Source organism: Pseudorasbora parva, chromosome 14 (genome assembly GCF_024679245.1).
Source record: "Pseudorasbora parva isolate DD20220531a chromosome 14, ASM2467924v1, whole genome shotgun sequence".
Taxonomy (NCBI): Eukaryota; Metazoa; Chordata; class Actinopteri; order Cypriniformes; family Gobionidae; genus Pseudorasbora; species Pseudorasbora parva.
Window position 1 is genome coordinate 44,855,573 of NC_090185.1, and position 72,089 is coordinate 44,927,661.

The 72,089-nt window shown below is 40.4% G+C and overlaps 2 protein-coding genes across 2 annotated transcripts; both read right to left on the reverse strand.

Annotated features, from left to right (window-relative positions):
* Nucleotides 1-41,617: 41,617 nt before the first annotated feature.
* LOC137039801 (DDRGK domain-containing protein 1-like) lies at nt 41,618-44,576 on the reverse strand. The gene is made up of 5 exons (XM_067415074.1): nt 44,471-44,576; nt 43,793-43,886; nt 43,591-43,647; nt 43,055-43,400; nt 41,618-41,851 (listed from the first exon to the last, which is right to left on the reverse strand). The coding sequence occupies exons 1-5, from the start codon at nt 44,502-44,504 to the stop codon at nt 41,618-41,620; spliced, it is 765 nt and encodes a 254-aa protein (XP_067271175.1). The 5' UTR covers nt 44,505-44,576.
* A 6,355-nt stretch (nt 44,577-50,931) lies between these two features.
* LOC137040664 (putative nuclease HARBI1) lies at nt 50,932-52,567 on the reverse strand. Its single transcript, XM_067416455.1, has 5 exons — nt 52,527-52,567; nt 51,871-52,428; nt 51,686-51,801; nt 51,478-51,589; nt 50,932-51,383 (listed from the first exon to the last, which is right to left on the reverse strand). The coding sequence occupies exons 2-5, from the start codon at nt 52,340-52,342 to the stop codon at nt 51,013-51,015; spliced, it is 1,071 nt and encodes a 356-aa protein (XP_067272556.1). The 5' UTR covers nt 52,343-52,428; nt 52,527-52,567; the 3' UTR covers nt 50,932-51,012.
* Between the last annotated feature and the right edge of the window lie 19,522 nt (nt 52,568-72,089).

Sequence of the window (72,089 nt, forward strand, 5' to 3'; positions counted from 1 at the left end):
ATCACAACTTCAGTCTGTGCAAGCTAAACTGTGGATCATTGGCACTTGATTTGAGATATGAATTAAGTGTTTTGTTAGTTTTTGTGGATTTTGAATGTGAAATAACTGATGTGAAGCAGAAAGTTGGTTTGGAGAACTGTGTGAAGGATTTTGAAAATGACCAAAGTATTGAGAAATGTGGCCTAGCGATTGTAAAAACTGTAATTTAGTTTAATTTGGCAGGGCAAATCCCAGCATCTTCTCTAGTTTATTTGAGAAGGGTTCTGCCACATTGGTAGTTTGAGCTCTATTGGCCTGTGGTTCACAAACTGGTTTTTCAAGTCTCCCTTATTGAAATGTAAATTGTGAGTGGGGGGTTGTGGGGGTTGAGGAGAGAAACACACAGGCGTCGTGATTTACTATCTAACAGGGGACCTGAGTCAGTGTGTGTGTGTAACGTAATCACTATTCAATAATGACCTGCATTTAATACATTAGAGAGCTATTTCTGCTTGATTTAACCCTTTAAACTCAGGTATTGCTGTAAAAACTCTAAATCTTTACAGTGTGTTTGTGATGATAAGAAATGTCACAGCAAACACACAGGCGTCGTGATTTACTATCTAACAGGGGACCTGAGTCAGTGTGTGTGTAACATAATCACTATTCAATAATGAGCTGCAATTAATACATAAGAGAGCTATTTCTGCTTGATTTAACTCTTTAAACTCAGGTATTGCTGTAAAAACTCTAAATCTTTACAGTGTGTTTGTGATGATAAGAAATGTCACAGCAAACACACAGGCGTCGTGATTTACTATCTAACAGGGGACCTGAGTCAGTGTGTGTGTGTAACGTAATCACTATTCAATAATGAGCTGCAATTAATACATTAGAGAGCTATTTCTGCTTGATTTAACCCTTTAAACTCAGTTATTGCTGTAAAAACTCTAAATCTTTGCAGTGTGTTTGTGATGATAAGAAATGTCACAGCAAACACACAGGCGTCGTGATTTACTATCTAACAGGGGACCTGAGTCAGTGTGTGTGTGTGTAACGTAATCACTATTCAATAATGACCTGCAATTAATACATTAGAGAGCTATCTCTGCTTGATTTAACCCTTTAAACTCAGGTATTGCTGTAAAAACTCTAAATCTTTGCAGTGTGTTTGTGATGATAAGAAATGTCACAGCAAACACACAGGCGTCGTGATTTACTATCTAACAGGGGACCTGAGTCAGTGTGTGTGTAACGTAATCACTATTCAATAATGACCTGCCATGAATACATTAGAGAGCTATTTCTGCTTGATTTAACCCTTTAAACTCAGGTATTGCTGTAAAAACTCTAAATCTTTAAAGTGTGTTTGTGATGATAAGAAATGTCACAGCAAACACACAGGCGTCGTGATTTACTATCTAACAGGGGACTCGACTCAGTGTGTGTGTAACGTAGTCACTATTCAATAATGACCTGCAATTAATACATTAGAGAGCTATTTCTGCTTTATTTAACCCTTTAAACTCAGTTATTGCTGTAAAAACTCTAAATCTTTACAGAGTGTTTGTGATGATAAGAAATGTCACAGCAAACACACAGGCGTCGTGATTTACTATCTAACAGGGGACCTGAGTCAGTGTGTGTGTAACATAATCACTATTCAATAATGACCTGCAATTAATACATTAGAGAGCTATTTCTGCTTGATTTAACCCTTTAAACTCAGGTATTGCTGTAAAAACTCTAAATCTTTGCAGTGTGTTTGTGATGATAAGAAATGTCACAGCAAACACACAGGCGTCGTGATTTACTATCTAACAGGGGACCTGAGTCAGTGTGTGTGTGTAACGTAGTCACTATTCAATAATGACCTGCAATTAATACATTAGAGAGCTATTTCTGCTTGATTTAATCCTTTAAACTCAGGTATTGCTGTAAAAACTCTAAATCTTTACAGTGTGTTTGTGATGATAAGAAATGACACAGCAAACACACAGGCGTCGTGATTTACTATCTAACAGGGGACCTGAGTCAGTGTGTGTGTGTAACGTAATCACTATTCAATAATGACCTGCAATTAATACATTAGAGAGCTATTTCTGCTTGATTTAACCCTTTAAACTCAGTTATTGCTGTAAAAACGCTAAATCTTTACAGTGTGTTTGTGATGACAAGAAATGTCACAGCAAACACACAGGCGTCGTGATTTACTATCTAACAGGGGACCTGAGTCAGTGTGTGTGTGTGTAACATAATCACTATTCAATAATGACCTGCAATCAATACATTAGAGAGCTATTTCTGCTTGATTTAACCCTTTAAACTCAGTTATTGCTGTAAAAACTCTAAATCTTTGCAGTGTGTTTGTGATGATAAGAAATGTCACAGCAAACACACAGGCGTCGTGATTTACTATCTAACAGGGGACCTGAGTCAGTGTGTGTGTAACGTAGTCACTATTCAATAATGACCTGCAATTAATACATTAGAGAGCTATTTCTGCTTGATTTAACCCTTTAAACTCAGGTATTGCTGTAAAAACTCTAAATCTTTACAGTGTGTTTATGATGATAAGAAATGTCACAGCAAACACACAGGCGTCGTGATTTACTATCTAACAGGGGACCTGAGTCAGTGTGTGTGTAACGTAATCACTATTCAATAATGACCTGCAATTAATACATTAGAGAGCTATTTCTGCTTGATTTAACCCTTTAAACTCAGTTATTGCTGTAAAAACTCTAAATCTTTACAGTGTGTTTGTGATGATAAGAAATGTCACAGCAAACACACAGGCGTCGTGATTTACTATCTAACAGGGGACCTGAGTCAGTGTGTGTGTAACGTAATCACTATTCAATAATGACCTGTAATATTCAATAATGTAAATACATTGGTGTACCTGACAATAATCTTAAATGAGAGATGTGGACTGATCATATACTGTAATTATGAAGACACAACAGAGAATGAATTTCTTAAAGAAATGACTTTTCTGTAATGTATTAGGTATTATGTCTAAGGTATATTGTGTTTGTGTGTGTGTGTGTGTGTGTGTGTGTGTGTGTGCCTATTGTGATACCAGATGCCTGTGTAAACAAGTTAACTTATTTTAATGTGTTGACTAACATACGAAAGCACAAGAAGACTTGTGGACTAACTAAGTGTAGTGTGTTACTTGATGTTACATCTTGTAACTTTATTGCGACTGTGTAATAAATATATTTAAAAATAAGCTTCAAAATAAATTAAAGTATTAAAGTATATTTTAGGTTACAAATAAATACTTCTCAGTACATTCAAAAGAACACAGTTATTATAAAAAGACATATTATTACTTGACACATTATATAGTCTGTACGAAGCTTAACTGCATTTATGTTATTTATTTGTAAAGACATGTAATGGTGGAGATGGCATATATATATATATATGCAAGTGCCCCGCAGGCCGGGAGTTTGAGACCCCTGATTTAAAGTAATATTAAATACGTTCAAAATCAGTAGTTTGTAAATGTTGGGGCAGCCTTAAAAATCGTAGCAACCATCATGTAGCCTTTTATAGACTGGCTACTATACCATGGACTTTTTTGACGTTTGATGTCTTTTTTATTTTATTTAAAAAACTCAGAATCAGTACCAATTGTACTTCTAATTGCGTGTGTTTCTAATTAGACTAGTGTTGTCAAAAGTACCAACCGCGATACCAATTCGGTACTGAAATGTTAAAAATATGCCACTTTGAGCGCTGTTGAGCGGAATCGTAAACACCTCTGACTGGCCATTGTGCTCACGCGCTCATCAAATAGGTCTGTGATTGGCTACTTTGATCAGCGCTTCACAAACATGTTGTAAAAATACATCAATGACGCTTTTCACGGAGCGCTTACACAGATACACACAGAGCGTTAGAATACAGGAGTCTATCAGCCTACCGGTCCGCTAGTCGACGCCTGCTTGTGCTTTCAAACGCTCCTGCTTCCCGCTTTCAAAACACTTTTCAAACAGTTCCGTGTTGTTTTAAACCGCTGCCGTGAGTTGATCATTGTAGCCAATCACAAGCACATCCGATGAGCGCGTGAGCACAATGACCAGTCAGAGGTGTTTACGATTACAGCTCAACAGCGCTCGAAGCGTCACATTTTAACATTTCAGTACCGATTTGGTATCGCGGTTGGTACTTTTGGCAACACTAAATTAGACCCCATTGCCATGCATTATACGAGCAATGGTTGGAGTTAAAAATCTTAATTTGTGTTCTACTGAAGAAACAAACACACCTACATCTTGTGCACTGGGAGTAAGCAGATAAACATCACATTTTCGTTTTTTTGGGTGAACTGTCCCTTTAATGTCTATCTCATATATTGTATAAGCATACTTGGCTTTGGATGCTACTACATACCATAAACAAATCTGTCTGTTTGATTACAGGTGCTGTGAGGAAAAACACAGTGACACAGTCAGCCACGGACGCGGAGGTCACCAAGCACGCAATCAAGTGGTTCAACCTGGCGGCGGATCGGGCAACAAGGAGACGTGTCCCACCTCCATCCACACAAACGGAGTAATAGGAGAAATAAATAACCTTTTTATTGAACTTCTTGTCGTTCACCAGTTATTCATTGTCTCTGATATTTTAGCTGTGCATAGCGCAGCATTTCATTGAAGTTGTAGCCTAATAGATCAAATATTTTATGTTTGCACCAATAGCCTATAAAGCACTAAATTAGGTTTTGACCACAAAATTAATTTAGAGTAGCCTCACCAATGTAGGCTATTAAAAAAGACAAAAACAGAATAGGCTATAACCTATAACTTTCCATACATTTAAATATCAATTTTATGTTTCCATATGGATTACTTTTGTACATTAAATTGATGACTTTTTCGTAAGGCCTATTCACAAACTAGGTTAAAAAATTGCTGTAGTAGCCTAGGCCTAGTGATAGTTTTATCCTACAGCTAGAACAGAAGAGATTTTGAAAATGAGATAAACGGGTAAAAAACGGACCCGGCCCAGATGAGCCAGGAATTTTATGAGTCCGTTGCGGGTCCGTGGCGGATGGATGTATCAATTTGTCAACCCGCCGCGGAGGTAAGGTTTTAAACGCGGATGCGGAGCGGATGATGCGCGGAGCCTCGGCGGGTCCGCGATCCGCCTTCGTTGTGGATCCGCCACGGCGCGCAAGTGGACGCCGATACGGGTCCGTTTCGCGGGTACGTTCCGGAAACCGCGATGCCTCCGCGGCGGATCCAGCGCGGAGTCATTTTGCTGTGTGGGACAGCTCTACATTCGAGTTTTTCGTTCATCCACCATGTTGCGTGTATTACACCAAATCTACGTGATAATGTAAAGTTAATGTTCATGACTGGATTCCGGGATTCCCTCTGCGTCACAGAAATCAATCGGCCTAAGTTATAAACACACCTTTATTTGCACAGAGGGATGTGTGCCCGGACATGTTCTATGTGTTTCTTCATTTGCATCCACATTTTGTGCACATTTGATATCCTCCTGGACAACACCACATTATTTTTTTCTATATCCGAAGTATTTCCACACTAGCCAGGGATTCACGACGGCGTTTTGCTTTCACCTGAGTCTGCGTCACTGACGTCTAGTCTTGTTCGTCTCCATCTGATATTTGCGCGCATGTTCTCGCCCGCGCCCTCTATATTCAATATTAGTCATTTCCGGATCGCGTTTTTTTTCCTCCCCTCTTTGCATTAATGATTTATTTTTACTCAGTAACGGATGTGGTTTAAAATGTAGCGAAGTACAATACTTTAATCAAAATGTACTTAAGTAAAAGTAAAATTACAGATTTTTAAAACAACTTAAAAAAGTAGAAGTACACAGAAAAACGACTCAATTAAAGTAACGCGAGTAAATGTAATTCGTTCCTTTCCACCTCTGGTACCAGTCGTGCTAATTTAGTTTTTAATTGAACAGTCAGGTTTCCATACCCAGCAGTGATTCCATACCTAATAAATCTCTCAAATACAGATTGATCAAACTAAACCAAGATCTTCTGGTTTACTGAAGGAACAGAGACCGAACGTTAGACGCTTTACTACCTTGCACGTTCCTGTAATGTTTCTATATTTTTTTGTGCATTCTGAATAATAAATAAATATATCTAGCCAATTAATTATCTTAAGGATGAAATGACGGGCAGGCGCTTGGAGCGCTCTTGTACCTATAGAGTAGTATTGCATCCTTCATATCTCCGAAAAGTCTTTAGTTTTATCATATTTATAAAAGAAATATAGGCTGTACCGAGTCTTTCCGGAAAAAACCGAGCGCCTGGAGGCGTATCGTGTGGGCGGAGCTAAGGAATGACAAGCGCGCAAAGCGGTGACGTCCTCAAGCGTGGAGAAACCCATGGCTATCTCAGCTAATACAGATAATGATCCACAATCAAATCTGAGGGAGAAATAAATTGAACAGTAGAAACGGCAACATCAGGACGTCCGTCTCTGTGGTAAGTTACTGTATTTAGTGGCCTCTCCACATTTGTGTGTCTTTACTCGCAGTGTATGAGGACATGATTCGGTTTATGGACTATTGTATGCGACTAGACCTTAGAAGTAGCAAGCAAAACGGTTTTGCACGTCAGAATACTGTAACGTTATACAGAACAACAATGGAGTAACCGTTAGCGCATTTGAATGACGAAGCACGCGATCGTGTCGTTTACTGATGTTTACTCACGCGACGGTAGCCGACAGCACAGACATTTGAAGTTGATTTACTCACCGGCTGCTTCCAAAGCAGGACCGAACCTTTATCGCTGGGACTGCTCTGTCAAAAATACACTTCTTTGGTATGATTTGGTGAAGTCCTGTGACAGCAGTGGTGTGTAAATCCACTTTGCGACGCGACTGAAGCGATGCCTTGAAGCTTCTCGTCATTTCTGCGTTCAAATCGGTTCAAATGCAGCGCTGCCTTCCCAGAATGCTGTGCTGAAGCGTTGAAGACGCTCGACGTCACCCATAGGAATAAAGGGAAGCGCGGCGCCACATAAGTGTTCATGGATGACTGAATCTGCATCTGAGAGACTGTTTACAGCGTGCATTTCCTCTCTCTCGCGCTAGTTACGCGCGCGCGCACCCTACCGGGAGAAGAGCCCGTACGGCCCATACAAGGACCTTCCGCTCTATTTAACGTCAAGTCGAGCCATACTCGAAAAAAACTCGCCGAAACTTGTGAGAAACCGGAAGGAGTATTTTTAACACAGAAATACTCCATCAAACGTCCAACATTAGTTTTTGAAACTTTGTCTATGTTTAGAATGGGAATCCAAGTCTTTAACAGTGTAAAAAGCTCAGTATGCATGAAACAGCATTTCACCCCCCCTTTAAGAATACTTTGCCCATCAATCATATAAAATGCTCAACACCACTGTATTCTGCGTCAAAGGGACATAAACAAGCTCAAGGTACATTTGAACATGACTGAAGGAGTGACAGAGACGCGCTGCTGAAGTGCCGCTCAGTGACAGCAGAGGGCGCTGATGAACGGCAGAATGCAGCGGTTACCCCGGAAACCAGAAAACAAAAGCAACCGCTAGTGAAGTTTTCAATTCTCCAAACGGCCATTCGTTTGTATTCTCAATGCTGTTCATCACAGGCTCAGCACCAAATACTTAAAGACTTAATAGACTATTTCTTTTCAAACTTAAACATTTTTATGTTTTAATCTGGACTACAACATGCCCTAATGATAAGACATGTTTTAATTATTTGTTATTGTTCAGTAAAACTTTGAGACATACGACTTCATTAGTTAACATGTTAATTCATTATTACCAAACTGACAATGAAAAATACTTACAAAGAATGAATTATTCTAAGTAATGTTCATTTCTTAGTTACTGTTTAATAACATTACTAAAATCAAAAGAAGTTTGGACCTAAGATAAAACTAACAATGATCAGTATTTCTTAACTAACATTACCAAAAACATTATACTTTCTGTAACAAATGTAGCTGTTGCTCAATCTTAGTGAATGCATTAAATAATGAGACCTTACTGTAGTGTGTTACCAGTTGTTCTTCATAGCCTAATTCTTTTGCACTTTAATCTGATTGAAAATGTTACTTTTATATATGTTTGGTGCATTGTATTATTGTATTTAAACATTCAGTTATTTTTGTTATTACTAAAGGGGTCCTTAAAGCTGTTATACTATGACAACACTTCTTTTGCAGCTTATTTCAGTATCGTGATAATACCGTATACCGTAATAAAAGCTTCAGCAATTAATCGCAACATGATAAATTGATACTGGCACATGCCTTGCCCCGTCAAATAGATCACAGGTAGGATGCTGTTTCAGACTCAGTTTTTTTGAGCTGATGAATTCCCGGAAACATGTCGTTGGATTTTAGGAAACATGTACCCGTCAAATAAGTTAGAGGTGAGATTTACAGTAAGTCACTGTACACTTACCTGGAAATGGAGTGAATTTAAAGAGGCACTGTAATAAAATCAACTTACTGATGTAGCCGGGTTTAGTGGTGATTCCAGCAAACATCACCACAGACCTTCCTTCATCAAACACTGAGGATTTCTGTTTTAAACACCGTATCTTTCCTTAATTGTGTATGATTGCCATTGCAATGAAGGAACAAGCTCAGAAAGGTAAGTTATTGTGTTTCAAAGTTTTTAAAAGTTAAAGGCATTGCATATGTTTAAAGGAAACCCTAGTGAAAAAAAGTATATTAAATATACTTGCGGCCAGACTAATTTTCAGTATTTTAGAAAATATACTAAAATAGAATTATTTTAAAGCTACACTGTGTGATATTTTCCCCCATCTAGTGGTGAAAAGATATATGACCATCCAGTGAATAATAGTTTCTGTTCCTCTCAATTTCGATTTCGTTTTAACTCCTACGGTGGCCGATTTAGTCATGGCTTCCAGTTCGACCTCTTCGGTGAGTGTTGCTTCATCTGATGAGGTTACTTTTGAAAACTATTATAATTTGCAGCTATTTAATTTGCCAAATGATCTATGATGAAATTAATCTATGTAAAATGAATAATAGTTTTACGTTTTCGTTATTTTTTACCATTTCATTGCTAACATCAGCTATCAGGTTCCCAGACGAATGCAAGCTAATCTAAGTAATTATAATGCAATTAAAATATTAATCTCATGTTATCCGTCATAGAACACAGATTTATGTTATAAGGTAAACAATCCTTTTTCATCATTGACGCGAGGAAAACTATCCAGACGTCGTTCTAGTGTTATGCACAGCACACCATGATATAATTAGCCAAGCAACAATAAAACTTCCAATATACACAAATAGGCTGAATTAATATTACCTGTCGAGAAGAACGCAGGCAACGTCGGCGTTCTTTTTAAAATCGTTGCTCCTCATGAGCTCTTTCCATCTTGGAAAGGCCACTCCAATATTTACTTTTGTCTTGTTGATTTGCCCGTTGCGTTGCCGTCTTAATTCTCTTTTCCGCTTCGTTGGCGACTCTGATACATATCCCGCAATATTACTAGGTCCCCGACCGGGTCGAATTCGGTAATCAATCCCGGGACGTGGTTGCTTTCACACAGAAAGCGACCCGGCACTGTTCTGGGAATATTGCGGGTCTGACGTACAGTGTGAAAGGGGCTTAAGAGTGATCCTCCATCATCATATAGCAGCCTCAAGCAATCCTCCTCTTCACATTCCACACGGTGCCATCGAGTGTAAAAACGCGAAAAGCGAAGCTTGAATTTACGGGTATGTCCCTCTTTGGCAAATGTACTTTCAAGATGGAGGAGCAACATGGCGAACGCCATCCGAACCCTCACCTATGTATTTTCAATGGTATATTATAAAATTACGAGAATACATTATTACTTGAAAGAAGTAAACATACATTAATGAGCACATATATTTTTGAAAGAACTAAGTGATTTTAGCTAAGAATAAACTAAACAATTTACACAGTGTAGCTTTAAAGTGTGTTAAAAGTTGTATTGTGAAATATGATGATAATATATTTTTTATATATTTAGAAATGGTAAAATTTTTGTAAGTATATTTCTAATTGTCACATCACAGACAAGGGAAAATGGTGCGAGGACTCATGTGCAGGAGAATGATAATTTATTTACAAAATAAAACAAACTCAAAACAACAACCCACGAGGGGGAAAAACACATAATAGAATAATAAAAATACAAACTTAAACAAACCAACAGAATCACAGGGAGGACGGAAGACGCAGACATTACACAAGGATCCAACACAGACTGACAAACACAAGGAGCTTATAAGGGGAAGAAATCAAGAGGGAACAGGTGGGAGAAATCAACACTAATCAGATAACAAGGGGGAGGGATCAGACAATGACAGGAGCACATGCTAGACATGACAAAACCCACATGTGCACACAAGACAGGACAGGCATGTGACATTACCCCCTCCTTAAGGAGCGGCTACCAGACGCTTCACTAGGGACGGGAGGGACAGACCATGGGGGCACGGGAGGGAAAGGGGAAACAGACAAGGAAGGAACAGACAAGGGAGGGGTAAACAAGGGAGGGACAAGGAAAACAAAAAGTTCAGGATGCCATGGTGGCCCACAAAGTTCGAATGACCAGGGCAGCCCGCCGAGTTCGGGAGGCCCACCGAGTTCAAGTGGCCGGGGCGGCCCGTAGAGTTTAGGCAGCCAGGGCGGCGCGGGGGCAGGGGGAGGTGCGGTGAGAGCAAGGCACCTCAGCGGCTCAGGCAGAGCAGGGCGCCTCAGCGGCTCAGGCAGAGCAGGGCGCCTCAGCGGCTCAGGCAGAGCAGGGCGCCTCAGCGGCTCAGGCAGAGCAGGGCGCCTCAGCGGCTCAGGCAGAGCAGGGCGCCTCAGCGGCGCAGGCAGAGCAGGGCGCCTCAGTGGCTCAGGCAGAGCAGGGCGCCTCAGCGGCTCAGGCAGAGCAGGGCGCCTCAGTGGCTCAGGCAGAGCAGGGCGCCTCAGTGGCTCAGGCAGGGCAGAGCGCCTCAGCGGCTCAGGCAGAGCAGGGCGCCTCAGCGGCTCAGGCAGAGCAGGGCGCCTCAGCGGCTCAGGCAGAGCAGGGCGCCTCAGCGGCGCAGGGAGCTTTTATCCAAAGCGACTTACAAAAAGAGGAGCGCAATAGAAGCAACGAAACAAACAATGCCAACAACCTGTAAAAGCTGTAAGAAATCTCAGTTAATCGAGCACAGGACACAAACTTTTTTTTTTTTTGGGCAAACAAACAGAAAATTTAATTGGATAGTTAAAGGTGCACTATGTAGTATTTTTATAGTAATATATCCAAAAACCACTAGGCCGGTTGTAACAGAATAGCAAATAGGAATTTACTTTCACTGTCACTTTAAAACGAATAGGGTGGAGTAAATTAACTAGCGGAAATAAGTATATAAAGGCGAGGTCTATTTCCCCTGAGAGCCAGGAAAAAAGGACACGTCAGTGTTGTTGTTGGTCAGCATAAGCGAGGATTCATTTGATTGAGAGAGAGAGAGAGAGAGAGAGAGAGAGAGAGAGAGAGAGAGAGAGAGAGAATTGGTTACCGTGGAAGAAAACGGCCACTTGTTCATCGCACACTGTCTGGTACGACGCGAGTCTGTGACTTCTGATGCGACGCACTTCAATGGTCGGCTGGAAACGAGAAGTTCAAAGGCTGTCCCGTTCATCCTGGAGCCTGATGAGGTCCCTCTAAACTCTCCATTCACGGTCAGTTTGGTCAGTGTGCTCACCGCTGCAGTCTCACGCCAACACTCACTCACAGATTCACCTGCTAACACACACACACACACACGTTTCCATTCACTTCCGCACTTTTTCCTATGTATGTTTTGTTATTGTTTAATAATAATAATTATCCCTAATTTGAGATTTGTAGTTGTTTAGGTTCTCTCGAACCCTAAGTACTTATTTAAAGTGTTTTTTCTTTCTTTTTCTTTTTCTTGTTTCTAAAGTTTGGCGAGAAGGTGGACGTACGAATCTGCCGACACGGACTTTCAGGGAGTTGTGACCAGTGTCGTCATCAATTGCAAGAGTTCACCTTTCTTGTTTTTGATAATGGAACTATCACAAACTGACATGTCACTTTTTAATGTGTCTTCTTACTGGAAACAACTATTGTTTGGAGTTTTTGAAGTAATAAAAATTCCTCTGTGAAAAGTGAAATTGTGTCTTTATGGAACAAAAAAAAAATTTGTATAATATATATATATATATATATATATATATATATATATATATATATATATATATATATATATATATATATATATAAGGGCCGGGACTCGATTAAAAAAATTAATCTAATTAATTAGAGGCTTTGTAATTGATTAATCGAAATTAATCGCATTTTAATTGCATATAAATATTTGACCTGAGAACAATGAGAAGTAATTTTTCACATGTATTTTTAGTATACCATTGAATAATGACTGAATACATAAGCTCTTAATCAACAAAATATCATTTATTTATTTCAGTCTAGCAGTGCAATGTTTGCCATTAAGTTTAGCAAAAGCATATTTGTGATATTTGAGGCTCGATGTGCTGCGGTGATACGCTAACTCCTTGTTGTATAGCTTGCACACAACCATGCTCTTGACGACGCTTCCATTCTTTCGTTTTTAAAACAAAATTTCCCATCACGGCCAAGCAAAGCGGTCTCATCAGCTTCTTCGTTCATGTTCAGACTTGAACATGAACATGAGATGGTTTGTTGTTGTCGTGACTCCGGAGCGCTAGTTGGTGTTCCAGTATAATCGGTCCGTCGAAACTCATTCATTGAAAAACGTTCCGCGGTGCAAAAATAAGTGTGGCTAAATTTTTTTATTTTTTTTGCTTAATTAATTAACGCGTTAAAGTCCCGTAATTAATTAATCTTAATTAACGCGTTAAAGTCCCGGCCCTAATATATATATATATATATATATATATATATATATATATATATATATATATATATATATATATATATATATATATATATATATATATATATATAAATATATATGTATACATACATACATACATACAGGGACATGTCAGCATAGCGTTTGAGGAAGTCGGCTGTCAATCGCGTCATATCTGCGCTACCCTCGGTTTCGGGTTTTATTTGGCAGGAGCGCTTTACTCTTAGCAGTGTGAACAAGTGAACGGACAGAGTAACGTCATAACATCATTTTCAACACACTTAAATGTATCTAATATGATAAACTGAGCTCCATTACCTCAATCATAACCGGAAGAGTGGATCAGTGCCGGCTCCTGGTGAATGTGTCCCGTCCCGTCATAATCAAAGTCCCGGTATTCACAAGGCGGGTATTTGTTTAACAATTGCTCCAGCGGCCGTGCTCAGCTCCTCAACACTCGCTCCTGCTCTGCTTCACTACAGTAACGTTAATAACCAATCGCTCCAGCGGCCGTGCTCAGCTCCTCAACACTCGCTCCTGCTCTGCTTCACTACAGTAACGTTAATAACCAATCGCTCCAGCGGCCGTGCTCAGCTCCACAACACTCGGTCCTGCTCTGCTTCACACTACAGTAACGTTAATAACCAATTGCTCCAGCGGCCGTGCTCAGCTCCTCAACACTCGGTCCTGCTCTGCTTCACTAGAGTAACGTTAATAACCAATCGCTCCAGCGGCCGTGCTCAGCTCCACAACACTCGCTCCTGCTCTGCTTCACTACAGTAACGTTAATAACCAATCGCTCCAGCAGCCGTGCTCAGCTCCTCAACACTCGCTCCTGCTCTGCTTTACACTACAGTAACGTTAATAACCGCATGCATGAATGTGATTTCTGCCTGAGTCCTATTTTCCACCGGCTGTGAGGTGAAGACCACATGTCCCATGAGTTTACTTGTTTAATATCTACATTGTTGGAAATGTTAGATTTCTAAGAGATACGTGTTTGCAATTTAAAAAAAGTCACCTTTATTTATATAGCACTTTTTGTGTGTGAGAGAGCGTTGCGGGAGGCCTTGCTTAAGCAGCAGCTACAAACACATTCAGCACTCTGAAAGAATATATAAATTGCATGTTGTTTGCACATTTTATTAACTTGACACTGTTTTCAGTTTTATTATGTACATAACTCAAGCAGCAACCCACTGAACCAATTGTGTGACCTTACCTGGTTGCATGTGTCTGTGAAGCATGTCTTTCCTCCTCTGGTTCAGCATCTCAGCAGGTCAAATCTCCTGAAAAATAGTCCCATTTGTCAACATCAACTACAATAAATAAATAAAATTTTAATAAATAGAAATCAATAAAATTGAAACTATAAATCTAATAAAACACAGAAATCATCTCAAATCCACTCATTTTTCGAGAATATGTGCTTACCTAAATAACGCAAACAATAATGTTGTAGCTGAACAAGAGGAATTACAGCCCAGACGCTGCCCGGCAGTTCATGAGAATAACGGCGCTGTGGCTGCTGCATTCATCCACATGAAAGCGGAGCACATCCCAGCAACGACTCTCCGAGTCTGGGTCGCATAACCAATGTTATGACACATCGATAGTCCATACGCAAGCTCCCAGTATTGTGACGTAAAAACTTGATAGTCCATTCGCAAGCTCCCAGTATTGTGACGTAAAACATTGATAGTCCGTACGCAAGCTCCCAGTATTGTGACGTAAAACATTGATAGTCCATACGCAAGCTCCCAGTATTGTGACGTAAAACATTGATAGTCCATACGCAAGCTCCCAGTATTGTGACGTAAAACATTGATAGTCCGTACGCAAGCTCCCAGTATTGTGACGTAAAACATTGATAGTCCATACGCAAGCTCCCAGTATTGTGACGTAAAACATTGATAGTCCGTACGCAAGCTCCCAGTATTGTGACGTAAAACATTGATAGTCCATACGCAAGCTCCCAGTATTGTGACGTAAAACATTGATAGTCCGTACGCAAGCTCCCAGTATTGTGATGTAAAACATTGATAGTCCGTACGCAAGCTCCCAGTATTGTGACGTAAAACATTGATAGTCCATTCGCAAGCTCCCAGTATTGTGACGTAAAACATTGATAGTCCATTCGCAAGCTCCCAGTATTGTGATGTAAAACATTGATAGTCCATACGCAAGCTCCCAGTATTGTGATGTAGGTCAAGGTCAATTTATTTATATAGCACGTTTACAACAGCCACTCGACTGACCAAGGTGCTTTACAAAAAGCCAGATAAAAATCCAAAGAAAAACTAAACAAAAACAAAGGAACATAGAAGAAAAAGCATAACAAATAAAATATAAAGACAGAAAGCAGTAATAGAATCAAATAGCATTAACAGTTACATAATAATTAAAATAATAATAATAATTAGAAAAGTATCATAGGCAGAACAATATCAAACTAAGAAGAGATAAATGCAGAGCAAATTAGGCAGCAACATAATACAGCAACAGACAAAGAGTAACAAACTCAGTATCAGATGATAAGGGGAATGTGATAAATTAAAAGTGTCAAGTTAAGGGATAACAGAACACCACAGACAGTGCAAAACAGTCAAAGTAGTCAGAAAGCTTGTGAAAAGAGGAAAGTTTTAGACAGAGACTTAAAAGCCGTCAGGGTATTAGCCATTCTAATCTCTAAGGGCAGGTTGCTCCAGAGTCGCGGCACTGCCACTGCAAATGCGCGCTCCCCTCTGCGCTTGAGTCTAACACGGGGGACTACCAGCAGAGCCTGGTCGATCGACCTTAAGTTTCTGGACGGAACGTATGAATTAACAAGACCAGAGAGAAAGTCAGGAGCTAAATTATGCAGAGATTTAAAAACAAACATTAAATTTTTAAAATCAATTCTCTGTCGAACCGGCAGCCAGTGTAAAGATTTAAGAACGGGTGAAATATGGTAATGTTTGTTACACTTATGAATAAGTCTAGCCGCAGCATTTTGGATTAACTGTAAGCGAGCAATTTGAGAGCTTGCATTGCCGCAATATAAAGAATTGCAATAGTCAAGCCTAGATGTGATAAAAGCGTGAACAGCCATTTCCAGAGTTCTAGGTGTAAGAAAGCCTGTGATTTTTGAGAGTAGACGAAGCTGGTAGAAACTTGAACTGATTACGGACAAAAATGTTTTGTCAGATTTTAAATGCTGATCAACTAGAACACCTAGGTTCCGCACTCTTGGGGATTTAAAAGGCGACAGACTCTTTAAATCAGGGCTTATACACGGAGAGTTATCATTTGGGCCAAATACAATGACCTCCGTCTTGTCTTCAATGTAAAACACTGATAGTCCGTACGCAAGCTCCCAGTATTGTGATGTAAAACATTGATAGTCCATTCGCAAGCTCCCAGTATTGTGATGTAAAACACTGATAGTCCGTACGCAAGCTCCCAGTATTGTGATGTAAAACACTGATAGTCCGTACGCAAGCTCCCAGTATTGTGATGTAAAACATTGATAGTCCGTACGCAAGCTCCCAGTATTGTGACGTAAAACACTGATAGTCCATACGCAAGCTCCCAGTATTGTGATGTAAAACATTGATAGTCCGTACGCAAGCTCCCAGTATTGTGACGTAAAACACTGATAGTCCATACGCAAGCTCCCAGTATTGTGATGTAAAACATTGATAGTCCGTACGCAAGCTCCCAGTATTGTGACGTAAAACACTGATAGTCCATACGCAAGCTCCCAGTATTGTGATGTAAAACACTGATAGTCCATATGCAAGCTCCCAGTATTGTGACGTAAAACATTGATAGTCCGTACGCAAGCTCCCAGTATTGTGATGTAAAACATTGATAGTCCGTACGCAAGCTCCCAGTATTGTGATGTAAAACATTGATAGTCCGTACGCAAGCTCCCAGTATTGTGATGTAAAACATTGATAGTCCGTACGCAAGCTCCCAGTATTGTGACGTAAATTACTGATAGTCCATATGCAAGCTCCCAGTTTCAGAATCTTTCAGAAATCAGACGTCCAGCCACTCCAGCTCCACTTTCTTCCCACAATAGGACCTCTTCTTGATGCTGTGGTCAAAGCGGATCTTCTCATCTTTCACAATGTCCTTGGTGGCCTGAAAGAGCAGGACGTGCCTGTCTCCTCCCTGAAGCTTCAGTATGCAGTGGAGTGGCTGCACGTTGTAGTTCTTCCTGGAGTGTGTAATCCATCTCCCTGTGGTTTCCAGAGACGGGTGGCACTCGCAGGGGAAGGTCTCCGCATCGATGCAGACTTCCTCACTGCCATGTTTGAAGAAAAACAGGTTGCCCAGCTCGTCCTGCATCTCTGCCATCTCCCTGCCCTCAGCACCTGTGATCACTTTCCTATGGAAATCACACAGGATGGAGCCCTTCCCAAAGGCCTTGGTTGCAACAACAACTGTGGTCAAAAAGAGGAGTCATTAATTTGCTGTCCACGATGTTATTATATTCTTTTTTTTGATGGATTTTACTGTGTTCATAAGACATTTGTACATACCTTTCTGCTCCCCAAAGTCCTTCACAGCCAGACCCGACCATTTCTGCTTGGTCACCCCCCTGATGATGTTTGGGTCACTCTGTGCCTGTGCTCTGCTGAGCGGCCTCCACTTTGCAATGACGTCCTCTGGGCAGGGATGATTGGCCGTCCACCCCTCTGCCTCTATGACTTTAGCCACCGTCACTGCAGTCGGGGCAAGTCTTGAGCATTTTGCTGTCAAAGAGAGAACATTTAAATTAAAATTCAGGTTCACACACGAGTTCTAAATGTTTCTGTTGGTGCAACTCTAATCATTGGCTAAGAAAGTATCTACACTTACACAAAAGATGTTGCTCCCGCTTGCTGTACTGCAGCGCTCTCCACTTGTCATAAAACACTCGGTCGGCAGGGAACCCAGCGTTTGCTCTTTGGGTTTTGTTGGGTGGCTGGCCAGTGATTCCTACAGGGAAGGCCTGTAGGAAAGCGTCAAAGTCTGGTGTTGGGCTGCCAACCTCCTCTTTCACTCGCCTTCTCTTCTCTGCCTGGGGGCCTTCTCTGAAAAAAATAGACAGAAGAAAATGAGCTCAAAGCAACCTTACAGTTTGTTCACAGTTTCTGCACTGATGTGTGTGAGGTTTAGAACTTACTTTTGCCATGTCCGGTCACTTGGATCAGTGGTGCTGTTTTCAGAGCTGCTAACCTCTGCCACAGAGACGCCACTGTCCGCCCCAGAGCTGACACCGGCCGCCCCAGAAGGGTCACTGGCTGTGGGAACGGCAGCCATGCTGGTGGACGTCTCTTCGTACACCAGGTCTGCCTGATTAGGAGCATTAGCCACAAAAAAGTTTCTTTGGTGCAGCTCTTCCAGAAGAGCCAGCCTGGATGGTCTGTGGGGGTAACGTTTGACCATTTCCTTGTAGTCCCAGTTCCTTGCTTGCCGTGTCCACGCCTTGGCAGACTCCTTGGCCCTCTTCACCTCCTTCAGCCGTTCTTCGGGTGTATTTTTCTTCATGCAAACTCTGCTCAGATGCGTCGTCAGTATCTCCTGTGGTTTTTCACACAGCAAGCAGTGAACAATGCGGCGGTCAGATTTCTGGCTGTGAGACAAAGCAGACACACCAACGATTACAAATGTGAAAATGAATGAAGACAGAGCATTCTTAAAACAGAGGCATAATGTGAAAAATGACCAGCAAAGCTTATCATAGAAAGCTATTGTAATGCTACCAGAACCAGTTTTTCAGCCTTCTTAAGAAAGGGGCCTGGTGTGTGCTAAAGTGACTGACCAATTCACACCTGGCCCTTGACCTAGTTTAGGTTTTGGGATGAGAAACAAGTCTTACTTTAAAGAGATACTATCCTTTAATTTTCCACAATTTGCTCAACATTAGTTATATCATGTTTTTATCCATACTTTGTCAACTGGCATATAACAATAACAAGCAAATAACCAATAGGCAAATAACAGCATATAACAACAGCATGGCAATAACATGGAAAAAATATTTGATCAGACACAACACAAATAGGAAAAATCAACTAGAAAAAAGAAATGTGAACTTACTATTCAGATGCCATTTTCCCAAAAAGTTGAAGATGTCCTTGCAAAGGTCAAAAGGTAGTCTCTGTAATCAGATTTGAAGACAAAGTGAATGTGTGCTTCATCCGGCTGCAGTATATATACTGCACCAGTGCGTGTGATGTCATCGCCAGCAGACCAATCATGTTGATTTCAATTGTTTATCGGGTGGGAGGAGCTACCATCTGGAAAAGTTTTATCAGAGATAAAGTTTTACATTAATCCTTAATAATGGTTAATAAAAGTGTATATTGTAGCTAACAGATTGTAAAACGTGTTCATAACTTTAAACTTTACAAATATACAGCAAAAAAATGCTTTTCTGACTTAGTATTTTTGTCTTGTTTCCAGTCCAAAAATCGAACATTTCTTAACTCAAGATGCATTTACCAAAGTAGTAAAATGACATAAGATATTAAGTCTTGTTTCCTGGAAAATAAATACAATTTAATTGAGTTTTTCCTTAAAGCAAGCAAAATTATCTTAAATAGTTATAAATGCATCTTAAAGCTGCAGGAAGCATTTGTAATACTTCAGCGTAACCTCATCTCTTTAAAACTAGTTCTGAATGAAAAGAAAACTAAATATATGGTCTTTTCTAGGAAATGTAAGTGTGAATCTTCTTTACCTTCTCTTTACACTTTGCAGGGTAATTCTCTAGAACTAGTCTCCTCCTATAGATACCTGGGCTTTGTGTTGGAAGAGGACTTATAATTTAAGTTACATATTAAGCATTTGTTATCAAAGTTAAGGCTACAGCTGGGGCTTTACTTTTGGAATAGTGCATGTTTTTCACAGTCAGCCAAGAGAAAGCTGGTGGAAGCTACTTTCTTACCTGGCTTAGATTATGGAGACGTTTGTACAGAAATACCACTAAGGTCATTTTACAATCATTGGATTTGTATATCCCCCAAGTAATCCCATCTTGATTTAAGAATTTTTAGATATTTATACTGGACACAAGATACAAATACTAAGAAAAGCATTTTTTTTGCTGTGTATTTTGAATTATTTTTTTTTTATTTTTTTTTTAAAGAATGGTTGGTAAACTATGGTTGAGAAAGTGTTCATAGTTTGACTTTATACTATTTTATCAATTACAGTATTAATCAAAGGTTACATTACAACTTTATTAACCTGAATACCATTCAAAAAGTTATACTTGTATTGATCTTATGCATCATTTTGTAATTTTGTATAAATGCATAGTTTTCATCCTCACATTATTTTGAAAAGTTTTACAAGGCTGATAAGATATTTTATTGCCCTGCAACCATTGATGGCCCAATGATCACAACCATTGATGGCCCAATGATCACAACCATTGATGGCCCAATGATCACAACCATTGATGGCCCAATGATCACAACCATTGATGGCCCAATGATCACAACAATTGATGGCCCAATGATCACAACCATTGATGGCCCAATTTTAGTTTGACAATGGCCCCTAAATCGTGTAGATGGCCCCTAATTTGTGTAGATTGCACATTAAGTGGTTTAAAGTTGGCCCATTTTCATTTAATATGTCTTGTTCAGAAAGTTTTTGAGTTGAGGCTGAGGGACATTTCATTCCAGGAACAAGAAAAAACTATATGCATCAAAGCACGGCATAAAAATGAACAATAAATAAAACAATGTCAACAAGAACAAAACTTTTTTTTTCGATGAACTTACAGAGACTATGAAAAAGAAAGGAGAAATGGAATGAGTAAGAGGAGAAATTAAAACATCAGCAGTTAAAAGAACATGTCACCTACAGAACCTTAAACAAGAATACACACATTAAGCACTGAAGACGGGGCGGTGTGTCCAAATGCTGCAGTCTATTCCTCAGGGCCGGCGCTAGCCATTTGGGTGCCCTAAGCACAAAAATATTTATCTAAGCGGTCTAATTTGGCAAAATCACATCACTATCAGTTGCAGGGTTTTTCTAAAGTTCCGGCTGAGGCAGATTGACATTGTATTGAAGCGAAGAAATTACATTAGGGAACGTTCTGCATTAATAGCTCTATGCACACGTGACACATCTGTAACGTACGGGGAAAAAGCTTTATTTGTCATTCAAATATGACGATGAGGACCCCAACAATTGGCCTTCCTTTCCTTCTCAAACACACTGCATCTTTAACAGTCCAAGTTTCACAATTTCCCCGGCCCCCGTTAAAATAAAAGACTCAACATGCAGGGCTAAACCCAGCAAACAGGGGATGTCCCCCGGACGTTACGAACGTCTGTTTAGGTCCGCAGTAGGTCCGAGTTGTAACGTTTGCTGACGGACGTTCGGAGGACGTCCGCATTTGGTCCACTTTGTAACGTTCACTGACGGACGTTCGGCGGACGTCCTCATTTGGTCCGCTTTGTAACGCTCGCTGACGGACGTTTGGCGGATGTCCGCATTTGGTCCGCTTTGTAACGTTCGCTGACGGACGTTTGGCGGACGTCTGCATTTGGTCCGCTTGGACCGTTTACGTTTGTGCACGTCGTGCACGTTTGTGCACATGCACGTCTCAACGCGCGCAACTATTGAGTTCTCTTTCAAGTCTTGCGATTGAACGGACAAACTCACACAAGAAGAAGCCGATGTCAACATGTCCATCTTGATGAGTATCCAAGCAGACATAGTCTGAATATGCCTTAAGTGAACATACAGTTGAGAAATCGACACCTCTGGGTCTTAAAGGGGCAGTAGCCTTTACTGCTGTCTGTTTAATGCCAAAGAAGATAAGGAATCACTCACTGCTCTTGATTGAATAGCTTTTGTAAGATAAATAAGGATTAATATTTAATTTAAACAGTTAAATATGCAGTCATTTATCATTTGATTACTTTATTCAATTTATTTACCTAAAAAAGAAAAAAAGCATTATTTTATTATCTTTGCTCAATAGTAATTATTTGTACTGCTGCTTGGATTTAAGTTATTTGTTCTTTTCTTTATCTTTATTTGACAGTAGTCCTTTTTTCCATGAACATAGCAAATACCGAACCATACAGAAACCATAAACCTGAAACTGTGAACCTAAAACCTAAAACCGAACCGTGAGCAATCGGTACCGTTACACCCCTAGCGTAACGTATGCGAGGGGGTGCCATAAAATCTAGAACATTTTCAAAGGGCGCCATGACTGAAAAAAGGGAAACACTGGATTAGTGAATTAAGTTATCTAGGCTATTTGACATGGCAACACTTAAACGCGAGCAGGAACAGAAAATAGCCATTTTTGGGTGAACTATCCTTCTCTTTATTTTTACTCCAGTAATATAATTTAAGTTAGAGATTTTCTACTGAAATGTAATGTATTAATTGTTTTATATATTAATTACTTTTTCCATGGATATTTATTTTTATTAATAAAGTTATACAAATAATTTCAATTAATTGACTAGGTAATTGTTGCTACAATCAAGCTCTTGCACCCTAGCCTGACGTGGTCATACTCAACTCTAGTCAGAATATGAGTCTGATGCTCCATTGGGCTGTGATTATGGGGCGTGTTTCAACTGAACCAGGAAAGACCTCAATTGGATAGACCTACAACCAATCAGAGCAACGAAGCAACGCATTATCAAATGTCAACAGACAGAGTTCAACTGCACTGTGTTGCCAAGTCCGCGTTTTTTTCCCCGCGGGTTGTTTTCTATGTCCGTGGGTTAGAGTTTAGATTCTCTACCCGAGCCCGAGCCTGAACCTGACCCGAACCGACCCGCGGGTCGGGCTGAGATTTCCCTGCACTATCCTCGGGTCGGGTAGGGCCGGGCCCGTGATCAAGCGTTTGTTTTTTTAATCATTAGCCTACTTTACTAGTCTAATTGGGTGGGCAGAAAGCTATGCTATAATCAGAAATTATATGTATATTTAGCAAAGTAAGAACTAATACAACAACTAAGAAACAAATGTGTAGGCTACAAAGTTGCACTAGTGAGGATTAGTGTAAAGATGTGTGTTAAACTCACAGCTCTAGCAGTGATGGAGCGCAGCATTATAAACAGAAACGCTCTGAGTCAAGAGCTGCTCGCGTCAACACTGCACTCTGCTTAATTAAATATCTTCCAATCGTTTCGTTTAAAAGTGGACATTTCAAGCTTTCTATACGCATATTTGTCATGTCTGTTAGGCAAGTATAGCCTGCTGAGTTTGGGTTTATTTATGAGACGCGCACTCCAGTTCATGAGGAATGAAAGCCATCACTCCCACGACTTCACCTCGCCATTATAGTCTGCTATTTGCTTTTTATTTATTAAATCCAGGCAATTGGCCTAAGAAACCTTTTTTAAAATTAAGATACAATTTAAACAAAACGAAATAAATGCTTTCTACAAAACAAAACTTAATATTAAACTAAATATAACCACCAAAATCATTTCTGACCCACTCGCATCTTTTCACTCATCGTAATCAGATGAAATGTAAAAATAATTGTGGTTCGGGTCAAGGATATAAGGAAGAAGGCGGGGTCGGCTGGACTGAGACTCTGGTTTTTATTCACTTTTTCAATAATAAACATGACAGGCGCACATGGGCGCGTCAAACACAAGCCGATGCTCCAAAGTGTTTCTCAGTCACTCTCTGCTTTCACGATCACTTGCCACAGTCCGTACACCGTCTCAGTCCCAGTCCAAAACTCTCTCTCCCTCGTCTCTCTCTGCTGTGGCTTTTAAGCCGTCTCTCCACGCCAACTACTGCAATCAGAGACAGGTGTTATTCATTTGCACTTAACCCACTTACGCCCCGCTCGGCTCCGCCTCCTCTCTCCCTCTGCCGATCCCGCAAAACCACGCCTCCCCTGCCACAATAATATTATAATATTTAAACATAAATATGAAGGAAAAAACACATTGTTTAATGGCTACAACAAAGTGAGCTCCAGATAAATGTCTGAGCTGGATTTGAGCAAACATCAGTTTAGCGGTGAGCGGATCATGAGCGCGCGCCTGCGGATTATTGAGCGGAGTCCAGTCAGCTTTATTTATAGCCTATAGCGCTTTTACAATGATGATTGTTTCAAAGCAGCTTCAAAGTGTTAAACATGAAAATATTGCAACAAAATGTTATTCGGCTGTACAGTCGCTGTGGAGAAAACTGAAAACTAAATGTAGTTTTATCATGAGCCTCACCAGTCCGCTTCGCTGCGTTTTGCTCATTACAGGCTCGTTCTCGTCAAAACGCCCACGTATTGAACAATGGTCGGGTTTAAATCGGGCTCGGGCTCATAATTACAGTTAATGTGTCGGGCCGGACCGGGCTCGGACACAACGCGCACGGGCTCGGGTAGGGTCGGGCTTGATTTTTTTGAGCCCGATCTAACCTCTACCGTGGGTTGAAGCGACTATTATGGGATATATAGACACATGAGTGCGAATTTTTGCAGCAACCTTGCCAAAATAACACGTTATCCCCCAAACGCCATTTCCCCCCCGGAGAACCCCCCGATAAGCTATTGTTTAGGGCTAGTAGTTGGCGGGTTTTGTTGTAAAAACTTGGCAACCCTGTCTGCACGCGCGCTGGAATAAACGATCTTTGCCGGTGTTGTAAAAAAATAAAATAATTTAATGATACACAGAGTACTTACCCAACATGATCATCATTTCTGAGAGAAATAGTGAATGCAGATACAAACAAGCTCTCCGTTTAGGATTCGAAAAATCTGTCATCGGCTAAAGCCTGCCCTGATGATGTCATTGGTCTGAACAGTTTCTGTTCGGGGATAATTACTCCTCTATGGAGCAAGGCCAGACCGAATTACCCGACCTAAAAATGTTGTGGGCAGGGCTAAGTTCGGCTGGCATCCAGGCTACTTGTACCCCCAATTGGTTTAAATGTTTTTGTGCTTTTTGGACATACGCATCATAATAAATAGGCCTGTTTTACAAAACTTTAAGAATTGTCCCATAAATGTGTCATATATCACTGAAAATGGGAGAATCTCAGCTTTAATGTGGTATATGGCTCTCATATTCATCTCATATGGTATATGGCTCTCATGTGGTATATGGCTCTCATATTCATCTCATATAATTATGCATCAAATGTGTTGTAGTTTTTAAGGGGGGGGGGGTGAAACACTCAGCTTCAGTCAGTGTCATGTCAATCTTGAGTACCTATAGAGTAGCATTGCATCCTGCATATCTCCGAAAAGTCTTTATTTTTTTATAATTATATAAGAAAGATGCGCTGTTCCGAGTCTTTCCGAAAAAAGCCGAGCGGGTGGGGGCGTATCGTGTGAGCGGAGCTAAATAATGACGTGTGCGCGCTGCTGTTATTGTGTTGAGTCGAGTGCGTCGTAAAGCTGTGTCATCCCTAACAGCGGGAAAAACTTTATTCAAAATAAAAATATGGCTTTTAATCAGATACAGCCATACATCTATGATCCGGAATCAGACCCAGAGGCTGCAGTTGAACAGGAGCAGCAGCAAAAACGACTAGAGCAGGACGTCTCTATGTGGTACAAGTTATACACTAACTATATAATATGCTTAGCGGCTTGTGTTATTTACATATTTATACTTGAAATATATCGTCGTATTTTTGTCTTTGAAGGTGTACATGTGGGAAGTGCAGTTGTGCACGTGTGTGTGTGTGTTTACGCGTGGTTTGTGTAGACAGTAACGGACTGGTTTTGCACGGCAGGCTAAGTTAGTGTTTACATAGAAAGACACGGAATAGTAGCGCATTTGAATGAAGAAGCGCGCTTATTTAGTTCAACATATTTCCCCACTCTTTGTGTATTGTTGTTTGGAGTGCTTTTACAATACACAAACATAAAGTTACACATATAGTGGCCAGCTAAACAAATGTACACGCACTACACATCGCATGCTCCATTGATCAATTTCTATATATAGTAATATATATAGTAACTATACGTGATCATGTTTGGGCTACTTGATGAGCATAGGCAAAAACACAGACATTTGAAGCAGTCTCACTCACCGCCTGCGGTTCTAACGTTGGGACCTTTATCGTTGGGACTGCTCCATCCTTCAGCATTAGGCGATTGGAAAATCCGGCGTCAAGCTGGGCCTTGTTTATGAAACAGTCGGCACCGAAATGCAGCGAACAGATGTAAACATTCGCGCAACTCAGTTGCTGATCCGGAAAAGCAAATTACATCCACTGTTGCCTTACCGCGGGGTTTTTGGGGAATCTGTGCAGGACTGTCTTGGTCTGGCAACCAAAAACGCACTTTTTGATGTCATTGTTAATTGCGCACATCACCTGTGCAGCAGCCTACGAGCCAGCGCTTTGATGGGCGTAGCCTGTTACTTTCGCTCTCTCCCTCTCTCTCTCACGCTCTTCACGCTATACAGTGGAATAACATTCATAGCATAATACTCGCTACTCTTGAGTACTTTAAAAGGGCTACTTTTTACTCCTACTTTGAGTAGTATTTAGGACAGGTACTTTTACTCTACTAGCACTACATTTTTTGACAAGTAACTGTATTTTTACTTGAGTATGCTTTTCCAGTGCTCTTTTCACCACTGGGCTCAACAAAGAGGGCAGATTTGATGCTGACTAAGGGTAACATATGTGACCCTGTCTGTGACAGTAAAGGTACCACAGAATTTACACATTGCAGAATGTTTTCGTTGTTTTAGTCTTACTACATATGAACTCTTTGTGCCTCTTATATGCAAACTGAATAACGGATGATGTAGCAAATATTTCCACACATAGTTAAGAGCGAGAGGCTCGCTCCACGACATCCTTCCTGACCTGAGTCCTGCAACCTTTGCGTTAGTCATGTGCAGTTGCGATTAAGAAAATCACACATCACACTCAAATCACACTCAATATTAACATTGAGTAATAATCATTCATATTTTGAATGGGACTCGAGTGAAATATGGTCTCGAGACCAAGTCCGAGTCTCGAGTACAAATCACTGGGGTGACAGGGTAGTGGTCTGCATACTCGAGCGGTTAACACGCTTTCCTGAAGACTCTTCCCATCTTCAGCCACACGTTTGTTTCTTGTGCTCGCTCACTCACTCCATCTCTGTCTGAATATATTAAATGTCTATGATAAGCGTCCACACAGCAGTGCCAACATAACCTGCACGAACTACACCGCAAGCTTTAGTCCACAGTACAGCCTCATACAAAACATGGAAGCACTTTAGAATAATGTTTTAATCAATGTTATCAACTATTATTAAAGCATTTCATGTTCATTTACGGTTAGTTTAAGTCATTTCATAATGCAACCTTGGATGTTACGGATACTTGACTCTTTAGAAATGAACAAGTACATTAAGTACTGTATACGGATTACTCATGCTAGCTAATGTGTGGAACATTATTGTAAAGTGTTACCGAAGACATGTGGATCCAGAGGGCTTCTGCTGTTTGCTTGTTTTCTGTCATTTTCTGTGTGTGTGTGACGGTTATTTTTAATCTAAGTTTCTTAGAGAATCATAGATTGCAGAATAACACTAAAACGGTAAAACACATCAGACGTGTGTGTGTGTCGCTACCAAATAAAACACTGAAATGTGCAAAAAAAGAAAAGAAAAAACTCTCACAGCAAATAAAAATGATTTGTAGCTTTCTTCATTTGTTATTTCTGCTTTAGTTTTGTAATTGTATATAGTTCTCTTTACTTGGTTTTGTTGTAGTGTAACCTTTTAATCATTTTGATAATAAAATACTAGAGGTGTAACGATTCGTTTTAACAACGATTCGATTCGGCTGAAATAAAACAAAATAAATTTTGGGCTAAAAAGTCACTGAATCGTTTTAAGTCACTGAATCGTTTTAAGTCACTGAATCGTTTTAAGTCACTGAATCGTTTCGGATCGTATCGTTCTAAATGAACCAATATCGTCCTTAAATCGTATCGCCAACCTCAAAAAGTGATACGAATCGAATCGTTGTTAAACGAATCGTTACACCCCTATAAAATACAAATTTCCTTTAACAATTGTTTGATTTCATTATTTCTATTATTAGTACCAAACGACATATGCTTTAAACAAAATGTTCAAATAACTCATCGATAGTTTGACTTCTCATTTGTGAAATATATTTGCAACATAACCAGTATACAGTACAGCTAGATTTACTAAGTGCTTCTGTGTCTAACAGGACTTAAGTAACAGTGGCCCAGCTCATTAGCATTTCAACTGACTGTCTGTGTGTGTGTGTGTGTGTGTGTGTGTGTGTGTGTGTGTGTGTGTGTGTGTGTGTGTGTGTGTGTGTGTGTGTGAGTGTGTGTGTGTGTGAGAGAGAGAGAGTTGGGGGAGGCCTTGCTTAAGCAGCAGCTACAAACACATTCAGCACTCTGAAAGAATATATACACTGCATGTTGTTTGCACATTTAATGTTTTCAGTTTTATTATGTTCATAACTCATGCAGCACCACCCTGAACCGATTCTGCTCAACTACAAGCACAATTCCTGCTTTATATTCACTTTGCAGTTCTAAAACTAAATTCTTTCAGCTTATTCTGTTGTTTTGTGTATAGCTCACTGTAAGTGCAACTTTAAATCTATGTTGTTTTTGTAAGAAAAATATGCGTTACTGTGTATTTGTGTTCTTAGTTGAAAAATTCAACAATATTCTCAAATATTTTACAACACACTTATGTATAGTGTAACCACTTTACAGTAAACTATGTAAAATAGTTTGAGTGCAGGGTAAACGGCATCACCTGGGGAGAATCTTAGCCTGGTCTCATCAGCCCACTCCCTCCACGCTCATTTAGGATTCTCGTCTTTCGTCTTTCAGCTCATCTTTCGTCTTTCAGCTCGTCTTTCGTCTTTCAGCTCGTCTTTCATCTTTCAGCTCGTCTTTCAGCTCGTCTTTCAGCTCATCTTTCGTCTTTCAGCTCATCTTTCATCTTTCAGCTCGTCTTTCAGCTCGTCTTTCAGCTCATCTTTCGTCTTTCAGCTCATCTTTCATCTTTCAGCTCGTCTTTCATCTTTCAGCTCATCTTTCGTCTTTCAGCTCGTCTTTCAGCTCATCTTTCGTCTTTCAGTTCGTCTTTCAGCTCGTCTTTCGTCTTTCAGCTTGTCTTTCAGCTCATCTTTCATCTTTCAGCTCGTCTTTCAGCTCGTCTTTCAGCTCATCTTTCGTCTTTCAGCTCGTCTTTCAGCTCGTCTTTCAGCTCATCTTTCGTCTTTCAGCTCGTCTTTCGTCTTTCAGCTCGTCTTTCATCTTTCAGCTCGTCTTTCATCTTTCAGCTCATCTTTCAACTTTCAGCTCGCCTTTCATCTTTCAGCTCGTCTTTCAGCTCGTCTTTCGTCTTTCAGCTCGTCTTTCATCTTTCAACTTGTCTTTCGTCTTTCAGCTCATCTTTCATCTTTCAGCTTGTCTTTTGTCTTTCAGCTCGTCTTTCGTCTTTCAGCTCATCTTTCATCTTTCAGCTCGTCTTTCATCTTTCAACTTGTCTTTCGTCTTTCAGCTCATCTTTCATCTTTCAGCTCGTCTTTTGTCTTTCAGCTCGTCTTTCATCTTTCAGCTCGTCTTTCATCTTTCAGCTCGTCTTTCGTCTTTCAGCTCGTCTTTCGTCTTTCAGCTCATCTTTCAGCTCATCTTTCAGGTCGTCTTTTGTCTTTCAGCCAGTGTCCTGTTTGGGATTTGTCAGACGTTGAGACAGTTGATGTTGACCCAGCAGAAGAGGCTGGCCCATCAGGCATAGCTTCCCAGACTACACCCAACCACTTCATCAGCATCGCGGTCTGATTTTACTGATGAATCAAAGGGTTTGTATTATATTACATAAGGATTTTTCACTATGATATTTAATGTTTTCATACAGAAACATAAACAGGCAAACCTTACATTAAATATAATGCAGGAAAGCATAACAGGTCAAATGATATTGAGATTTGAATTAAAACCCTTCATTGACTCTTTAAGACCACTATAGTTTCTTTTGTAGATTGGAAAACATTAAGGCAGCTGAATTGTACAGGCTACCTGTACTCAAAGTTCATGCATCTGAAAATCTCTGAACTTTCATCATGATCTATCAAGCAGCATCTCGGACAAAGAAGCCTCTCTCATCGCTTTTCCCAAAGCATGTAATGTGAAATGGGCATGTCTTCTGAAAACCAGGCTTGGAGGTGTTTTCCTTAAGCCCTGTGTGCTCTAGCACCCTGCAGAGAGTTTGGCCTGTTTCCACTAAATTCCAGAAAATAGTGGGAAAAAAAGAAGTTTGTCTGTGTCATGTTGAATGCAAGATTTATTCAAATGGATCTGAAGGGAATTATAAGAATAATTTAGAGAGCATGTGAACGCAGCATAAATATAAACTCAGGTTAAGTCATTCCTGATTGGCTGGTTTAAATATAAACTCAGGTTAAGTCATTCCTGATTGGCTGGTTTAAATATAAACTCAGGTTAAGTCATTCCTGATTGGCTGGTTTAAATATAAACTCAGGTTAAGTCATTCCTGATTGGCTGGTTTAAATATAAACTCAGGTTAAGTCATTCCTGATTGGCTGGTTTAAATATAAACTCAGGTTAAGTCATTCCTGATTGGCTGGTTTAAATATAAACTCAGGTTAAGTCATTCCTGATTGGCTGGTTTAAATATAAACTCAGGTTAAGTCATTCCTGATTGGCTGGTTTAAATATAAACTCAGGTTAAGTCATTCCTGATTGGCTGGTTTAAATATAAACTCAGGTTAAGTCATTCCTGATTGGCTGGTTTAAATATAAACTCAGGTTAAGTCATTCCTGATTGGCTGGTTTAAATATAAACTCAGGTTAAGTCATTCCTGATTGGCTGGTTTAAATATAAACTCAGGTTAAGTCCTTCCTGAGTGGCTGGTTTTAATATAAACTCAGTTTAAGTCATTCCTGATTGGCTGGTTTAAATATAAACTAAGGTTAAGTCCTTCCTGATTGGCTGGTTTAAATATAAACTCAGGTTAAGTAATTCCTGATTGGCTGGTTTAAATATAAACTCAGGTTACGTCTGTCTGCTGGGGCAGTTACATCCATCAGTTGTTTCACACTCTCTGTATGTGAAGATCTGCTTTTGGTTTACATCTATTGCTTGCAATTGCAAACACAGTTTGTTTTCCTCCATCATCTGGACTTTATCTTTGTTTTTTACGAGTCACAGTTTGATGTTTAAATTGGCATCAAAAATGACTTCTGAAGGGTAAGTACTTTCCATCTAACTGTTTGCAATTACAGTATACATTAACAACACACCTCTGTCTGTGGTAGACAAATTCACCTACCTGGGTTTCACAGTATCAAACAACAATAACCTTGACGCAGAGCTGGATACGCGCATTGGGAGGGCATCATTGGTGTTTGGAAAATTGAGCAAGCATGTCTGGCACAACAAGAACCTCTCATTGCTCCTCAAAGTCCATGTATACCATGCATGTATACTTAGCACCTTGCTATATGCAAGTGAGACATGGACAACTTACAGGAGGCATGAACATCGCCTCAACGCCTTCCATTTTTGCTGCCTCTGCTCCATATTGGGTGTATGCTGGATGGACCAAGTGCCACACTCTTTCATACTTGAGAGAACTGGTTCCAGTGACCTGTACACCATCCTTCGTTAACGGCCCCTCCGTTGGACTGGACATATTTATCGAATGAAGGTCGCCCACATCCCAAAAATCTTGCTGTGTGGCGAGCTAGCTGGCAAATGCCCCCCGCAAACATGGTTGCCCCCATCTACATTTTAAAGATGTCATTAAGAGGGATCTTTAGGCCTTCTCCATCAACCTGGACAACTGGCAGGCATTTGCAATTGACAGACCCAACTGGCGTGCAGCAATTAACAATGGCAATTAACAAAAGTCCTATGAGTCATTTCTGGAAGAGAGAAGCTCTAAACAGGAAGCAGTTTGTTGCACTCGACATGAACGGCCATAGTTTGATCACCAGTCGTTACAAAGTGAAAGTTGATCATTTGAAAGTTTTGAATGGAAGCTCCCCAAACCTGAAGTGATATCCATTATTCAAAACGCTCTAGGCTCATCAGGAAAAGGGTGAATAATGCTAATTAAACTACGGGCACATTACTGTTTTTTTCCAATAAGTCATGAAATTACCTAAATATTATGAATGTAATTGGAGTATTTTCAGTTATCTTATAATCCAAAGATATCGTACCGATGACTAATAATTTGATGCTGATGAAATTACAAGCATGCAACATTTTAATACCTCTGTCAGTTAGTAAGTCATGAAATGAGCAAAAAGTACAAATAAATTATGTAACCAACATGTCGTGTTTAGCTGGGTAATCTATGTATTTGTTCTATTACATCTATCATGCCTGTTGCCCTTTTAAAAATTTGCTAAATACATTTCAAAAGAACACTTTTTATTGTGCACATAAAAGTATACTCATAGTCATTTACTGTATAATTACAGTTTTTTTAATCATTATTTTACGAGGTGTAACATTAAGCTGTAGTTCAGTCATGAAACTCTAGAGGGTGCAGATTGATTTTTGTCCTTAGGTTGCAGATTGCATGTAATCACCTCATTAACACATGGCACAAGCTGATTGGCCACTGCTGAACCTGCAGCCAATGAGGTAGCTTGCTCAACATTTAAATAGACTGGTTCAGCGGTTGCTATAAGCTAGCCCTTTAGTAATGTTGCATGGGTTGCGGGTATCAATGAAACTAACATGGTGAAAATTATGTTTGATGATTTATAAATTGCGTTGATACAAAGAATGAAGACTTAAGCTCATATAAGCAAGCTAGCGTGAGAATATGCATTTTGAGTCCATAGCAGCAGTAAATACACCTGATTAATGTTTGAGCTTTTAACAAATTGTGTCTTTAGGCAAGAGTGAACAATTAAGATTAAGCAAAGCTAGCCTGAGAATATGCATTTTGAGTTGATAAAAGCAGCACCAGGAAAGCAACTGGTACAAATCATGTTTGGTGTTTTACAGCTGAAAATGAGACAAGGAGTGTGTAATTAAACTTATAAGCAAGCTAGCATGAGAATATGCTTTTGATTCAATAGCAGGAGCAGTAAATACAGCTGTTCAAATCATTTTTGATGTTTTACAAGTTAACAATTAAGCCTGTTAGCATCAAATGAAAAGAGTCAAGGAAAACCGCAGGAAGACGACCTTCCTGTGATGTCACAGGCAAGCAAAACTTGGACTAGAACACATTTTAAGTGAAATTATGTATTTTCTCATGAAGAAATGATTGCATGCAGCATGTATGCTTGCTCAGATGAGGTTATCTCCATCTGCATTATCTCTCATATACATCATTTTTTAAAATGTCACATGCAAGATTCATTTGAGCCATATTGGCTCAGGCACATAACTGGTTTAAGTCAAACGTTAAAGGAACTGTATGTAAGAAATGTAAAGTGGCCCTGATATGTCACTAGACATTAAGAAATCATGTTAATTTCAAATATTTCTATCACTGACAACAGTAGTCCGGCCAGGATATTTTCATTTATTTAAAAGTTGTTGTTGCAGCCCTCAGCTGATGTTGATGATGACATGTAAGGTGTGTTCGACATCGGCTGCGGCTGGATGCATGCGATCGGCGAGAGTAGCCGAGTGCAGGCGGGGAGGAGCTGCAAACGGAGACGTGAAGTCGGACACTTTCTGCTTCCCGTGGTGACGCTTGCACTGCGTTTGCAAACTTTATCACAGCTGAAGTTAAATAAATGCAATATTTCTCAAATACACAGATGTTTCAAATGATATTTTCATCCAATACTTTATGTACTGCTTAATAAAGCGTCTATTTGGACAAGATTAAAGTTCAACATATAAACCTACACTATCAATGAAGTGTTGTCAACGGTTTTTATCAGTTTTAGTTTGATAAACATGACAATATAACATCGCGACTACATAAAAAGAGGTTTTACTGTTATAAATAAATGATTTGTGAGCATTAGCGTGACATAAGTTTTTAGAATAAACACGAAACGCACGTGATCGCTGTCATAAGGCGTATCGGCCAATCGTGGATCAGCTGTGTCGTCATCAGAGCTCGAGCAGCCTCCTGCAGCCACCCTTGAGAATCTGCAGCGGCTGCATCAGCCGGCTGCTCTCGAATCGCTCTCGCGGTACTTTGTTGTCACGTGCCGTCGGTGCTGTCTCAAGTCGGACAACATTTCTAACCGGTATGCACTGCTTTAAGTCAGCCGCCGATCGGTCTGCGCATCGCTAGGTGACGTCGAACAAGCCTGTTGTGTGTTTTGCCCTGGAGCTCCGCCCCCACCTATCGCCCAATCACGAAGTCAGTAGTGTTTCGGAATCCGGGACAGAGAAATGGAGAAAATCTGTAACTTTGACTACACGAGGAGAAAAGAGAACTCTCTGCATGGGAGACAGTCCTGTAGCCAGAAACTTCCTCCAGACATTATGTACAACATACGGCTGGATTCTTTAGCTGTGGAAAGAGAGTGGCAGGACGTGAATTATCGGACATTATTGGCCAGAATCCACTTTGAATGGATGTCGATTAAAAACGTTTGCGAAATTACGGTACCATTAACCGCTGTTTTTCTCCCTCTCATGATAAGTCATTCCAAAAAGTATGCAACGTATGTTGGTAAGTGTGTGTATATCCCAGCACCGCATTAGCCATTATTTTTAATGGAAGGATAGGCGTGTTATCCACGCATTCATTAAAATTAAAAGAACGAAATGTTTGAATTTGCATGGTGGTAAATCAAAGGTTTTTCTTTTCCTCGTTATTTTGGCTTTGAATTTCATTTAGAAATATGAACTGAATTTAGAAATGCTTTTAAAATTAAAAAATTGCGTTTAAAAAATGTGTTTAAACAAAACGCATTTTTTGAAATGAAGACAGCGTTTGGAGTGAGTGCGTTCAAAATAATCTGTTCTCTGAATCAACGATCTTTGTGAGTGTACACAAATAAAAGTACACAGTTTATAGTTTATAATTATGTCTTACACATATCTGTATTGATAAAAATGTCTATTGTATTGTGAGTTATATCTGCTGCCATAAAGGTCAATGTCCACCAGAATGAGCTGGTGACTTCATAAGCCATGGGTTAAAGAAAACGTATAGCCTATTTAATTAGGCTTTGTTTAAATATTAGCCTCTAATATTTTTATTTATTTCATATGTTGACTATTTAAAAAAGCGGCATGAGTAAGATTAGTTTAGAGTATCTTATGTAAGATTAGAGTAAGGTTATACATAAGATGCGCATATGTCTGGAGACATGGAGTGGGGTCAGGCATTGAGGATGGTTTTGAATAAAAGTCTTTATTTAAAATGAATTTCGTTTCATTTTTCAATGAGTGTGGATTTCTAGTGTAGCCTATTTACTTGAACTTCTTAGGTAGTCTAAAATCTATGGTTTCAGAGGCAGCCAAAATCAGAATGGGAATGGACCGAATAAAGCTCTCTGTGTGGGCCTGACGCGCGATGCCGCGCTGAGTGACATATCACTGTCTCACGCAAAGAGAAATAATGCAAGTTAGCATACTACATAATCAAATATGAGCAAGTAGATAATACAGAAGACAGACAGAATGTGGGACCGGACAGCCAAAGGAGAAGGCTCTCCAGCCGCCACATACGACAAACAGAAAGTGTGCCTGAATGACTTATTTCATTGGAGACAACGAGATCTGCCGTTTTAATTCATCACTTGCCAAAAAAAACCCATTACTATATTGGGATTTCAGATGGTAATGTTAGCATCTGCTATCTTTTATTATTAATAGTATGTGGTCTGATTTTTCCCGTTGCAAGAATACTTTTCTGTTTCTTATTGGGTGAGTTTCCATAAACATCAAAGTTTGTGTTAATTCTAAGAACACACACACACGTTATCTCATGTTTAGACCTTCCCATACCTACCTGTTGTTATTAACTGTCGTTTTAATTCATCACTTGCCAAAAAAAAACCATTACTATATTGGGGTTTTAGATGGTAATGTTAGCATCTGCTGTCCTTTATTATTAATAGTATGTGGTCTGATTTTTCCAGTTGCGTCTGTCGTTACTATGCAACCCTGCAGCTTTACAGGGGGTGTGGCCTATGTAAATGAGATGTAAATGAGCACTATTGTCACTCCCAGCAGGTGAGAACAGGTGAGAACTGCAAAACTTTAGAGGCCGGTTTCTCCCCTTTACACTTTTTTAAATGCCTACATTCAAAGGTCCACAACTTCTCCAAATATTATCAGATTTCCGTGTGTTACACATCGTTGGAAAGCTTGGAGACTACACTTTCAGAATCTGTGAATAACTCCAAAATGCCCCAGAACCGACTTGTGTCCCTACTTTCCGCGATTGGTCACATATGCATACCATTCAGTCAGGAGCTTTCTCCACAGTGTCATTTCTCTGTAACGGACACAGCATTTGAGGACTAGTTAGTTTTGTTTTATTTGATGATTATTTACCTCAGGTGCTGTCTTATGTCAAACTCTATATGGGTTCCCTTGCGTATCTACGCACACTCTTTAAAAACACTGTTGGTTGTTGACACTAAAATATATCGATTGAAATCTATTCATTTATATTTAAATTGGAAAAAGGAAATAGACTGTTTAACTCACTTATTGATCTCTAATCTCTACATGAGGGGAGCAGTCAGTAATGGTCAGAAATTCAGTAGGAGTGGGATTAAGAGAGAACTGTCCTGTGAGCTTGACTCTTGTACCCACGAGTACATTTCGAAGACCCATTGGTACATGGACTGCTATTGATGTGTTTCGGGGTGACCCGGATGCTTCTGGCCCCCTGATGTAACTCTCTGACTCTCACTTGGTCGCCCCATGGGCTTTTTTATGCACCTTTCAGCCATTTTTCAAAACTTTGTGTGTTAGCTGGCCCAGGCAATCCCCAGTAACGGCCCCCGAAATGCTTCTGACACCCACGTGTGGGAATCCCACAAGAGTGAGACAGTTGCAAAAATCTCTTAAATACTAAAAATTAAAGTGCTAAGGTGCATTCCTAACTGGCCATTATTTGTATTCTTTATTTTAAAAGGTTGCACATTTCTGCACATTTCTTTATTAGTCTTCAGACAAGTCACATTTTCATGATTTTCAGCCGACTGATCCTGACTAAAAGGACAAATCACTTGAAATCAAAGATGTTTTACTGATATGTTGCATAGTTTAAAGTATGAAACCGTAAACGATGCCGACCCGCGATCCGGCAGTGTTATTCCCATGACCCGCCGGGCAGCGTGCGGGAAACCACGAGTCTTTGGGTTCCAGAGGGAGAATGGTTGCAAAGCTGAAACTTAAAGGAATTGACGACCAGAAGTGGAGCCTGCGGCTTAATTTGACTCAACACGGGAAACCTCACCCGGCCCGGACACGGAAAGGATTGACATATCGATAGCTCTTTCTCGATTCTGTGGGTGGTAGAGCATGGCCGTTCTTAGTTGGTGGAGCGATTTGTCTGGTTCATTCCGATAACGAACGAGACTCCGGCTTGCTAAATAGTTACGCGGCCCGAGCGGTCGGTGTCCAACTTCTTAGAGGGACAAGTGGCGTTGAGCCCCGCGAGATGGAGCAATAACAGGTCTGTGATGCCCTTAGATGTCCGGGGCTGCACGCGCGCCACAATGGGCGGAGGCAGGAGTTTTGGAACATCTACCTTAGGTTTAGGGAAACCAGATTTGGCAGCTATTTTCCATGCAAAACACTGTTTTTCTTCAATGCCAGTAGTAATAACCTGTTTGAAACTGTGTGTGTGTGTGTGTGTGTGTGTGTGTGTGTGTGTGTGTGTGTGTCTATAGACCAGGGTATCATAATTAATATTCAGGAAAGGGGAAGAAGGAAGTCAAGTCATGTCATCAGTGTGATTTTCATTTCTAAATAAAAGATTTTTGTTTAATGGTAACACCAGTGACGCTGCACAACTCCCAGGGGATCACTACTTTCATTATGAATTTAAAATATTTATTCTGCTTTTTAAAAAAAAAAAATCAGTACATGTACATGACTGTGGGGATGAGCACTTCTGTGGTGCTTTGGAACTTTATACAAGTAAAAAAATCAAATATTGCCACTGATGGCTCAAGAAAGTTGTTTTATTTTAAATGTAAAGAAGTTGTAAGCCTAAAGTGTTTTTTTGTGTAATACTTCTGTAAAGGCTAGGGACAGACAAATGGACTTTCCGTAGAATGACCCAATTGTGTGTGAATAAAAAAAAACAGGCTCTGCAAAACTATGCATGTCCACCGGGTGGCGATGCTTTACTGGCTGGCGTGGTGATCATCTGGAAGAACTTTACCTGGTTTCAACTTTGATCCTCCTGTTAAAATCATATTCTTTCATTCAATTGTTATGCAACAGGAATGTTTTGCATGTTTCAAGTTTCACTTTATTTATCCTTAGAAAGGAACTTTAGTGTGCAGCAGGATATCTAGAAAACAAAAACAGGATAAGAGCACCACCAGGGGCCTGTTGCACAAACGTAGGATAAGGGATTAAGCCAGGATATCTTGGTGATCCTGGCTCAATTGATCCCTAATCCGGTTGCACTAAAGCTGGATAGGGGGCAGGAGGATATGTTATGGTATAAATTACCATGGAGATTTATTCTGTGAAGCTAGCCTGCTCCAGACCAGGCTAAATTCCAGGATCTATTTAAGCTCATCCCTAATGTCAGTCAGCAGTCGCCACAAATGGAAACCAATAGTTATTTCACTGCTCACTATACATTATCACATATAACTAGACCCAATGTCATTATTTAAACGTATATGATCATTAATTTCAATCATTTTGGATAAATAATGATTTTTAGATGATGTTGCTATCATTAGATAATTTACAGTTTCCAATAGACTATAAGGCTATATATATATAAAATGATAGAATATTAGGGCCACAGAGGGAAAAAAAAGACAAGTCATAATATTGTAACCAGTTGTTTTAAAGGAGGACAGTTGTTAAAATGACAGATGTGGGGCATTTCGTGAAATTGTACTTCAGTATGGTTTCATAAACAAAGACATGCTGATGTGCCAGAATATGAAGTATCACATTGTCATAACTATCAAAACTGTAAAAAGAATATGTTGCTTTTCTGCAGAAAGAACCAGCCTCATAAATTTATGACTTTATCCTTTTTCCTCAGTGGGGCCCTAGTACTCTGTCATATAAACAAATACACATTCCATATGAATATAAAAACACAATGTGTAACATTATGTTCCTTTATTAAATAAGGACAAAACAAAGCAGGTAAACTATCAGCTCCTTTCGAAACTGAAGTCACAGTGACTCTACAAGATGGAAAGCACAGAATCAAAGCATATTATACAAAATGATACATACACATTCAAAGGTCTGTGTCACAGGTTAACCTGTTGACCATATAAAGTTGGACTTGCAAACATTCACCCATTTCACTTGTACTATGCATTGCCGGCAATATTTACATCTGTGTGTACACATTAGGAAGGTGTTATGGAGTTTTTGTTTTGTTCAGTCTAAAATTTGTTTCTGCTGTGTTTTGTTCTAGTTTTCAATTTGTATAGTTTCTTAAGTTTTTCATTATGTATCTACATAACAAAATGCCAGAACACAATATCTCATGTTATAATTACCTTTTATTTACCCTACAATATTTTTAAAACCTTGTTGCAGTTAAACTTCCCGGTTCACCAATTCACTCTGTACAATGGCTGCGTTCGGAACCGCATACTCATTGAGTAGGTACTCAATTTCAATAAGTACTTACTTAACGAGCGCAAAAAGAGTAGGTACTATATATCCAAATCTCGTTAAGTACGAATGCGATCCGCACTTTATGCGCCATGTTGACGTTATCATGTGACCCATGACGATAACACAAGCGCACCAATTGGTTTGACAAGTATAATTCATCTATCTATATTGGTTTAAACTTTTTCTTTTTGTATAAAACATTTCTGCCCATTTTTTTTGTGATTTTAGTAAAAGCAATAAATATTTACCCTACTAATCTGACAGTTTTGTCCTTTTTTATTCTTGCGAAAACCCAAAATTGTGATCTCTTGAACATTTTAATTTCTTTATTTTATATGCCAAAGATTTCCTCCACAAGCAAAAGTGGCCAAAATCGCTAAATCTTTATATTTTCCTTATTTAGTTAAATTTAACTTCTCATCACTTCAACAAATATATATTGCATTATGAATTATTCAGATATTTAACCTTGTTATTGTGCTTTTTTTTCTCTGTGAATAATGTATGCAAACCCATGGTATTTTTTAAATATTATTATTGTTAAAGATAAAACCATTTAATTATGAAACTATAAAAGAAATGAGTGTCAGGTGCACTAACACCTGATTGCATCAGTAACTCCACAAGCCTACCTACTGCGATTTTTATCCCTTTCCAATGGTTGGAATGTCAGCACAAACGAGACAAATATCTGCACAAAGACGTCGGGCAGCTGCTCGAAGATATCGCCTTCGGAGAAGATTGTTGATTTTATCCTCGAAAAATGTAAGTATCACTACTTCATTTCAATTACCCCAGGTTGAATTGCGTTGTAAATTAACCAGCCCCAACATTTATAATAATGTAAAATGACCAGTACTTAATTGTATGACATTTTCTTACTGCAAATGTGTATTTCAGTACAACAAAGAAAATGTAATTTGTTTTGTAAAATTTTGTAGTTATGCATGGATACACACTAGACAAAAACAGCTGATATGAATTCATATTTTCAGTCAAGCATGAATTAATAGTTTTTATTGTATTCTAGTTTTATGTACTGACAAAAATAGGACATTAATAAATTAAATGAACAATAGTAACTATCACAAATAAACAAAACTCAAAACATGAAACAACTTTATTAAAATGTATTTTTCTAACAAACTATCACATTTGCAGGTGCTGAACACCACATCCTACTGCCATCTCAACCGAGCTGTACCAATTCTGCAGCTTTATTTTGATGAAGCAGCTGACCACCGTCAACACCTTCGCCTGTCTTTGCCATCCATCATGTCCCTCATTGCTGCAGTCAGACTGGAAACTGACCATGGATGGGAGCGGGACATCGAGGTGCTTGTGTTCCTCTTCTGGCTGGCCCATGCAGCATCATACAGGGTGGTGTCACAGACCTTCGATATCCCCAAGACCTCTGTGCATGACATTGTGCACAGAGTGAGCAAGGCCGTCATGGGAATGTTGAGGAGCGTGATTTATTTTCCAACCGGAGATGACCTGGAGGCAGTGGGAGCAGGATTTGCACAGCTGGCTGGGTCACCAGCTTTCAGCAGAGCAGTTGGTGCCATAGATGGCTGTCATGTCCGAATAAAGCCTCCAGCAAATAACTCCCACTGTTACTTCAACAGGAAGTTATTTCATTCCATCCAACTCCAGGCCATCACTGATCACTGTGGGAAATTCCTTGATGTCTTTGTGGGGTATCCTGGGTCTGTTCATGATGCCAGGGTGCTGAGGAACAGCCCTGTGTATACTGGAAGCCTGTATCCACCTGCAGGCAAGTGCATACTTGGTGATGGTGGCTATCCTTGCCTGGGTGCACCCGTCTGTCTCATCACCCCATACAGAGAGCCTGTGCAGAACCCTGTGCAGGCTCGTTTCAACAGCAAGCACTCCCGTGCACGAAGCATAGTAGAGCGAGCTTTTGGCATAATGAAGACCCGTTGGCGCTCCATTTTCTTCAAGGCCTTAGAGGTGAGCCCTGCCTTTGTGCCTGAAGTGATCACGTGCTGCACTGTTCTTCACAATCTCGCTCTGCTCAATGGGGACATCATTGAGGCAGAGGATGAGGAAGACCTTGATGACGGACCCCCTGAACCCCACATCCTTGAAGCAAGAGTGGGAGAACATGTGCGGGACAATCTGGCTGCTGCTGTGTCCGCTCCAAACATCAATGTGCCAGCTCTCCATGAGCACGATTACCTGTGAAACACATAATAAAACATTTTACAGTTCATGTTGTCACTAATCCTTTTTAGAAAGTGCCTCAGCCACAAATGCTCAATAAAGCTGCTTAATTCTTGAAGGTACTACTATAATCTAAATGCTCACATTTCAGAAAATTTATATTTAGGGACTCAATGGGCTAATTAACCCAAACATATAACATTCAGTTATTTACACAGCTTCATGTTGTTCTATCCCCCTTTTTTCCTGAACATAAAAGGTGATTTTGGTCATGTTTGTTAAAAAACATAAAAGTGAGTAAATAATGAATTGGTTTATTTGGGTGAACTAACCTATTATTCACTGTTAATCTCTTTTGATCTTAATGCAAAACTGAAGGTAGTTTGTGTAAACATTCTGAACTTAACTAATGGAGGGCCAATGTCCAGCAGAGGTTCCTTCCTAATTCAACACACCTGAACAATCCCATCAAACCAATTAATAACTGATTACTCAAATGACAAACAGCTGTGCTGGAACTGAAGCCTGCAGGGCAATAGCCCTCCATGACCTGTCTGAATATCACTGTGCATTTAGAAGCCAGATCACATGCAATAAAATCTATTTTAAAATTTGTGTGTAGGTGTTTACATTACAACGGTCATTAACACACACACACACACACATATATATATATATATATATATATATATATATATATATATATATATATATATATATATATATATATATATATATATATATATTCATCACTTTATAAATATTTACACTATTTTTTTTATATTCCTATTTCAAAGTATCACCAGATATACATAAGGTACTGTGAATGCCAAGAAAAATAATAAAATAATATTTATAAACATTTTTTTTAATTCTATATAAAATAATTTCTAGCCATTCACAGTAAATTAGGTGATACTTTCAGATAATACTATATATACATACATTTATTTATTTATATATATAAACTTTGTATTTATAATAAATTCAATCATATTTATTTAAAAAAAAAATTACACTCCAAATTTGTAAATGATCAAAAGATTCTTCAGTGTCAAAATTGTTTTTTTTAATGTGATCTTATTTTTTTGAAATTATTTCTAGAAGATGAAGAAATCGCTCATCTCTTTCTTTAGTCTCCCTCTCTCTCCGTTCCTCTCTTACACTTGCTTCCTGGTGCCATCTCTCTTCTCTCTCTCTTGCTTCCCGTTCTCTCACACTTGCTTCCTGGTGCCATCTGTCTTCTCTCTCTCTTCGTTCGCGTTCTTGTCTCTCCTCTCTCTCTTGTCTCTCCCGTTCTCGCCGTTCTTCCTTCTCCTCCATTTCTCTCCATCGTCTCTCCTCCCTCTCATTCACTTCCTGCTCTCTCGCTGCTTCCCTCTCCTCCATCTCTCTAATTAACTCCATAATTTCGGTTGCCCGCTTTCTTCCTCTTCCTCTTGCTGGCTGTGGCGTTGCAGAGGATGAAGAGGCCACAGCAACATCCGGGCCAGATGAGGCAACAAGGGCAGGTGGAGTGATCGAGGGTCTGCCCCCAATTGCCTCATCCATGGCACTATACCACTTCCAGGATGCTGCTGTGTGCTCTCCATCCTCAGTGCTGACACCACTCTGCGGGCATTTCAGATCCTATAAAAATTGCACAAACATATTACAAATGTAGTGATTTGAACAGCACAATGACGTTTGATTTCTGTTTTAGAAGTAAAAATGTAATCTTACTTTATATTTTTGTTTGAGGTTTTCCCATTTTTTTTTTTACAAATGTTGCAGTCACGCTGCCTTGCAGGCCCTGCTCCACCACAAAAACCCTGTAGCAAATGCAGACATAAAGAATCAGAAAAGCTGTAATAACTGGAATGTTTGAAGTTACAATAATATATATATATATATATATATATATATATATATATAAGATGTAAATACATTTTTAATCTATTTCTGTATTATACTCACTCAAAGCCTTTGATGGCAGCATTCCGCTTCCCAGTGAAGAGGGCTTCATGAGCCACTCTCCACTGGATAAGCACACGTGTGTGCTCATCTGTCCCTGTAACATCAGACAACATTCACGTTACCTCTGTGATTATGTGCTCAATACTACATTTACACATTGAGGTAGTTGCTGGTATATCAACTGGCTTTAAATCCACTGCAAATGTTCCTCAAATTATCAACAGTACTAATGGACAAATAAAATATAATAACTAATGCTAAGTAACTTTATGCAAAATTGTTTATTTACATTATTTACATTTAGCTATGTGAGCAGTGTTGACAACACTGAATTAACAGCACACATATAGGACATGACTCAGGTGTCTATTTAATGTCGTGATTGCTCATCTGCAATAGGCCTACTCATTGAAGAGTTTCCTGTCACACATTTAATAAGAATATTTAAGCTGTATATGTTTTAGAATAAACATTCTAGTGTGAATGCATGAATAGTGTTAACCTTACTGGCGCTCCCGTTAGCTATACACAATAAAACGTGTTTTTACAGCACAATTACAACTATACTCTACTGTCTGTCGTCTATACACCTTCAATAATTAAACAGTTTACTCTACAGGAGCTCAACAAATGGCATTTTAACACAAGGGAACCGTGATTTTGTTTTGTAATACTCACATTTGAAAACACCTGCGTCGCCTTTCTCCGTCATATTCGCTAATGACGTTTCCTTTCCTGTGGCCTTATGGGAAGACAGGGATAGAAAAGTATCCGACGATGAGCGCTTCACAATCTGGGCGGAGCGCAGTAGGCCATCCGGGGATTTCTCGCCTACTCTTTTATGATTACTGAGGTTTCGAACATACTACTCCTTTCACATACTGTTTTCGCCTACTATATAGTAGGTTAGTAGGCATATTCGAACGCAACTTGAGTACACGTACGTCCGAATCTCGCGAGAGATAGGCCAACCCCCCGGTAGTTCTCGCCTACTCTTTTATGAATACTAAGGATTCGGACATACTTTTCGCTCGCCTACTGCTTTTTCCATACTATATAGTAGGGAAGTATGCGGTTCCGAACGCAGCCAATCAAACCTTTTGTTTAGGTCAAACTGTCTTTTAAAGCTGCAGCCACATCACTTCCTGTGGAAGCTACCATTTTGGTGTGATGTCAGAGGGGTAGGATTTGGGAATAGATGTTTTGCCCTTTAATTGGATGTTAAACTCCTTAATGGCTGCTGTATAAGCGGTTTGGTAGATTGTCTAGGTAAAATGGGTAACTACAGTATTTAATTGTATTGTTACAAACATTTACATTTGTTTTTATTACTTGGTATGCCCTGTAGGTGGGGCTTCAGCCTATAAATAGGCTTGCTGATTGAGAGGATTTCAGTTCTGATTATGGACTCAGTGGAAGCACATACTGAGCAGTGGTGCAAATTTGGGCCTTTTGGTGTAGCCAGATTAGCACATTGTTGCTGTTTTGTTTTCTTTTTGTACAGTTTTTATTTATTCTTGTTTTCTCCTGCACTGTAAATATTTTTGCACCTTCCAATAAAACACCCTTTTTGGATTTCGCAACTTTTTGTACAGCACGTCATTTCCTTTTCCACTCCAACTGGTTGGCCTCCCTACATATGGTGTCAGAAGTGGGATGTCTCACCAGTGAGTGACGTGCCTGGAAAAATTGTTGCCCTGCTGACATGCCACCCAAAACTAGGGCTCAGCCTATGGAGGGCACAGATGCAGAGATGGATCAAGGTGCTGTTGGCGGTGTTGCGGAGGAGCGATTGCGGCCTGTGGAAGTCCCCGCCACTGGAGGAGATGCTGCAATCACAGCGCTGGCACAAATGTTCCAGTCATTCATGCAGTATCAAAAGGACCGGGATGAGAAGCAGGAGAGAGAGACTGCTCGACGTGAACAAAATTATAAGGTTATCAGTCACCAGGTCACCCAACTGCAGCTAGACATGGAGCGGAAGAGACATGGAGCTGAAATGCGGGTGTTAGACCATGACCCTCGAATAGCCAAGCTCGAGGACAGTGATGATATTGAACACTATTTTTAACTACTTTTGAAAGACTTGCAGAGGTGTATCAGTGGCCAAGGGGAGACTGGGCCATCCGCCTAATTCCCTTGTTAACGGGCAAGGCCCGAAGTGCTTTTGTGGCTATGAACCCCTCACAAACCAGAGACTATGACCAAGTGAAAGCTGCAATTCTAAAAAAATATGAAATCAGTGCTGACACATATCGGTTAAGATTCCGGTCCCTTAGTACCCCTGCTGATGAGACCCCTACAGAACTCTACATCCGACTGAAGGACGTGTTCTCCAAATGGGTACGCTATGAACAAAGTAATAAGAAGGACGTCATGGAGACCCTAGTCCTGGAGCAGTACCTGCGAGTGTTGTATCCTGAGGTGAGGACCTGGGTAAAGGAGAGAAATCCTGACACTGCTGGGGAGGCGGCAACACTGGTCGAGGCCTACATTGCTGCCCGGAAGGGACCAGGAACAACCCGATATGCGGGCATCCTACACTCTTCGAAGGGTAAGTCTGAAGGGGTGGGGGTGGGTTCAAACTCTCAAAGTGGTCCTAAGATCTTTAAGCCCTTCCATGCGAAACCTACAACGTCTGCCCCTGAGCCCCAGTCAACACTTAAGGGAGAGAGTGTTGTATGTTATAACTGTGGTGAGCCAGGTCACACTAGGCCCCTTAGCCCACTTAAAAAGCCCAAGACAGCTGGTCTTTGCTATGTGCCCCGGCCAGAACAGTTACAAACGCAGGCCGATAGGGAGCCAATCATCACTGTACTTTTAAATGGTAAACCCCTTCCAGCTTTGGTGGACACAGGTTGTTCCCATACACTGGTACAGGCCCAATATATACCCAGAGATTCCTGGAGTGAAGAAGAGACAGTAACAGTGTGTTGTGTGCATGGGGATAGCACTAAGTTACCTATGGCTGAGGTTTATATTGAGGCCTGTAATCAATCATATCTGATGAATGTTGGCATTGCAACCAAGCTGCCCTATCCTGTTCTGTTAGGTACTGACTTCCCTGCGCTAGCTGACTTGGTTCAGGAAATTGTATGGTGTGGCATGGTTACAAGATCCCAAGTAAAGCAGCTTACTCAGGGCCCAGAGCTTCCAGAAACAACCCTAGACACACTGCAAGAATTGCCCTTCAGCTCTGAGACTAGCTTAGGTGAATCAAGGCCTACAGAGCAGGAAAGACTACAGAAACGAAGGGAGTGGGTTGAGGAGTTGTGGGAAACTTCAGAGCAAGCTGAGGTAGGGGTAGAAGAACCCGAACTCACTGAAGCTGACTTAGTTGTCCCTGGTAACCTGGCCCAGCTTCAGCGTGATGACTCAACCTTAACTGAATGTTTTCAACAGGCTGAGGAAAAGGAAGGTGCCGAATCTCTGTTTGGTGAGACTTTTGTGGTGCAAAATGGTCTTTTATACAGACAGAGTAAAGAAGACGGACTGCAGCTTATAGTACCTAAGGCATACAGGAGGGAGGTGTTAGAACTTGGACATTCTATCCCCTGGGCAGGTCACTTGGCTTTTATGAAGACGTTAATGCGAATTGCCAAAAGATTCTACTGGCCAAAGATGTACAGTGAGGTTAAAGAGTTCTGTAAATCATGTCCAGAGTGCCAGCTCACTACTGGCCGTACTCCTGCCTATGCACCACTCATACCACTTCCAGTAGTTGACACTCCTTTTGAGCGAATAGGAGTAGACATAGTTGGGCCTGTGGAAAAGAGTCAGAGAGGGAACCGATTTATCTTGGTCATTTGCGATTACGCTACCAGGTACCCTGAGGCATACCCACTACGAGAGGTCACAGCTAAGCAAATAGCTACTGTACTCCTACGATTTTTCTCACAGGTTGGCATACCTCGGGAAGTGCTTACAGATCAGGGCCCAAACTTTATGAGTCACACATTACAAAAAGTCTATCAATTAATGGGCATAAAGAGAGTGCGAACCACCCCCTACCACCTTCAGACCGATGGTCTGGTAGAATGCTTTAATCAGACCTTGAAATCCATGCTGAGGAAGTATGTTTCTGACACTGGCAAGGACTGGGACAAGTGGCTTCCATTCCTCCTCTTTGCATATAGGGAGGTGCCTCAGGCATCAACAGGTTTCTCACCATTTGAACTGCTGTATGCTCACCAGGTCAGAGGGCCCCTGGATGTACTGAGAGAGAGCTGGGAGGTCACTGATAAACCAGGCAAGAAAAACATTCTCTCTTATGTGTTAAAGATGAGAGAGCATCTGCAGAAGACAACAGCCCTTGCACGAGAAAACCTTCGGCAGTCTCAAGCACGCCAAAAAGAGTGGTACGACCGAACAGCCAGATCCCGTACTTTTGAGCCAGGTGAGAAGGTCTTGTTACTATTACCAACCAGTGAGCATAAACTGTTGGCTAAGTGGCAGGGCCCCTACCAAATAAAGCGGAAAGTGGGTCCTGCAACATATGAGATTGAGATCCCATCCAGGACCCAACCCTTGCAAATCTTTCATGTCAACATGTTAAAGAAGTGGTATGCTCGTTCCACATCACCAGACCCTTCATCTGAGGAAGTCACTGGAGTATCCACAACCTTGTTTGTGAGATCGGTGGAGGGAGAGGAGGAAATAGAGGAACAATATCTGCCAGGTCGTCAGGGCACCCGTCAGCTGAACCTTGAGCACCTGGAAGATGAGCAAAGGCAAGAACTTCTACAATGCCTGCCTGCACAACTCTTTATGGAGACACCCGGTAGAACAGGCGTGATCCAGCATCACATCACTCTCAAAGACACCAAACCCATTCGGCAGCCAGTATACCGGGTCCCAGAGAGACTTCTGCCAGTTATGAAGGAAGAGTTGGAGACCATGCACAGTCTCGGTGTAATTGTGCCTTCAACCAGTGAATGGAGCAATCCCATTGTTCTAGTGCCGAAGAAGGATGGCAGTCTTCGCTTCTGTCTGGATTTCCGCAAGCTCAATAGTGTGAGCAAATTTGACCCGTATCCCATGCCAAGGCTAGATGAGATAGTGGAGAGTCTTGGAAGAGCAAGGTATCTCACCACACTTGATCTCTGCAAGGGATATTGGCAAGTCCCACTCAGTCCAGAGAGTAAAGAGATGACTGCATTTAAAACACCCTTTGGACATTTTCAGTTCTGTGTCCTTCCTTTTGGGCTTCATGGAGCTCCCGCTACTTTCCAAAGGATGATGGACCAGTTACTCATTGGGACTGAGAAGTTTGCTGCCGCTTACTTAGATGACATTATCATCTATAGCCAAACTTGGCAGGAGCATATGGATCATTTGAAAGATGTGCTACTAAGGATTAAGAATGCTGGTCTAACCATCCGCCCAGACAAATGCACCCTAGCCAGGGCAGAGACAGAATACCTAGGGTATGTGCTGGGACATGGAGTAATACGTCCACAAGTGGGAAAAGTGGAGGCCATCAAGAATGCAGAACGACCGGTGACCAAAAAACAGGTCCGTTCTTTCCTTGGACTTGTGGGGTGGTACAGGCGTTTCATCCCCAACTTCTCTGAACGAGCCTTTAACCTAACTGATTTAACTAAAAAAGACAAGTCGAATAAAGTTAACTGGACGCAGGACTGTGAGAAGGCTTTCCAAGACCTAAAGGACTCCTTATGCACAGAGCCTGTTTTACAAAGTCCAGACTTTGAAAAGACTTTCACTGTGCAGACTGATGCGTCTGACCATGGCATTGGGGCTGTACTACTTCAGGAAGGTCAAGGGCAACTACAACCAATTTCCTACATCAGCAGAAAGCTCCTTCCCCGTGAATCCAGGTATTCTACGGTTGAGAAGGAGTGTCTAGCAATTAAATGGGCATTGGACTCTTTAAGATATTACCTGGTGGGACGCAAATTCAAACTTGAGACTGATCACAGGGCATTGGCCTGGTTAGGTCAGATGAGGGACACAAATGCCCGTATCACCAGATGGTTTTTAGCCATCCAGCCATTTGACTTTGAAATTGTGTATAAAGCTGGGTTACAGAATTGTACAGCTGATTACCTCTCTAGGACACCTCAGGTGACTGAAGAAGGGGGGAGAAATGTCACAGGTTAACCTGTTGACCATATAAAGTTGGACTTGCAAACATTCACCCATTTCACTTGTACTATGCATTGCCGGCAATATTTACATCTGTGTACACATTAGGAAGGTGTTATGGAGTTTTTGTTTTGTTCAGTCTAAAATTTGTTTCTGCTGTGTTTTGTTCTAGTTTTCAATTTGTATAGTTTCTTAAGTTTTTCATTATGTATCTACATAACAAAATGCCAGAACACAATATCTCATGTTATAATTACCTTTTATTTACCCTACAATATTTTTACAAACCTTGTTGCAGTTAAACTTCCCGGTTCACCAATACACTCTGTACAATCAAACCTTTTGTTTAGGTCAAACTGTCTTTTAAAGCTGCAGCCACATCACTTCCTGTGGAAGCTACCATTTTGGTGTGATGTCAGAGGTGTAGGATTTGGGAATAGATGTTTTGCCCTTTAATTGGATGTTAAACTCCTTAATGGCTGCTGTATAAGCGGTTTGGTAGATTGTCTAGGTAAAATGGGTAACTACAGTATTTAATTGTATTGTTACAAACATTTACATTTGTTTTTATTACTTGGTATGCCCTGTAGGTGGGGCTTCAGCCTATAAATAGGCTTGCTGATTGAGAGGATTTCAGTTCTGATTATGGACTCAGTGGAAGCACATACTGAGCAGTGGTGCAAATTTGGGCCTTTTGGTGTAGCCAGATTAGCACATTGTTGCTGTTTTGTTTTCTTTTTGTACAGTTTTTATTTATTCTTGTTTTCTCCTGCACTGTAAATATTTTTGCACCTTCCAATAAAACACCCTTTTTGGATTTCGCAACTTTTTGTACAGCACATCATTTCCTTTTCCACTTCAACTGGTTGGCCTCCCTACAGTCTGTATATAACACACCCTGCATGTCTGCACACTAAAATAAATGCAGGACAAATCCATACACATCAACTGAACAGACAAATTAATGGATGCAGTAGCCTCCCTGCAGCCTTGTATTACACACAGTATACCGCACAATCATCATAAGAGGCCAAATTCGTAAAAAAACAACCCAAAAAAACCCAATTTCCTCTGCCACAGCAGGACATTTTTTACCTAAATTGAAAGCACACATACTAACTAAAATAATTCAACACATATTGGTCCCTCAGCAGCCGACCACTGTCGTCATCAGGGAAGATTGCCGGATTGTCCCAGTCCATGGCTGGTGGCACTCTGGGGGCCCTCTCCTTCCTCAGGCATGCCACATTGTAGAGGACAGCACAAGCCACAGTAATATCACATGCCCTAACAGGGTTGACCCTTAATTTGTGAAGGCAGTGAAAGCGTGCCTTCAGGAGGCCAAAGGTCATTTCAACTCTGGCCCTGGTCCTGGCATGGGCATGGTTGTAGGCCTGCTGTGCTTCCTGGGGGTCTGTGAAAGGTGTCAGGAGAAAAGGCTGGCAGCCATACCCCCTGTCTCCCAGCAACACACCAGAGAATTCACCTGTCAACACAAAATCTCATCATTACTACCTCATAAACACAGTGATATTCTTGACACAGCCATGATGGTTATAAATAGGGGTTGTGTGGCTTACCTTGTGATAGGCACTGATAGATTTCAGAGGCCCGAAAGATTCTGGAGTCATGGACTGAGCCAGGCCATTTTGCCACAACATTGCTGATCACACAGTCAGCATTGCAGACCATCTGAAATCATAAGATGAGGAATATTACACCAATCAATGCACATCATTGGCAATGCAGAGTGTTCGTCAATGGACAAGATCAAAAAGTTATGTTCACCTGAACATTAATGCTGTGAAAGGATTTCCTATTCACAAAATCGGCCTCATGGGCACCTGAGGGGGCTTTTATCCTTATGTGTGTGCAGTCCACTGCACCAATGACATTGGGGAAACCTGTCACACAAAGTAATGAGTATCCTACTATGTGTTAACAGTTGTCCTGTAATTTGTAGATCCTCTTACCTGCAATCCTATAGAACTCCTCTTTCATGTCACAGAGTCTTCTGTGGCCAGGGAAGGAGATGAAGACATCTGCTAATGCTTTGATAGCCAGACACACACTCCTTATTGTGCGGCAAATTGTGGCCTTGTTCAGCTGTTCTGCATCCCCCACTGAGTACAGGAAGGCTCCACTAGCAAAAAAGCGCAAGGCCACACAAACCATTTGCTCCACACTCAGTGCATGGCTCCGTGCAGTGCGGTGCTTAATCCTGGGACCCAGTAGTCTGCATAGATACCTGATGCCATCTGCAGAAAACCTATATCTTTCATATAGATGGTCATCAGGGAAGGCCAGTGGGTCCAACCGGTCCCTGAAGACCCTTTCTCGCCTGAAGGCTCTCCTCAGCACAAGTGCTTCTTCATCCACCACATCTCGCAAGAATGGGCATGCCATTGTCAGAGCAGAAAGAAACACACAATTTTGGGCCTTCATATAGGCTAGTGGCCACACCTGGTGCTGGGGGGGGGGTGGGCAAAAGAGGCCGGTGCCTTATAACGATGACTTGGTTGTACTGATTGCTGTGAAAATAAAAAATACCTTAGAAAGATGCCACCGTCCTGTGTGCTCACAATAAGAGCTCATATGTCATGGCTCACTTGACTTTACGAGAATATACCTAATTTCTATTTTGAGCTGTGTCATTTTCTTGGAGCTGGGGGAGGAAAGAAAAATAATGATTAATACATTTGTGTTACAGTTAGAATACAGTGTACATTGAAGGCATATCTCACCTCCCTCTCAAGTTTTTTTTATTTCAAGGTCCAGTTTCCTAATTGTCCTCTTTTTTATTTCGGACTCCAGTGCAAGATTTTCTATCTTTTTCTTCTTGTACTGAATGTCTATGTCTGCCAGTTCTATTTGGCGCCGGAGGTGGTTGCCATACAACTTTCTAATAGCTTGTGAGCTCTGTGAACACAATACAATTAGCGCAGCTGGAAGTTGGCAGGATGTGGTGTCCTTTTATTAATACGCACTATGTTGCCAGGCTGGTTTTCCCACTGTATAGCATCTGGGTCCTGTAAAAGAAATTAGATTTTTTGATTTTGATGAGGACTCCTCACCATTGTAGAGTAAATAGTACTTTCACAGTCTTAACATGATACCTCATGCCTTCTGGAATCCACAGAGATGGTCTCCTCCTCCTCATCGTCTCCATCATGTGCTGTTGCTGCTGCACTGGGGCTTTCACCCTATCACATTTAATCGGATTCATATTGAAGCTAGTAGACAAGTCATGCCAGGCCTACAGTATGCCTTTGATGGAGTACTCACTGGATCAGCATCGTCTGGTGCTTGTGCTGGTGGCTCTAACAGGAACACAGTGCTGCCAGACACTGCAAGGCAATAGGTAAACCAAAGTCAGACAGTCCAAATTGATTCAATATGAATGTGGTTGTATTCCATGTAGAGATGGAAGGACATACCTTGAATGAAGCGGGTGGCATCTTGGGAGGAACCTATGCTCGTCTCTTTCCCCCCAGGGATCCCCTCTAAGACGGGACTGCCTTTATTTAGCTCCAAGGCCATGTCCTCTGCTGGGGTAAGGTCAGCCTTTGGTGACCCACCACCCGTGCCTTGTCTGTGGGTATTCTTTTTCACTGCTAAAACAGTACAGACAATGTGTGAGCAGGCACCTTCTGGGTACAATATATGCTTGTGCTTTGTTAAATATTAGTCAGGGACCATACCATTCTGCAGAATGTTCTTGTATTTGATTTTGACCTGCTGCCATGTCCGTTTTGGCCCGTTCATGTTTAATCTACATCACACGCACACACACACACATTCTTTATCACAAGAACATTTAATGGAGTCACACTGACATAAATGACTTGGTATTTTTGTATTGTTTTCAGTAAAAAAAAAAAAAAAAAAAAAAAAAAAAAATATATATATATATATATATATATATATATATATATATATATATATATATAAAAAACACTAAAGATGTATTTTCTTGATTTTCTAAATGACCTAGCAAAATAAGTATAGGTTTAAACTAAAAATATAAACTTCAAGTAAATGTGTGCTTAAAACAAGCAAAAAATTTAAATATCTGTCAATATAATAAGAAAAATTCTCTTGAAATAAGTTTACTTTTTCCATAAACACTTTTAGAAAAGTTCTCTTGTTTCACTGGCAGAGTTTTTTGCTTATTTTCCTAGGTTATTTTGCTCTAGAAAATATTTAAGATTTTTTTTAGATATTTTTTTATGCAGTGAGCAACCAACCTTGGGTCCTTTGAAAGGCGCTATATAAATTAAAGTGATTATTATTATAGCTCATCTATGTATTCAAGAAAATTTTATTTATATAGCACTTTTCACAATGGTTTCATTCTGTCAAAGCTGCTTTACATTAATAAAAGCAGGGGAAACACACAAAAACCGGTGGACAACATAATAAGCAGAGTACAACGGCTAAGATTAAACCGTACTGAGCGTAGTAACGTAAAATAATAATGTAAGGCTTTAATAATAACAAGCAGCCATTATCGGGGCCAAGCGCAAAGAAGAAGACAAGACATGCCAGCATGGCTGGAAGTCTCAAGCCAACTGCAACAATGAGCCATTAAGGACCTATTAAGTTGATTTTAGGCAAAATAGCAGTCAAATTTTAAATACAGTCAATAATAATGGTTTAATGGTTTATCACTTTCGACCAATAGGTGTCACTGTTACGAAACTGATGTGGTTTAGTCAGATTGAGATGACAATGACACATGCAAAGTTTGGTGTCAATATGTCAAAGCATTGCAGAGATACAGCCTCTAGAGTAATTTTTGCATCATGGCTCAACTCTGTTGCAGTGGTATATGAAAACTGTTTTGTCTATCAATCCGAAATCCATAACTATTTGTCAGCATGGTCTGAAGACGATACGGATCAATTTTGGTGAAAATCGGACAAACGGTCTAGGATGAGTTTTTGAAAAAGTAGATTTTTAACAAATAACAAGATGGAGCACAGATATGTTTGCAAAATATGGCAAAATTGGTATCTATCTTCTCGGCATGAGCCAATGAATGTATTATGACCAGTCTCATTACAATAGGCTAATTTAATCAAAAGTTATTAGCATTTTTGTACATTTTATTACAACTTTTGACCACAAGGTGGCGCTGCCCCGAAACTTTTTGAATATCTTCGGGACATAGAGCGGAAGACACATACCGAGTTTTGTAATGATACACTAGTGCATTCTTAAATTATAGCATTAGCATTTTAAACCGTAATACTGCATTGAAGTCAATGGGAATTTCATGTTTTGTTTTATTATAGCGCCACCAAGAGGCACAATCCCACCAATTTTTTTATGTGTCCTCGTAGTGAGCCCATACATATGTGTGTCAAGTTTGGTGAAAATATTTCATTTTGTTTTGGAGTTATAGACATTTATATGAAAAAACACGTAAAAAATGACTGACACCTGACTTTGATTGGATTTTACTACCCCTTACTATCAATATTTTGACATTTGGGCATTAGCGTATAGCTATCGACCTATGTTTTCGAACTTCTGAGGCTGGTTTCGTCTCGATCGGACTAGCGGTTTTGAAGATATCAGCAAATGTTTTTTAAGCGCTAAATTACAACGCTGCGCAAACCATATGCCGAAACTGGGCATGTCTTGTATCGTTGGACTCGGCAAGGATTCAGGAGCCCAAAAAAGCTACTCCCATCAAAATTTTTCACTCACACCCAAAGTTATAAGCGTTTGAAAAAAAAGAATTATCCACTAGGTGGCGCTGTTTCGAAACTTCTCAGGCTACTTCAGGGCATCGTGGTGATGACCCATACCAAGTTTCGTAACAATCCGTTCATGCGTTCATAAAATACAGCATTTTTGCACATAATTCAAAATGGCCGACATCCAAAATGGCCGACATGGTAAAATTGGATATCAGTCGACTCGGCATGACGCCCTGAATCTAATGAGACCAATTTTATGATTTTTGGATAAACGGTTCAGAAGTTATAAGCCAAAATATGCATTTTTCGTATCTCCGGACCAGTAGGTGGCGCTGCGCCGAAACGCTGCATGTTGCTTCAGGTCATGCTTGTGATGACATGTACCAAGTTTGGTTTGAATACGATAAAGCGTTGTGGAGATATAGCCTTTAGTGTGTTTTTGCAACCTCTACGTAAAATTTGTTTGTGCGTTTATTGAAAACGATTGGACGAATCAACTTAAATTCCATAACTTTTTGTCAGCATGCTATGAAGATGATCTGTTTCAATTTTCATGAAAATCGGAGCAACGGCCTAGGAGGAGTTAGAAAAAGTAGGTTTTTCAGAAAATTCAAAATGGCGGGAAAATTTGCATACCGGAAAATGACATCATAGGGTGAAATCGAATCGGCTTGAGCCAAGGAATCCGATGAAAAAAGAATTTTGTTTCTAGCCCTTAGGGGTCAAAAGTTATAAGCATAAATATGAGTGAAACTTTGGACAGGTGGTGGCGCTAGAGAGATTGAGTTAGAGGCACCAAATTTGCTATAGTGACAGCTCAGACTGGCCTCTATGAGTGTGCCAAATTTCACTACTTTTTACCATACGGTTCTATGGGCTGCCAGAGACTCCTATGGCGGAAAAAGAAGAAGAAGAAGAAGAAGAAGAAGAAGAAGAAGAAGAAGAAGCAGAATAATAAATATAGCTGCAAGCAGCCATTATCGGGGCCAAGCGCAAAGAAGAAGACAAGACATGCCAGCATGGCTGGAAGTCTCAAGCCAACTGCAACAATGAGCCATTAAGGACCTATTAAGTTGATTTTAGGCAAAATAGCAGTCAAATTTTAAATACAGTCAATAATAATGGTTTAATGGTTTATCACTTTCGACCAATAGGTGTCACTGTTACGAAACTGATGTGGTTTAGTCAGATTGAGATGACAATGACACATGCAAAGTTTGGTGTCAATATGTCAAAGCATTGCAGAGATACAGCCTCAAGAGTAATTTTTGCATCATGGCTCAACTCTGTTGCAGTGGTATATGAAAACTGTTTTGTCTATCAATCCGAAATCCATAAGTATTTGTCAGCATGGTCTGAAGACGATACGGATCAATTTTGGTGAAAATCGGACAAACGGTCTAGGATGAGTTTGAAAAAGTAGATTTTTAACAAATAACAAGATGGAGCACAGATATGTTTGCAAAATATGGCAAAATTGGTATCTATCTTCTCGGCATGAGCCAATGAATGTATTATGACCAGTCTCATTACAATAGGCTAATTTAATCAAAAGTTATTAGCATTTTTGTACATTTTATTACAACTTTTGACCACAAGGTGGCGCTGCCCCGAAACTTTTTGAATATCTTCGGGACATAGAGCGGAAGACACATACCGAGTTTTGTAATGATACACTAGTGCATTCTTAAATTATAGCATTAGCATTTTAAACCGTAATACTGCATTGAAGTCAATGGGAATTTCATGTTTTGTTTTATTATAGCGCCACCAAGAGGCACAATCCCACCAATTTTTTTATGTGTCCTCGTAGTGAGCCCATACATATGTGTGTCAAGTTTGGTGAAAATATTTCATTTTGTTTTGGAGTTATAGACATTTATATGAAAAAACACGTAAAAAATGACTGACACCTGACTTTGATTGGATTTTACTACCCCTTACTATCAATATTTTGAGATTTGGGCATTAGCGTATAGCTATCGACCTATGTTTTCGAACTTCTGAGGCTGGTTTCGTCTCGATCGGACTAGCGGTTTCGAAGATATCAGCAAATGTTTTTTAAGCACTAAATTACAACGCTGCGCAAACCATATGCCGAAACCTGGCAAGTCTGGTATCGTTGGAGTCGGCAAGGATTCAGGAGACCAAAAAACACACTCCCATCAAAATATGTCAACCACACCCAAAGTTATAAGCGTTTGAAAAAAAAAATTCTCCACTAGGTGGCGCTGTTTCGAAACTTCTCAGGCTACTTCAGGGCATCGTGGTGATGACCCATACCAAGTTTCATAACAATCTGTTCATGCGTTCATAAAATACAGCATTTTTGCACATAATTCAAAATGGCCGACATCCAAAATGGCCGACATGGTAAAATTGGATATCAGTCGACTCGGCATGACGCCCTGAATCTAATGAGACCAATTTTATGATTTTTGGATAAACGGTTCAGAAGTTATAAGCCAAAATAGGCATTTTTCATATCTCCGGACAGGTAGGTGGCGCTGCGCCGAAACGCTGCATGTTGCTTCAAGTCATGCTTGTGATGACATGTACCAAGGTTGGTTTGAATACGATAAAGCGTTGCGGAGATATAGCCTTTAGTGTGTTTTTGCAACCTCCACGTAAAATTTGTTTGTGCGTTTATTGAAAACGATTGGACGAATCAACTTGAATTCCATAACTTTTTGTCAACATGCTCTGAAGATGATCTGTTTCAATTTTCGTGAAAATCGGAGCAACGGCCTAGGAGGAGTTCGAAAAAGTAGGTTTTTCAGAAAATTCAAAATGGCGGGAAAATTTGCATACCGGAAAATGACATCATAGGGTGAAATCGAATCGGCTTGAGCCAAGGAATCCGATGAAAAAAGAATTTTGTTTCTAGCCCTTAGGGGTCAAAAGTTATAAGCATAAATATGAGTGAAACTTTGGACAGGTGGTGGCGCTAGAGGGATTGAGTTAGAGGCACCAAATTTGCTATAGTGACAGCTCAGACTGGCCTCTATGAGTGTGCCAAATTTCACAACTTTTTACCATACGGTTCTATGGGCTGCCAGAGACTCCTATGGCGGAAGAAGAAGAAGAAGAAGAAGAAGAAGCAGAAATATAGCTGCAAGCAGCCATTATCGGGGCCAAGCGCAAAGAAGAAGACAAGACATGCCAGCATGGCTGGAAGTCTCAAGCCAACTGCAACAATGAGCCATTAAGGACCTATTAAGTTGATTTTAGGCAAAATAGCAGTCAAATTTTAAATACAGTCAATAATAATGGTTTAATGGTTTATCACTTTCGACCAATAGGTGTCACTGTTACGAAACTGATGTGGTTTAGTCAGATTGAGATGACAATGACACATGCAAAGTTTGGTGTCAATATGTCAAAGCATTGCAGAGATACAGCCTCAAGAGTAATTTTTGCATCATGGCTCAACTCTGTTGCAGTGGTATATGAAAACTGTTTTGTCTATCAATCCGAAATCCATAAGTATTTGTCAGCATGGTCTGAAGACGATACGGATCAATTTTGGTGAAAATCGGACAAACGGTCTAGGATGAGTTTGAAAAAGTAGGTTTTTAACAAATAACAAGACGGAGGACAGATAGGTTTGCAAAATATGGCACAATTGGTATCCATGTTCTCGGCATGAGCCATTGACTGTATTATGACCAGTTTCATTACAATGGGTTAATTTAATCAAAAGTTACTCGCATTTCTGTACATTTTATTACAACTTTTGACCACAAGGTGGCGCTACCCCGAAACTTTTTGAGTATCTTCGGGACATGGAGCGGAAGACACATACCGAGTTTTGTAACGATACGCTAATGCATTCTTAAATTATAGCATTAGCATTTTAAACCGTAATACTGCATTGAAGTCAATGGGAATTTCATGTTTTGTTTTATTATAGCGCCACCAAGAGGCACAATCCCACCAATTTTTTTATGTGTCCTCATAGTGAGCCCATACATATGTGTGTCAAGTTTGGTGAAAATATCTCATTTTGTTTTGGAGTTATAGACATTTATATGAAAAAACACGTAAAAAAGGACTGACACCTGACTTTGATTGGATTTTACTACCCCTTACTATCAATATTTTGAGATTTGGGCATTAGCGTATAGCTATCGACCTATGTTTCCGAACTTCTGAGGCTGGTTTCGTCTCGATCGGACTAGCGGTTTCGAAGATATCAGCAAATGTTTTTTAAGCACTAAATTACAACTCTGCGCAAACCATATGCCGAAACCTGGCAAGTCTGGTATCGTTGGAGTCGGCAAGGATTCAGGAGACCAAAAAACACACTCCCATCAAAATATGTCAACCACACCCAAAGTTATAAGCGTTTGAAAAAAAAAATTCTCCACTAGGTGGCGCTGTTTCGAAACTTCTCAGGCTACTTCAGGGCATCGTGGTGATGACCCATACCAAGTTTCATAACAATCTGTTCATGCGTTCATAAAATACAGCATTTTTGCACATAATTCAAAATGGCCGACATCCAAAATGGCCGACATGGTAAAATTGGATATCAGTCGACTCGGCATGACGCCCTGAATCTAATGAGACCAATTTTATGATTTTTGGATAAACGGTTCAGAAGTTATAAGCCAAAATAGGCATTTTTCGTATCTCCGGACAGGTAGGTGGCGCTGCGCCGAAACGCTGCATGTTGCTTCAAGTCATGCTTGTGATGACATGTACCAAGGTTGGTTTGAATACGATAAAGCGTTGCGGAGATATAGCCTTTAGTGTGTTTTTGCAACCTCCACGTAAAATTTGTTTGTGCGTTTATTGAAAACGATTGGACGAATCAACTTGAATTCCATAACTTTTTGTCAACATGCTCTGAAGATGATCTGTTTCAATTTTCGTGAAAATCGGAGCAACGGCCTAGGAGGAGTTCGAAAAAGTAGGTTTTTCAGAAAATTCAAAATGGCGGGAAAATTTGCATACCGGAAAATGACATCATAGGGTGAAATCGAATCGGCTTGAGCCAAGGAATCCGATGAAAAAAGAATTTTGTTTCTAGCCCTTAGGGGTCAAAAGTTATAAGCATAAATATGAGTGAAACTTTGGACAGGTGGTGGCGCTAGAGGGATTGAGTTAGAGGCACCAAATTTGCTATAGTGACAGCTCAGACTGGCCTCTATGAGTGTGCCAAATTTCACAACTTTTTACCATACGGTTCTATGGGCTGCCAGAGACTCCTATGGCGGAAGAAGCAGAATAATAAATATAGCTGCAAGCAGCCATTATCGGGGCCAAGCGCAAAGAAGAAGACAAGACATGCCAGCATGGCTGGAAGTCTCAAGCCAACTGCAACAATGAGCCATTAAGGACCTATTAAGTTGATTTTAGGCAAAATAGCAGTAAAATTTTAAATACAGTCAATAATAATGGTTTAATGGTTTATCACTTTCGACCAATAGGTGTCACTGTTACGAAACTGATGTGGTTTAGTCAGATTGAGATGACAATGACACATGCAAAGTTTGGTGTCAATATGTCAAAGCATTGCAGAGATACAGCCTCAAGAGTCATTTTTGCATCATGGCTCAACTCTGTTGCAGTGGTATATGAAAACTGTTTTGTCTATCAATCCGAAATCCATAACTATTTGTCAGCATGGTCTGAAGACGATACGGATCAATTTTGGTGAAAATCGGACAAACGGTCTAGGATGAGTTTGAAAAAGTAGATTTTTAACAAATAACAAGATGGAGCACAGATATGTTTGCAAAATATGGCAAAATTGGTATCTATCTTCTCGGCATGAGCCAATGAATGTATTATGACCAGTCTCATTACAATAGGCTAATTTAATCAAAAGTTATTAGCATTTTTGTACATTTTATTACAACTTTTGACCACAAGGTGGCGCTGCCCCGAAACTTTTTGAATATCTTCGGGACATAGAGCGGAAGACACATACCGAGTTTTGTAACGATACACTAGTGCATTCTTAAATTATAGCATTAGCATTTTAAACCGTAATACTGCATTGAAGTCAATGGGAATTTCATGTTTTGTTTTATTATAGCGCCACCAAGAGGCACAATCCCACCAATTTTTTTATGTGTCCTCGTAGTGAGCCCATACATATGTGTGTCAAGTTTGGTGAAAATATTTCATTTTGTTTTGGAGTTATAGACATTTATATGAAAAAACACGTAAAAAATGACTGACACCTGACTTTGATTGGATTTTACTACCCCTTACTATCAATATTTTGAGATTTGGGCATTAGCGTATAGCTATCGACCTATGTTTCCGAACTTCTGAGGCTGGTTTCGTCTCGATCGGACTAGCGGTTTCGAAGATATCAGCAAATGTTTTTTAAGCACTAAATTACAACTCTGCGCAAACCATATGCCGAAACCTGGCAAGTCTGGTATCGTTGGAGTCGGCAAGGATTCAGGAGACCAAAAAACACACTCCCATCAAAATATGTCAACCACACCCAAAGTTATAAGCGTTTGAAAAAAAAAATTCTCCACTAGGTGGCGCTGTTTCGAAACTTCTCAGGCTACTTCAGGGCATCGTGGTGATGACCCATACCAAGTTTCATAACAATCTGTTCATGCGTTCATAAAATACAGCATTTTTGCACATAATTCAAAATGGCCGACATCCAAAATGGCCGACATGGTAAAATTGGATATCAGTCGACTCGGCATGACGCCCTGAATCTAATGAGACCAATTTTATGATTTTTGGATAAACGGTTCAGAAGTTATAAGCCAAAATAGGCATTTTTCGTATCTCCGGACAGGTAGGTGGCGCTGCGCCGAAACGCTGCATGTTGCTTCAAGTCATGCTTGTGATGACATGTACCAAGGTTGGTTTGAATACGATAAAGCGTTGCGGAGATATAGCCTTTAGTGTGTTTTTGCAACCTCCACGTAAAATTTGTTTGTGCGTTTATTGAAAACGATTGGACGAATCAACTTGAATTCCATAACTTTTTGTCAACATGCTCTGAAGATGATCTGTTTCAATTTTCGTGAAAATCGGAGCAACGGCCTAGGAGGAGTTCGAAAAAGTAGGTTTTTCAGAAAATTCAAAATGGCGGGAAAATTTGCATACCGGAAAATGACATCATAGGGTGAAATCGAATCGGCTTGAGCCAAGGAATCCGATGAAAAAAGAATTTTGTTTCTAGCCCTTAGGGGTCAAAAGTTATAAGCATAAATATGAGTGAAACTTTGGACAGGTGGTGGCGCTAGAGGGATTGAGTTAGAGGCACCAAATTTGCTATAGTGACAGCTCAGACTGGCCTCTATGAGTGTGCCAAATTTCACAACTTTTTACCATACGGTTCTATGGGCTGCCAGAGACTCCTATGGCGGAAGAAGAAGAAGAAGAAGAAGCAGAATAATAATAATAGGAACACTAACGATTTCAATAGGTGCCTCCGCACCTTCGGTGCTTGGCCCCTAAATATAGCTGCAAGCAGCCATTATCGGGGCCAAGCGCAAAGAAGAAGACAAGACATGCCAGCATGGCTGGAAGTCTCAAGCCAACTGCAACAATGAGCCATTAAGGACCTATTAAGTTGATTTTAGGCAAAATAGCAGTCAAATTTTAAATACAGTCAATAATAATGGTTTAATGGTTTATCACTTTCGACCAATAGGTGTCACTGTTACGAAACTGATGTGGTTTAGTCAGATTGAGATGACAATGACACATGCAAAGTTTGGTGTCAATATGTCAAAGCATTGCAGAGATACAGCCTCAAGAGTAATTTTTGCATCATGGCTCAACTCTGTTGCAGTGGTATATGAAAACTGTTTTGTCTATCAATCCGAAATCCATAACTATTTGTCAGCATGGTCTGAAGACGATACGGATCAATTTTGGTGAAAATCGGACAAACGGTCTAGGATGAGTTTGAAAAAGTAGGTTTTTAACAAATAACAAGACGGAGGACAGATAGGTTTGCAAAATATGGCACAATTGGTATCCATGTTCTCGGCATGAGCCATTGACTGTATTATGACCAGTTTCATTACAATGGGTTAATTTAATCAAAAGTTATTCGCATTTCTGTACATTTTATTACAACTTTTGACCACAAGGTGGCGCTACCCCGAAACTTTTTGAGTATCTTCGGGACATGGAGCGGAAGACACATACCGAGTTTTGTAACGATACGCTAATGCATTCTTAAATTATAGCATTAGCATTTTAAACCGTAATACTGCATTGAAGTCAATGGGAATTTCATGTTTTGTTTTATTATAGCGCCACCAAGAGGCACAATCCCACCAATTTTTTTATGTGTCCTCGTAGTGAGCCCATACATATGTGTGTCAAGTTTGGTGAAAATATCTCATTTTGTTTTGGAGTTATAGACATTTATATGAAAAAACACGTAAAAAAGGACTGACACCTGACTTTGATTGGATTTTACTACCCCTTACTATCAATATTTTGAGATTTGGGCATTAGCGTATAGCCATCGACCTATGTTTCCGAACTTCTGAGGCTGGTTTCGTCTCGATCGGACTAGCGGTTTCGAAGATATCAGCAAATGTTTTTTAAGCACTAAATTACAACTCTGCGCAAACCATATGCCGAAACCTGGCAAGTCTGGTATCGTTGGAGTCGGCAAGGATTCAGGAGACCAAAAAACACACTCCCATCAAAATATGTCAACCACACCCAAAGTTATAAGCGTTTGAAAAAAAAAATTCTCCACTAGGTGGCGCTGTTTCGAAACTTCTCAGGCTACTTCAGGGCATCGTGGTGATGACCCATACCAAGTTTCGTAACAATCCGTTCATGCGTTCATAAAATACAGCATTTTTGCACATAATTCAAAATGGCCGACATCCAAAATGGCCGACATGGTAAAATTGGATATCAGTCGACTCGGCATGACGCCCTGAATCTAATGAGACCAATTTTATGATTTTTGGATAAACGGTTCAGAAGTTATAAGCCAAAATATGCATTTTTCGTATCTCCGGACCAGTAGGTGGCGCTGCGCCGAAACGCTGCAAGTTGCTTCAGGTCATGCTTGTGATGACATGTACCAAGTTTGGTTTGAATACGATAAAGCGTTGCGGAGATATAGCCTTTAGTGTGTTTTTGCAACCTCCACGTAAAATTTGTTTGTGCGTTTATTGAAAACGATTGGACGAATCAACTTGAATTCCATAACTTTTTGTCAACATGCTCTGAAGATGATCTGTTTCATTTTTCGTGAAAATCGGAGCAACGGCCTAGGAGGAGTTCGAAAAAGTAGGTTTTTCAGAAAATTCAAAATGGCGGGAAAATTTGCATACCGGAAAATGACATCATAGGGTGAAATCGAATCGTCTTGAGCCAAGGAATCCGATGAAAAAAGAATTTTGTTTCTAGCCCTTAGGGGTCAAAAGTTATAAGCATAAATATGAGTGAAACTTTGGACAGGTGGTGGCGCTAGAGGGATTGAGTTAGAGGCACCAAATTTGCTATAGTGACAGCTCAGACTGGCCTCTATGAGTGTGCCAAATTTCACAACTTTTTACCATACGGTTCTATGGGCTGCCAGAGACTCCTATGGCGGAAGAAGCAGAATAATAATAATAGGAACACTAACGATTTCAATAGGTGCCTCCGCACCTTCGGTGCTTGGCCCCTAAATATAGCTGCAAGCAGCAATTGTCGGGGCCAAGCGCAAAGAAGAAGACAAGACATGCCAACATGGCTGGAAGTGTCAAACCAACTGCAACAATGAGCCATTAAAGAATTATTAAGTTGATTTTAGGCAAAAAAGCAGTACAATTTTAAATACAGTCAATAATAATGATTTAATGGTTTATCATTTTCGACCAATAGGTGGCATTGTTACTAAACTGATGTGGTGTAGTCAGATTGAGGAGACAATGACACATGCAAAGTTTGGTGTCAATATGTCAAAGCATTGCAGAGATACAGCCTCAAGAGTAATTTTTGCATCAGAGCTCAACTGCGTTGCTGTGGTATATGACAACTGTTTTGTCTATCAACACGAAATCCATAATTATTTGTTCACATGGTCTGAAGACGATACGATTCAATTTTGGTGAAAATTGGACAAACGGTCTAGGACGAGTTTGAAAAAGTAGGTTTTTAACCAATAACAAGATAGAGGGGAGAGAGGTTTGCCAAATATGGGAAAAATTGGTATCTATGTTCTCGGCATGAGCCATAGAATGATTTATAACCAGTCTCATTGCAATAGGCTAATTTAATCAAAAGTTATTAGCATTTTTGTACACTTTATTACAACTTTTGACCACAAGGTGGCGTTGCCCGAAAACTTTTTGAGTACCTTCAGGACATAGAGCGGAAGACACATACTGAGTTTTGTAATTATACACTAATGCATTCGTAAAGTATAGCATATGCATTTTATACCCTAATACAGCATTGAAGTCAATGGGAATTTCATGTTTTGTTCTATTATAGCGCCACCAAGAGGCAGAATCCCACCATTTTTTATATGTCCTCAGAGTGAGCCCATACATATGTGTGTCGAGTTTGGTGAAAATATCTCATTTTGTTTTGGAGTTATAAACAGTTGTATGAAAAAAAAAACACGTAAAAAATGACTGACATCTGACTTTGATTGGATTTTACTTCCCCTTACTATCAATATTTTGACATTTGGGAATTAGTGTATAGCTATCGACCTATGTTTCCGAACTTCCGGCGCTGGTTTCGTCTCGATCGGAATGAAAATATAGAATGAACTACTATTAGATATTACATATTTTAAGAAGTAAAATGAGTTTTAAAAGGAAGGGACATTTAATGGGATTTGTATGTTTCATTTTATTGTTGTGGATTTAATTAGGGCCCGAGCACTGATGGTGGTCTACATGTCAATATTTAGTCAGTTATATTGTCACCTGTGGGCAAGAGTAAATTTGGATTAACTACTATTTAAGATTGAACCAAAACAACATCATATTTGGTCAGTCTAATAGTTAATAGACTTAATGATGTTAAATTTCAAAGATCTTGAGTTTTGTTGAACATGTCCGTGGTATCCTGACAAAGTCTGATGTTTCGGCAAAATTTTAGTTATTCATAGTGCCACTAGCTGGTCAAGTCGCCTTTGTATATAGCACTTTTAACAAGTCCAGTTTCAAAGCAGCTTCACAGTTTTAACAGGAAAATAATGCAACAGATTTTGTAAAACTGCTCTGTTGAAAATGGTGATGTTATCCAGCTAATTTCAATTATCATGTAGTGTCAATGCGGGCAGATCAGTAATATAGTTGAAATTTAGGTGTCTCCAACTGAGCAAGCCGAGCCAAAGGCAACGGTGGCAAGGAACCAAAATTCCTTCAGGGCCAGGATGGAGATAAAAAAATCTTGGGAGAAACCAGGCTAAGTGGGGGTGCCAGTTCTCCTCTGGCTGACGAACAAACAGTGTATGATTATTATTTTGCGTATAACAGTGTATGATTATTTTTTACCTTTTAAACTGGCAACATTACAGTTCAGAAGTCATATTAGATAAATAGATATTCGTAAGATCATTTGATAGATTGGAGTTGTCGTGCCGGAGACAGGTTTATAAGGATGTCTTTTTGAGTCTGCATTTACAGGGCAGAGTTTAATTGACACACTCTCTTCAGACATTTCAGGGATGCATTGGTCATGTCCTGGCACAGGTCCACCCTCTGATCAGAGTACAGCCCAGTAGCAGGAAGTGTGGCAAATACAAATGATTGATATAGTCCTCCTATTTTTATATACTTAAATGCATATTGCTCTGTGTTCCTACAACCACAAGGTAGTGGTGGCACAGTTGCGAGGACCCTTTTATTCCTCTTGCAGCTTCAATGTAGTTTTGTATTTTTTACTTTTTGGGACCTCAGGAAGAGTAGTCACTGCCTAGGTATTGGCTAATGGGGATCCAAATAAACAAATAAACTTAGATCATAGACGGGAAAGAGCATTCATGGGTAAATTAACTAAGGAAAAATATAATATCATAGCTTTTTTAGGTGTCCTCAAAGGGGTCCATAAATATATGTCAAATTTGTTGTAAATATCTAATTTTCTTTTAAAGTTATAGCAAAATATATTTGAGAGCATGGGCTGCATTGATTGGATTTTTTTTTTCTTCCAAAATTGTGGCTTTGTTTTGGTCATTATTGTTTAGCTATTGACCTATGTAAGTATTCAGAATTTCCTATTGTGGTTTTGTTTTAATTGGACTAACTGTTTCCTACATTCGCAAAGGTTTTTTAGGTGCTAAAGTACACCTTTTTACAAACCATAAGGTGAAACCAGGAATGTTTGGTATTATTGGACTCGGCAAGGATTCAGGAGTCTAATGAGGTGAATACTGTGAAAAACACTGGCTTGAAAATTCTCAGGCTCCTTCAGGGCATTGCGCCAATGAAGTATGCTTTGTTTGTGATACGCCATTGTCCTCATAGACTATCATGGCACCAAGGATAAAGACAATGAATGCCCATTTTCATCTGACTAATGTTTGGGTGCGTATATTGCCAGTTTCATGAGTTTTTCCCCTGTTATAGCACCACCAAGTGATCAATCGTTGCGATTTTTTTCATGTGATCTCAGACTGATCTCACTCACACGTGACCTTAATTTGGTGGAAATATCTCGTTCTGTTCACAAGATATAGCCATTTTATTAAATAAGGTCCCGGTCACATCAAACATTTTGGCTCCCCTTAGCAACCATAAATCAAAATGTTTTTTTTTTTTGATAATTATTGATAGGCTCTCTCCAGAGAACATTTCTGCAGTGGTTTGGTTCCGATCAGTCAAATAAGCTGGGAGTAATTTGCAAAAGTAGGTTTTACAAAAAACCTAAAATATCTCGAAATTGGCGCCTGAAGGGCGAGCAAATCTGAGATATGCATTTTGTCCGTCTCGAGCCAAGGATTCCAGCAATATAAGACACTCGAGGCTAAGCCTTACGGTTGAGGAGTTATGAGCCGTTTCGTACTTTTGGTCACCGTTTCGTACTTTTGATCGCTGTAGCGCCCCCGTCAGGCCGATCGGGGCGGGCTTCGGTGACATCTGCAGTGGTTGTGAGTACTACCAGCCCTGAAAGTTTCAAGTCTCTACGACTTACGGTTTGGTCTGCCCGAGCAGTTTTAGCTGGAAAATGATGCATCATGGGGAAATGAACAGTTCCAATAGGGTTTCAGCCTGACGCCTGACTTTGATTGGATTTTACTACCCCTTACTATCAAAATTTTGAGATTTGGCCTCACGACTGTGCCTAGCGACCTATGTTTCCGAACTTCTGACGCTGGTTTCGTCTCGATCGGACCAGTGGTTTCGAAGATATCGGCTAATTTTCTTAAAGCGCTAAATTACAACGGTGCACAAACCATACGCCGAAAACCTGGCAAGTGTGGTATCGTTGGACTCGGCAACGATTCAGGAGTCTAAGGAGATGAGTCCCGTGAAAATAAGTCAACCACACCCAAAGTTATAAGCACTTTTAAAAAAAAATCTCAACTAGGTGGCGCTGTTTCGAAACTTCTCAGGCTACTTCAGGGCATCGTGGTGATGACCCATGCCGAGTTTCGCAACAATCCGTTCATGCGTTCATAAAATACAGCATTTTGGCACATAATTCAAGATGGCCGACAGCCAAAATGGCCGACATGGTAAAATTGGACATCAGTCGACTCGGCATGACGTCTCGAATCTGACGAGACCACTTTTGTGATTTTTGGGCAAACGGTTCAGCAAAAAAAAGCAAAAGTAGCCATTTTTCCTATCTCCGGGCCAGTAGGTGGCGCTGCGCCGAAACGCAGCAGGTTGCCTCAAGACATGCTTGTGCCAACATGTACCAAGTTTGGTCTGAATACGATAAAGCGTTGCGGAGATACAGCCATACGTCTGTTTTCGCAAGCGCTACGTAAAATTTGTTTGCGCGTTTAACGGAAAAGATTTGACGAATCAACTTGAATTCCATAACTTTTTGTCGACACTGGCTGAAGACGATCTGGTTCAATTTTCGTGCAAATCGGACGAACAGTCTAGGACGAGTTCGCAAAAGTAGGATTTTGGGGAAATTCAAAATGGCGGGAAACATATAATGTCGGAAATGACGTCATAGGGTGCTTTCGGATTGGCAGGAGCTCAGAAATCTGAGGAAACAAGAATTTTGTTTCTAGCCCTTAAGGTTCAAAAGTTATTAGCATAAACATGAGTGCAACTTTGGACAGGTGGTGGCGCTAGAGGGATTGAGTTGGAGACATCAAAATTGGTGTATTTAATGTTGGGACTGCCCTCTATCAGAATGTCAAATCGTTACAACTTTCCCGCAAACGGTTCTATGGGCTGCCATAGACCTCCATGGCGGAAGAAGAAAGTGCGACAACGGTTTCAATAGGTGCCTCCGCACCTTCGGTGCTTGGCCCCTAATAAAAAGGCAATAAAAAGGGTATAAAAAGGCCTATAAAAAATAGACCATAGGGTTTGAGCACTTGAGTTTTGAGCTGCTGGTTGCTAAAACTTTATCAAGCCTGGTGACATGTGCATCGCAGAGGTCAAAGGTCAATTTTTGCATTTTCAGCTCATTTATCATGAAAATGGGGTGGTTTTTTTAATTTATTTTTTTACCTTTTAAACTGGTATGCCTCTACTGATGGCCCGATCTCCGCCAAAGTTTGCACGCGTCTTTACAATAATGCGGCGCACATGCTCAGCCGATTTGGTGAAGTTCTGCGCAAAGCAGGCAATTTTTAGTCATTTAAATGTCATTTTGCATAGGATAATATAGGGCATTTGTTTTTCACCAGTTTAACAGTTGGAGGGCCCGATCTCCGCCAAAGTTTGCACGCGTCTTTACAATAATGCGGCGCACATGCCCAGCCGATTTGGTGAAGTTCTGCGCAGAGCAGGCAATTTTTAGTCATTTAAATGTCAATTTGCATAGGATAATAATAGGGCATTTGTTTTCACCAATTTAACAGTTAAAGCGCCCCGGCGGCCATAAAAGTCTGCAAGCCTCTTTAGGGTCACGTGACGCATACGCACGCGTGATTTCGTAAAGCTGTATGCCAATCAGGCAGGAAGAGGGCCGCTTTCAGGCCTTTAATGGGATTTTCCATAGAAATACATCATTTTGACCCCTTTTTAACCATTATAGCGCCACCAAGTGGCCGGTCCCCACGTCCTTTTTTTACTTGGCCACAGAATGAGCTCTTACATAGGCGTGCTGAGTTTGGTGAAAATACCTCATTCCGTTCACGAGTTTTAGCCAATTTAGTAAAAGGGGCTACTCCCCCTTCCAACGTTTTGGCTGCCTTTAGGGTCCAGGAACCCAAATTTCCGGGTTTTTTAAATGACTTTTGACAATTAGACTCCAGAGAATCTCGCTGCGCTGGTTTGGTTCCGGTTGGGCCAAAAACCTAGGACTAGTTGGCAAAAGTAGGTTTTGCAAAAAACCCGAAATACCCGAATTTTTTCCCACTATTCCGAGCCAATACGGGGCATGCATTTTGTCCGTCTCGAGCCAAGGATTCCAGCAATATAAGACACTCGAGGCTAAGCCTTACGGTTGAGGAGTTATGAGCCGTTTCGTACTTTTGGTCACCGTTTCGTACTTTTGATCGCTGTAGCGCCCCCGTCAGGCCGATCGGGGCGGGCTTCGGTGACATCTGCAGTGGTTGTGAGTACTACCAGCCCTGAAAGTTTCAAGTCTCTACGACTTACGGTTTGGTCTGCCCGAGCAGTTTTAGCTGGAAAATGATGCATCATGGGGAAATGAACAGTTCCAATAGGGTTTCAGCCTGACGCCTGACTTTGATTGGATTTTACTACCCCTTACTATCAAAATTTTGAGATTTGGCCTCACGACTGTGCCTAGCGACCTATGTTTCCGAACTTCTGACGCTGGTTTCGTCTCGATCGGACCAGTGGTTTCGAAGATATCGGCTAATTTTCTTAAAGCGCTAAATTACAACGGTGCACAAACCATACGCCGAAAACCTGGCAAGTGTGGTATCGTTGGACTCGGCAACGATTCAGGAGTCTAAGGAGATGAGTCCCGTGAAAATAAGTCAACCACACCCAAAGTTATAAGCACTTTTAAAAAAAAATCTCAACTAGGTGGCGCTGTTTCGAAACTTCTCAGGCTACTTCAGGGCATCGTGGTGATGACCCATGCCGAGTTTCGCAACAATCCGTTCATGCGTTCATAAAATACAGCATTTTGGCACATAATTCAAGATGGCCGACAGCCAAAATGGCCGACATGGTAAAATTGGACATCAGTCGACTCGGCATGACGTCTCGAATCTGACGAGACCACTTTTGTGATTTTTGGGCAAGCGTTTCAGCAAAAAAAAGCAAAAATAGCCATTTTTCCTATCTCCGGGCCAGTAGGTGGCGCTGCGCCGAAACGCAGCAGGTTGCCTCAAGACATGCTTGTGCCAACATGTACCAAGTTTGGTCTGAATACGATAAAGCGTTGCGGAGATACAGCCATACGTCTGT

What these genes read in the sequence shown, in the direction of transcription:
- LOC137039801 (XM_067415074.1), bottom strand. Translation starts at nt 44,504, where the DNA reads ATGACGGAGAAAGGCGACGCAGGTGTTTTCAAAT. An exon ending in ACTGCAACATTTGTAAAAAA is followed by an intron (nt 43,401 to 43,590) that starts AAAAATGGGAAA and finishes AGCATCCTGGAA; the next exon opens with GTGGTATAGTGCCATGGATG. An exon ending in GATGGCACCAGGAAGCAAGT is followed by an intron (nt 41,852 to 43,054) that starts GTGAGAGAACGG and finishes TGTGTTTCACAG; the next exon opens with GTAATCGTGCTCATGGAGAG.
- LOC137040664 (XM_067416455.1), bottom strand. Translation starts at nt 52,342, where the DNA reads ATGAAGGCCCAAAATTGTGTGTTTCTTTCTGCTCTGACAATGGCATGC. An exon ending in GGAGTTCTATAGGATTGCAG is followed by an intron (nt 51,802 to 51,870) that starts GTAAGAGGATCT and finishes TTTGTGTGACAG; the next exon opens with GTTTCCCCAATGTCATTGGT. An exon ending in CTATCAGTGCCTATCACAAG is followed by an intron (nt 51,384 to 51,477) that starts GTAAGCCACACA and finishes TTGTGTTGACAG; the next exon opens with GTGAATTCTCTGGTGTGTTG.